Source organism: Silene latifolia, chromosome 2 (assembly GCF_048544455.1).
Source record: "Silene latifolia isolate original U9 population chromosome 2, ASM4854445v1, whole genome shotgun sequence".
NCBI classification, from domain to species: Eukaryota; Viridiplantae; Streptophyta; class Magnoliopsida; order Caryophyllales; family Caryophyllaceae; genus Silene; species Silene latifolia.
The window spans coordinates 126,520,001-126,592,089 of record NC_133527.1 but is presented as its reverse complement, the minus strand read 5'-3'; the positions used below and the strand labels follow the sequence as shown (position 1 = coordinate 126,592,089).

Here is a 72,089-nt window from a genome sequence, read left to right as displayed (position 1 = left end):
GAAGGTTGACTACCACTCTCGTTTTGACCTTGCCCGAAGATGGAGTTTATTTTGATGTGTTTTGTGATGATTCTAATTAGATGGGTTTTGGTTATGTACTCATGCAAAATAGGATAGTTGTTGCCTATGCTTCGCGACAATTGAGAGTTCATGAGGTGAAATATCCTACTCATGACCTTGAGTTAGCTGACGTTGTTCATGCCTTAAAGATGTGGAGACATTACCTCATTGGAGTTCATTGTCATATCTACACCGATCATATATAAGAGTTTAAGGTATATCTTCACCCAAAAAGAGTTGAATATGAGACAACGACGATGGTTGGAGTTGTTGAATGACTATGATGTGGAGGTTTTATATCATGAAGGAAAGGCAAATGTGGTTGTCGATGCCCTTAGTAGAAATTTGACTCATTTTTTTGAGTGTTATCTGAGTGCTCCCCGACGAACTTTGTGCCGAGATCCGTAAATTGAGCATCCGATTTGTGGAAAGAGGTTTTGATCATCTTGGTGCTATGGTTGCCGAGCCCGTTCTTCACCGTGAGATCCGTGATAACCTTGTGGATGATTCTAATTTTAAGGGGTTTCAAGTTAAGATTCTTGAAGGAAAAGCTAAGGATTGTGAGATTGATGCTTATTGATATATTCATTACCAAGGCCGCATGTACATTCCCGACGCCGTTGATTTGAGAAAGAGAGTACTTGATGAAGCTCATCTATCCCCCTATTCGATTCACCCGGAGGAGACAATATGTATAAGGATTTGAAACTTCAATTTTGGTGGCCTAACATGAAGAATGACATTGTGACATATGTTGGAAGGTATCTCACTTGTCAACAAGTGAAGATTGAGCATAAGAGACTCAGAGGTTTCCTACCGATATGTTTATATTTGTAACCTCGCAAGTATAATGAGTGATCGTTGTAGATGTGAGGGTCGAACCCAAGGGACGATAAGTTATGGTTCTATGACGGTTTAGTTAATCCTAGTTTATTTCTAGCCAAAAGCAACTTGGTTGGTAACTAAAGATGAATTACGACTAAGGCAAGGAAAACAAAAACAAGCAAGTAAAAGACAAGATTAAATTCAAAATATTATGAGACTAGCTAGGGTGTTTGGGTTCACTAGTTAAGGGTATGGTTGACTTATGGTTACAACTAGGGTAGTCTAAGAGCAAGGTCAAGAAAGATCTACACCCCTCGGTGTAAGACAGTCCACTAGGCTAGGTCCGGTTAAACTCTCGCTCTAACCCTCCATAAACATGCTATTGCCACACACAAACTAAACACAAGCCTAAGCTCTCGCCTAAACATGCAATAGAAGATGAAGGAACTTAAATTCTCATTCAAGCCTTCCAACAAACACTTGGTGTGCATAAAAACAAAGGGTTTACTCAAAGACTCCCCTTTTGTATCAAAACCAACAATCAAACCATAAAGAACCTACATAAGCTCCCCCTCTACCCTAGTATGGCACTACTCGCACATAATTGTAACAATAGATATAAAAGGTGAAGACTTTAGCATAAGACAAACAAAGAAAAACATGTTTAGCCAATAAGAAATTAAACAAACATAAACATGTAAACAGTTGAAAGGAAATGAAACAAAGATGAGAATTATACCAATACTAATTAAAGGAGGAAACTTGGATTGATATAAGGAAGATGAATCTCTTCAAGTTTTCAAATTACAATCCAATAACTAGATGTAAACTATTAGAAATAGTAGATCTAACATAAACTAAAGAGTAATTAGACTATAATTAAGGAAAGATTATTACTTTAATTAAGGAAAGATTGCATAAATTAGGAGTAAATTCAAATCTATGGTAATGCGTCAAATGAAATTAGGGAGGGGGTATTTATAGGTTTTACAAATTAGGTCAAAAATTACAAGGACTTCAAAATGCGGAGAAAGGGTCTCAACCAGTGGACCGGCCGTCGGTGGGCTGCCCGACTGGGAGTTCCCTGGAAGTTTTCTTCATATTTTGGAGATGTCGGGTACGCCTAGCCGAGATGTCGGCTGCCGGTGCCCATGCCGGCTGGGAATCTCTTGAGATTTCTTCCTTGGAAAATAAATTTCCAAGATCATCAGATATGCATAGCCGGTGGCCCACCCGGCTGGGAATCTCCTGGAAAATTTCTTCCTTTTCTTCGTCCTTGGCTCATTGGGTGGATGCCCAACCGTTGGACCGGCTACCGGCTGGGAGGCTCTTCTCCTCTTCTTTCCTATGCGATTTTCAAACTACCTAACTTGCTCCCATTTCTTCCATCCGTCTCAAATCCTACAACATGAGACACAAAATCATAGAATGAGAAATAGGGAGACAAAATGCAAGTAATAGGACTAAAAACCGTCTCAAAAATGAACAACATGCATAGAAAAGAAGGGAAAATTACGACCAAATAAATGCATATCAGCTACAACCTTTGGATGTCCCTTTGTGAAAGTGGGAATCCATCTCCATGGATTTTGTTATGACACTAGCTAAGACCATTGGTGGAAAAGATGTCGTTTGGGTAATTGTGGATAGATTGACAAAATGTGCTAGGTTCATTCCTATTAAAAAGACATGGAATTTGGATCGACTTGCTAGTACCTATGTTGAGGAAATTGTCCGTTACCATGGTGCTCCAAAAGAAATTGTTTCGGATCGTGACCCTAAGTTTTGCTCAAGATTTCAGAAAGCTTTACAAGATGCAATGGGTAGTAAGTTGTTGATGAGTACCACTTTTCATGTCGCTGCCGATGGACAAACCGAAAGAACTATTCAAACTCTTGAAATTTTGTTGCGTGCTTGTGTCCTTGACTTTCAAACTAGTTGGGAGAAGAGCTTACCTTTTGTGGAATTCTTTTATAACAATAGTCTATGGTTCTCGGACTCGGGTACGAAGTATGGATACGGGTATGAATCCTTGTGTCGGACACTTGAAGCCCTAAAACCAAGGATACGAGGATACGAATAAAAAGCGGATATGACTATTTTTGGACATGGTCAAAGTATCCAATATTCATAATTGGACACGGTCAACTTGTATCCAATATCACATTTGGACACGGTCAAGAACTGAAGTATCCAATTATCATATTAGACACGATCAACTTGTATCCAATTGGATACTTGAGTTCTTGACCGTGTCCGAATGCGAGATTGTAATATATATATATATATATATATATATATATATATATATATATATATATATATATATATATATATATATATATATATATATATATATAAGTGACTTGAGAAATCCGAACTTTATAAATAGATAATAAAACCATGAAATAAAGCCGGATGTTCATTGATACATTTTAACTTAAAAACACTAAAACACAATGTTAGAATCAATTTCATTCAGTTACACGAATCTAAGCATCATCATGTTCCAGATTTTCGCCAACAAAACTGCCTGGCCGCTTCATCATCGAAATAAACGTCCAAATCAACAAAATCATCAGCATTGACCTCACTCGAGCTTCATCTTCTTCTATATATGATAACATAAAAAATAATTAATTTAACATTAAGAAAAAACATTAGCTATCATGCAGTAAAGTAGTAAACAATAAACATGTTACATGTGTTGTTATTCGTCGTGCGAAGTTAAGGCACCTCCTCCCGCTTGCGCTCAAGAATACACAGATTACGATGGACAAACATTAAATCATACATCATTTGAGGGGATAACCTTGACCGTTTTATCCTTTGTACTAGAGAAAATATGCTCCAATTCCGTTCGCAACACGACGATGAAGCGGGCTGAGATAAGAGTTTAAATGCGAGAGACTGAAGCATAGGTGTCGATGCTCCATAATTTGCCCACCAACTCAAGGGCTCCTCAGTTGACCTCGCATCCAGTATGTAATTTTCACTGAAATTTTCCAATCCCATAGCAAAGTGACCATACTCGGTATAGACATTTTTCAAGTCATCCGGGTTTGGAAACAAACTCTTAAAACACAAGTTTCTATTCTGTGAAACCTCCTGGTCTTCGTTTGGGGCAACCCTCGGCGTTAAACTCCTTCCAGCCAATTTTGACAATAATATTTCGGAACCAATGAGTGAGCCAAACAGTGAATGGGTGTATTACTTTTGTTCCAACAGGTCTCGAACACAATTTGTATCACATCAAAAAAATGCAGACTTTCTACTTATCAAGTCTTTCTCCTCATGTTTGAGGATAATTGATCTGACATCCTCAATCATCGAGTCCCACATGTCATAAACCATATGTAAACACGGAGTATCGGTATCGGTAAACCTAAGGAATTCGTTCAGAGGGGCTGTAAATTTCAAAAAGTACTCTACTTTATCCCACCATGTATCAAATAATACAAATTCTTTCACAAAGTCCGCTTTCTTCTCATATGAAGTTTTCCTAAATGACTTCCATTCATCATCAAGTATCATTCTAACAAGTGCGTCTTTTACTTCCAACAAACGTTGGCACATTATGATATGTGAAGCAAATCTTGTTTCGGCTATGGTTAACAAAGTAAGCTTGGTATATTTATTAAAAGTAGTTAAAGTTTGTATGTTGCATAACAAACTGCCAGATACTTTGGCACGCTTCAAGCAAGGTCGGGATCCACTTACACTGATCATAATGACTGGAATTTTCAGTAGGATCACATATAGACCTAAGAGCTAAATTCTAAGAATGTATGATGCAAGGAGTCCAAAAAAATGTGAGGGTATTTAACCTCTATAAGAATTATAACAGCCTTGAAATTTGCAGCGTTATCAGTGATAATTTGAACAACATTGTTAGCTCCTACTTTCTCAATTGTTTCCAGGAAGAGACTAGCAACATACTCAGCATCCTTTGTTTTTCCCCTTGTATCATAGGCTTTCAAGAACATAACGCCTCCTCCAGAAGCAGCCATCATGTTAATCAAAGGGTGACGTTGCCTATCAGTCCAGCCATCTGAGCAAAGTGAGAGACCCTTCTTTTTCCCTGAGTCTCGAAAAGGCTGAAGTAGAACATTTATGTGTGTCTTTTCTTGTGCTAGTAGGATGGTTCTGAGCCTATTGTATGATGGCGGAACATAACTAGGTAACTTGTACCCTCCTAATTTGCCGACAAATCGCTTGAAATGAGGATTTAAAACTAGAGAAAACGACAACGAACAAGCGTAGATCACTCGAGCACACTCTTTGTCAGCATCATCTCTTACGGCCATATTGAAACATTCCATCAGTGTCCCCTTTATTTTATTTGGTTGAACTAGATCAGAACCAGAAGGCAGGGTGACATACGCTTGCCTTTTCTTTGCTTCTTCGTTCTCTCTGTTTCTCCTTGACTCGGTTAGGTTGTGCTTCTGGGGGAGTTCTGTTAATACTTCATTCGAAATAACTAAGCATTTTTCGACATTATGATTAGGTAACTTCATTAAATGGCTCTTAACCTTTGTGTATGATCCCGTGACAATTTTGTTGCAATAGTTGCAAGACCATTTCCTAATCCACCTTGTTTGGGTTTTACAAGTATTTTGACATGATTAAAGAAATGATAATAGAATGGTGTCAATTATCACAACAAGTATAAACATGATAATAGAATGAAGAAATGAACAATAAAGATTAAAGAGTAAAGGAATTATACCAAACTTGAGATGATCCAAATAATAAAGCAAAGAATAATAGAAGAAACTTGATGATTGATGGAAGGTTGTCAATCTCCCAATAATAACCCAATAATCTTCAATTAACCAATAATAAACTTGAATGATAAACTTGAACAATAATTAAAGAGAGATTAATGTGTAATTTGTGGAAAGATTAAAGAGCATTCTATGCTAATCTACTCCTAATCTAATCTAAGGAAGGATTTCTCTAGCTAAAAAGATGTGTCTTTTGATTATTACAAATGGGGTATTTATAGTGGAAATTAGGTGGATGCATTTAGGGTTAACTAAGGCTAATTTAGTAATTACACTTTTGAGTTTAGAGCAGGGAGGAGCCGGTATTTTTCGGAGGAAGGGCTTCTTTCTTTGTAGCTTGGAGAAGACGAAATTGTGCTGTGCAGGAATCCGTGCGTATTGGAGTCGGGACGGGCGGATTCTGAAGATGCAATCCGGGCGGATTTGGGAGAAGACGGGCGGATTCTAAAGATGCAATCCGGGCGGATTTGGGAGAAGACGGGCGGATTCTAAAGATGCAATCCGGGCGGATTTGGGAGAAGACGGGCGGATTCTCCTCCAGTGAATTTTCTTGTTTTTCCCAGCCAGAAGATGGGCGTCTTGTGGGGAAGACGGGCGTCTTCTTCTCGAGACGCGCGGATTCCCGAACAGCTTCTTTGTTTGACCTCGGATTGTAAAACGGACGTCATTTTCTCATCCGGACTCCTATTGGAGTGATTCAAAAGCCTAGATCACTTGTTTTTTCGACGCCGTTCCAACTAGCATACTTTCAGAGCCAAAGGAGCAGCCCTTGATTTGCGTTCCGAGCAATTTTCTTCATGAATGGCTTCCTTGCTTTTCCTCCTTGCTTTAAACCTTATGACCTTTCTATATACTCTTTATTCCTACATACTTGGCCATCATTCTTGCCTCCTCTTCATACTAGTCCATCTAATATCATCAATAAGCTTCCAAATATGCACGAAAGACGGGAATTTCCGCCTTATTCTCTCCTTTTCTACAAAACATATGAAATGCGATAGAAAAGCAAATAGGAAGGTTTTGACGGATAAAATGGCCATAAAATGTTATAATAGTATGCAAAATAGGCTCAATTAGGGGACTAAATGTGCGCAAATAATGTTCACATCACAAGTATTTTGACATGATTCCATAACGGTTTTGCATCAAATTGATCAGGTTGATTAACATTAGGCCGTTGATTTGTTGCTAAGGGTAGTTGAGAAGCCATTGTTGTAGAGTTTTGAATTTGATTGTATTTGATTGTAGTAATAAGAGTGAATAATGTCGATTAGGTGAGTCATTTCTGGGTTTTTATAGGGCAAAATTCAATTTGGGGAGATTAATTTTGGAAAGACGAAGAGTTTTGCCTTCTCGAGTTAGGTTTATGAATTAGTACAAATTAATTAATTTGGGGACAGGCTAAAGTAAAGATGAAGATTTCAGAGTCACCTAGGACTCTGTAAAAAAAATATAATACTCCTATTCTTCTGATGTACGTACACTAATGTTTTTTATTTGGTAATAATAATATAATATTATTAAAGTAATAATTTAGATACAATATATAATACGGAGTATAACGATAAAGAATTAAGAAATATATAAAAGACAAACAATAAGAAATTAAGAAATATATAAAAGACAAACGAAATATACGTTATCATATACATACCACTTACATAACTCGTAACGAGTAGTTACTATATGTGTATCATATATATGATTACTGGTTATCATATACATACCATTGATAGAGCTCGTAACAAGTAGTTAATATATGTGTATCATATATATGATTACTCGTTATCATATATATACCATTGGCAGAACTCGTAACGAGTAGTTACTATATGTGTATCATATATATGATTACTCGTTATCATATACATACCATTGGCATATCTCGTAACGAGTAGTTACTGTATATGTATCATATATATGATTACATATTATAATATACATACCACTGATCGACAGAACTCGTAACGAGTAGTTACTATATGTGTATCATATATATGATTACTCGTTATCATATACATACCATTGGCATATCTCGTAACGAGTAGTTACTATATATGTATCATATATATGATTACACATTATAATATACATACCACTGACAAAACTCATAACGAGTAGTTACTATATGTGTATCATATATATGATTACACGTTATAATATACATACCACTGACAGAACTCGTAACGAGTAGTTACTATATGTGTATCATATATATGATTACTCGTTATAATATACATACCATTGGCATATCTCATAACGAGCAGTTACTATATATGTATCATATATATATGATTACTCGTTATCATATACATACCATTAGTATATCTCGTAACGAGTAGTTACTTACCATTGGCATATCTCGTAACGAGTAGTTACTATATGTGTATCATATATATGATTACTCGTTATCATATACATACCACTGGCAGAACTCGTAACGAGTAGTTACTATATGTGTATAGTAGTAGTTACAATATGTGTGTATGATTACTCGTTATCATATACATACCAATGACGTAACTCGAAACGAGTCATTACTATATGTGTATCATATATATGAATTATGATTACTCGTTATCATATACATACCAATGACATAACTCGAAATGCGTAGTTATTATATATGTCGAGTCGGGGCATACGGGTCGAGTAGACCGTGTGTCGAGTCGGGTCATACGGTCGGGTCAGAATATGGTTTAGATCGAGTACGGATCTCGGGGTAAGTCATACGTGTTAACAAAAAGTTTATGCCATATTTTACCATTTTCAATTGAAAACCCCACTTTCTAAAATTAAACCATATCTAATAATAATAATAATAATAATAATAATAATAATAATAATAATAATAATAATAATAATAATAATAATAATAATAATAATAATAATAATAATAATAATAATAATAATAATAATAATAATATAACTATATTTATTACTTATCATACTTATATTAAGTGATTTATAAAAATTAAAAAATTATTTTATTATCAAATGATTTAAAATATATATATATAAGTAAAATTTTAATAATAGATTCTTGATTTATATTTGACCCATCGGGTCGAAAGGGTCGGGTCAGAATATGGTTTAGGTCGATTACGATCTAGGGGAAGGTCATATGCGTAAAAAAATGTTAACGACGTCTTTTATTTTATCATTTTCAACCGAAAAAATACTTTTTAGAATTAAACCATATCTAATATAACTATATTCATTACCTATCATACTTATATTATGAGATTTATAAAAAAATATTATCAAATAATTTAAAAGACATATAAAATTAATATTTTAATAATATTCTTATTTTATCTTTGACCCATCAGATCGAAAGAGTCGTGTCATAGTTTGATGCAAAAATAAGGGGTTATTTTGAGTTCGAGTCGGGTCGAGATTTTATCCTCCTCGTATGATGTTTTGGATCCTAATTTGTGTTCATACTATTCATAATTGATAACTCTAAACATTTTGACATGTAAGTAGCAGAAACAATCAATAATGATGTTACTTGTGGTAGTGAATGGGATTTTTCGTGTTCATTAACTAATTTATGCAACTTATAAAGTCATAATCGTACATTAACGAGAAAATAATAGAATTGTATGAACTTACTTATTTATCAAATTAAGATCACTATATTCTGAATTTCATTACCAACGTAATATTATTAGAGTACATTTCCATTTAGAAGTACATCGATCTTATTATTTTGATACATAACATATGAAATTTGTAAATAGAATACATGCTATTATCCCTCAAATTCTTCCGTTGACACAAACTCAGATTATTTGACGAAGAAGGATACCCATCCTTAGTTCCGTTATCGGCGTTCTGCTTGCTCAACAATTGCCCGCATCCTTTCATATCCTAGTTGATTATCTAGTGTATGCTTACAATATATAATGGTCTTTTTTTCCCTCTCGAAGGTCCGAGAAAATGTTGCTTGATTTTTGAGTACGAGCTAGTGAAATTACAATTGCAATGTTTGTTTGTCCAACGCTTCCCATCTCCTCTAATTACTCCGTTATAGAGTGGTTGTGTAGAAGCCATTTTTATATGAATAATAATTTTAATTTTTTTATAATATGATATATGAAGATTTTATAGTGCATTAGAATAAGGTACTATGGCAGGTGTAGTGAAATGAAAATATGTTAAATATATCTTGTGAATTTATAGGGTAAAAATCCATTTCTATTTCGAAACACGATAATTCTATACATAAATTTTCGTCATATCCATAAATTTTTGTTATAAAAACTCAAAAGTCAAATGTTTAACACCTCTCCAAAAAAAAAACAATAAAACTTGTCTTTCCATTACAAGACTTCTTTAACCCATCCTCTTCCCAATACAAGACTTAAAAACATAAAAAATAAAAATAAAAAAAATACTTCATCTTCTTCCGGTAAAACAAATTCCAAAACATTATCATTTTTTTTTTCTTCTATCCCTCCTTTCATGGATCTTCCCAATACAAGACTTAAAAACTTGAAAAAAAAAACTTCATCTTCATTCAGTCAGTAAAAGAAATACCATAACATTATCAATGTTTTTTTTTCTTCTATCAGCCTATCCCTTCTTCCATGGATAGAGCATAATCTTGCATGGTTCGCATCGAACTCCCCGATCCGCCTCATAATCTTCTCCGACGATCTGAACTGCAGCAGTGTCCGTTTTCCAAGCTGTCGGATCGGACGTGTACGAGTATGGGCAGTAAACAGGCGAGTCCGAGTATCATAGACAATAGTTATCATACTTCTATCAAGATGGCTCCCTATGAAGCTTTTTATGGAAGGAAGTGTCATAGCCTATTTTTTGGGATCAAGCAAGTGATATTCATGATCTAGGACCCGACAAGCTAGCCGATTTGACCAAGTAAAGCTCATTCGAGAGAGAATGAAAACCACTCAAGACCGGCAAGAGTCTTATGCTGATGTTCGCCGTTGACCCTTGGAATTTGAAGTTGGTGATAAGGTGTTCTTGAAAGTGTCCCCTATGAAAGGAGTGAAAATATTTGGAGTCAAAGGGAAATTGAGTCCAAAATACATTGGACCTTATGAAGTTATAAAGAGAATTGGTAACGTGGCTTACAAATTGGATTTGCTCCCGAGTTTGGGTAAACTTCATGAAGTTTTTCATTTATCTCAACTTAGGAAATACATTAGCAACCCTAGTCATGTGTTGCGAAATGAGATTCCCGAGCTTGAGCCTAGTCTATCTTTTGAGGAGAGACCAATTCACATCTTGGACAAGGAGGATAAGAAGTTGAGAAGTAAGGTTGTACCCTTAGTGAATGCTTTTTAGAAGTGTGGTAATGCGGAAGAAGAAACGTGGGAACCAGAAGCTTCGATACGTACCAAGCATCCGAGTTTATTTACTTGAGGTATCCTCCCCTGCTTTAAGTTTTTAGGATGAAAATTTTTAAAAGAAGGAATGATTGTAACACTCTGTGGACATGGGCCACCTATACGCCAAGCCAAACTGTGGACGTATAGCGGTCTTTTGAAAGCCACGCTCGGCAGCGTAAAAATGCTTTCGATCGGATCATTTTAGATCGGTCGGTTTCGTCTAAGGCAAGGTCTCGAAACGATGCAAAGATGTTCGGAGTCGCCACCAAGAAATTATGGGATGCCTGGAAACCGTTCGAATCCACTTTATACCTAAGTCAATCAAGGCAAAAATCGGTGCTTGCCATAGGTACTAAAGATAAGGACTCGTTCCCCTTTAGCATGATATCGCTAGAATGACTCTAGTACGCCCTGGATAAGGTCATCCACTATCCAAAGGTTCTGAGTAAGGGGTGAGGGTACGTATTGGGAAACTCTTTAATGGAACACCCAATCCCGCCCGCGTTAGCGTCCTCTAATGATCGATCGTGGTTGTTTAAGTGCAAAATTTGATAAAACGGTAAATGCATGAATGCGCATTCTTTAGTCTTAACCTAACATGTAAGAATTTGCTAAGTTGGTTTGTTTATCCATGTACCAAGTAATTGGTGTCAAAGTTGGATTTATATTGATTTGCATGTGAAAACGGAAATTAAACATCCATTTACCAAATTCAGATTATGATGCTTAACACGATCCATTTGATTGAAAAGGTGTGTTTAAAGGATAAAGTATAAAATGCAAACTCGTCAATCGGATCCGTCACGTATTCGTATTAATTAACCGTAATCGGGATCGTCCTAGACAAGTACCAAAATGAGACAGAATTGTGCCAGGCAGCCCCATTGGGGCGCGAGCCATAAGGCGAGGGAACAGAGCCTGTCCAGGTTTTTAATATGAAAACAGACGGCCTCTTGGGGCGCGAGTCAGACGACGACCCAAAGGGCGTCTCCTGGTTGTTAAAAAGGTTGTTTAAAACCGTATTTGTGATTAAATGATTTGCATGACTCAGAATAATTACTATTTTCTTAGTAATATTCTTTGTCGGATTTACAAGTTTGAAAAGCATAGTTTACAAATAAAAATGTAAAATGCGTGTGGTTAACCATTTTATCACCGTACTCGAATTAAATCGACATGGTATTTATTAAACCAAGGGTGACATATGATATGGTCAAGACAAAGATGAAAATAAAATGAAATAAAAGTGAAAGGAAAATGTTTGATTTGAACTAACTATGTTAAGTTCATTTATTTGTAATTAGTCAAGTTTCTCATCGCACTCGGATTAAACCGACATGGTATAAAGAACCAAGGATGATTATGAATATGACTAATATGTTTACAAATGTGAGGAAAATGGTAATAAAGGAAAAAGGTGTTAAAATACCCACTAAAATATAATTAACCAAATAATATCATCGAGTCACGGAATAAACCGTCATGGTATATGGAACCAAGGATGATTTCGGTAATGGTCAAAATATTTGTCATAAAAATGAAATAAATGGTAAAAACCGTAATAGAAAAGAAGTAAAAATAAAAGGAAGTGTTGAAGGAAGATGAACTCAAACACGTTTGAGTCTGACCCGAGAAGCCACAAGAGGCGCGAGCCTCTTTGCATAGCAAAGAGCTTCTGTCTCAGACCAAAACTCAGTTTTGGTTCATCTAACCTATATTTGAATCGTATTATGCATTATTCATGCTTATAAACTCATAAAAACAGTGAAGACATGAAATAAGTAAAATATTTACACCCTCAAACTTAAGTGTTTTGATATTTGCGAGGTAGACGACTTTAGAGACGGTTTTCTCGTATGCGACTACTCACGATCAAAGAAGTTTAAAAGAGTGCCTTAAAAAAAGATTTTGTTTTGAAAATATGTTGAAAATATGTTGTTGAAAAACATATTGATTAATGTTGAGTTGGTCGAATGGGTCGGTCGAATGCACGGCGACGGTACCAAACAAAATGTGTAAGGCTTGTGTTTTTTATCGGTAGGTCGAAAACACGTGTCGATTTTTTGATTTAAGAAGTCGAGTATAGACGTTTAGGGGAGATGTGAGGGGGTGGACACTCGCATGAATATTATGGTGTGTGAAGGTGGGTACTTATAGAGAATTATGGGGTGGTAAGTCGGTTGACTTTGCTTGGAAGCTAAGGAGGAGGCCTAAAGAGGCACGAGCCACCTAGTGATACAAAGGGGTGTATTGTCCCTTTCAATTTGGACGTGGCCTTTGCTCCATCCATTGTTTGGTTGGTTTGATTTGTAGTAAACAAATAAGATATCATGTAATAATATGGGAATCTAATAAGATGATTTTGGGTGTTACTTGGTGTAGGTATTTTGTGTGCTTGACTCGGGTTTGACCCGTGTTTAGTCGGGATTTGAATTTTGAGTCGGTTTTTGGCCCAGTGTCAGTTTTAGCTCTAATTAGTGTCATTTTAATGCAAATGGCATGATAAAGACATTCATGGCATTATTTTTTACATTCGAGACTCGGGTTGACTCAGATTGACTCGTGTTGCGGGTTTCTGAGTCGGTTTTGGGTCCAAAGACAGTTTTAACTCTAAATAGTGTTGTTTTAATGCAAATGAAGTTAGAAAACCATTTATGAAATCATTGTTCATATCCGAGTAATGCATTAAACCGTCTAATTTATAGCCAATCCACGCACGCATATCAAAAACACGTTGTAGTCTGATCATCATCGGGTGATTTTTGGAAGGTACAGATACTGGGTATCTACACACTCGCGCTTTTCTAGTTATGGTTTTAAAACGTTTTAATCTTTTTAATTAAGTTAATTATGTTTTAAAACTTATATTTATAAAATATAGCTTTAGATGTAGTATAGTAATAATACTGACCATCTTGGCCATTTAAAGTATGTAGTTAGTTTTGGGTCGTGTTTTTAGTGAAATCCGACTCAATTAGAGTTATTGTGCCTTGTATGACTTATGGGCCTTTTCTCCTACTCTTTTCTCTTCTTTACACCCACCAAAAACCCTCATAACTTCATCTTCTCCACTTAAAATTTTTGAAATTTACTGAAACAAAAAACACCATTGTTACACAATTCCCTTCTAAACCTATATTCACCATAACTTGCTCATTTATCCACCAATTCTAGTCATTTTTGCGCCAATCTCATCCTCATTTAGTTCTCAATCTTTCTTAGGGAAGGATTGGACAACCCGGAAGAAGATAGCTACATTGTGAACGGTTCTCTTGAGGATTGAAGTTGCAAAAGGTAACGGTGATAGGTTACTCGACTTTATATCAAATTTGTCTGCTTTAATTGTTAAAGTTTAGTCTTTTTATTCTTAAAGTTGGTATCTTTACATGTTTATACATATTTCTGACTTGGACAATTGTTGTGAGAACTTGTCTTAAACTTATATAAAATGTTTTAAGCATGTTGTTACATTTATTTCAATTGGGAAAAGTTGTGATATTTGGATGAGTTAATTATTTGATTTTGGATTAAATCTTGTGCTTGAATCCATCAAGATGTGTGATAATACATTTTTGTGGTTTATATTAGGTATCATTGTTGTTACATGTATATTTTGGAGGAATTTTGGATAACAAATTGGAAGAAATCGACTTTGGAAAAGTGCAGAAAATTGTCGTGCAAACAGTCTTGTACCATGAGAAAACTGCAGGCTGCGGTTTCAGCCAAACCAACTTTCGTAAAATGGTCATAACTTCTTCGTTTTATGTCTGTTTTGGGCTTATGACCTACCGTTAGAACCGTAAGAAGATAAGCTATCACTTCCAATTGATTTCACCTCATTTTCATGTCTAGAACTTGTTTTATGATCGTTTTAAGTCAACCCTTATTGTAGTCGAGTTTTAAACTTGTCGTTTGGGATTGGGGTTTAGGTTCCTTGTTGGTTATGCTTCATCACCTTGGTTCTAAAATGTATGTATGACTCGGGTTTTGGTCTATTTATGTTTTACTTCGTGTTTTATATAACGTAACTCATTTGTTATCATTTGTTTATACTTTATCCAAGAAACATGTAAATGTGAAATAAAATGTTTCTGCATGTTATTAAAGTATGAAATGTCGTAGTATATTTCTATTCGAGTTATAACTTGCTCATTTTCATTTATTTATCACATTCCAAGTATGAATTGTCTATCTTGAATAATTTCTTGTGTTGAGACGTATTCTCATGAAAATGCCACTACGTTATACCTTCTTACTTGACTAGTTTACGCCTCTCTCGTTGGCCGTTCTGCCGAGAGTTGGTCATCTTGCTCTTTTAAAGCCTCTCTCGTTGGTCGTTCTATCGAGATTTGGTTGTCCTATTCTATTTCCGCCGCTCTCGTTGGTCGTTCTGTCGAGAGTTAGGTACTCGACTTCCGTTCTGTTGATCGAGTCTTGGATGCGAAATGTTTATCGCATGTCGAATCGGGAAACGTTCATCCCGAGAGTTTGGCCAGGTTTAGACTAGGTTTGTATTATATTATCGTCGTCCTACCGGGACGAAATGATTCTAAGAGTAGTAAAGGTCTTGCATTATTTTGGATACTTGCATATGTCACGTTTCATTGGAATTCGTGCTCTATATGACTAGTCGTACTTATGTTCTTCTACTTTTGTCTCACATGTTTGAGTATGCTTAAGATATATTCACTTATCATTATACCATGTTTTCTCTCATTATGTTAACATGTATGATCCCATGTTTACACTATTCGAGTTAATTACATCTTGCTTTGATATTCCTTGTTTGATTACGTTCATTGTTATGCTCATTTTGATATAATTAATCTGGCTGGGAGAACCTTGAGTAACTCCCCACTGATTGTGGCATTCATGTTTCATGAATGACATGTATTAGTTGGTGCTTTGTGGGGTGAATACATATGTGAGCTAGCGAGTACTGTTGACCATTGGATTTTTGTCTATCGTTATGCTTAGACTCACTTTTCTAAACTTGTTATTTGTGAGATATATTCCCCCCCCCCATTTGCTAGACTTGGTCTGTAATAACCTGAGATTACTTTTCTTTATGCTTAGTGAACCTTCGTGTTTGAACTTTAAAAGTTTTCAAAAACCCGTGTTTTCCGCTACAATTTACTCGTTTATTGTTACGTATTATTGTGAGGGTTTGCAATCAATGATTTGAAATGGATGCAGTAGTAAAGGAAGGTGAGGAAAGAGTGAGATAATAATTAAAGCGTGCAAGTGAAGGGAGAAAAAAGCAAAGGAAGGAAGGAAGGGCTTTGAAATGAAAAGGTATCATCAAATATTATGTTTATTTGATAGAGATGTATAAGTGAATATTAGCACATTCAGCAAATGAAAACTCAACTTAGTTTTGCCACATCAACAATTAACGTCTAAATTTGACGAATTTAATATTAATGGTCACGCTTAGGGATAAGTAATAGAGTTTAAGGGTACAAGCGATAAATTGAAAAATGCGAGGATACAATTTAGAAAATTCAATAGTTCAGGGGTACCCAAAAGAAAACCACAAAAATAATATAGCCTACAATTTGAAGAACTTGGGGTGACAGTCAAATTGTATGATTTTCGTAAGGCCTTCAACAAAAATATGCCAAATTTTATAACTTTAACGAGTTTAAAATTGCAGTACTCAGCACTCTTGTGTCTGTTCTTAACTTCTTGGGCTATGAGTCGTGACTAGGTCCCTTCCCGACCCAAATTTCATGTTTTTTCTTTCTAAGAAACAGCACAACAACTCTTCACAAATAATTATAGCACCCCAGATTTCCGACAAGTGTTGTAACTATCTGTTTAGGAAAATAATATTGGAAACTTGGATATATTACATAATACGCTACAAGTAGATACCAATAATAGTAATATTTTTCAAAACAAAAGGGTAATAATAGCTATAATGAACTGTCATAATGTTTAAAATCCAAATTTTGTAAAACTAACTACCACTACGTGAAAAAAGGATTACAAAAACGGTTTACTAAATTCGTTGAAAAATAAAAACACTGAGTCGTTTTCTCCTTGGTCATTCTATTAGCTCTGCTAGTTTATTACAACGGTTACAATAAATATTTAGTGTATGCTATCTAGAGAGTATGAGATTAACTATTTTTTTTGTCACAAAGAGTAGATGAATACAACTATGCTAATAGGAATGACCTAATCACCTAACTACCAAAGGATTATATGATATAGACTCCGGTTCAATTTCATATGATGAAATATCTTTTATTAATGTATTAGAACTTTAGTTGTGTATGAGCAACGACTTGAATACCAAGGGGCTCATTCATATTTTAAAGTTTATTGTTATCATTTTGATAAAGTCCATATCATAATGATGTATGATTGTGTTCTTCTTTTCAAATTTCTCAAAAATTGAAACTATTTCACTGCAAAGCATTCTTGATGGTAATAAATTGTATGGTAACAATTTTGATGATTGATACCAGAACTTGTGAATTGTTCCCATTTATATCATAAAAGCTAATCAATGTGATCAATAAGTCCGCTAAGGTAGCACCTCTAGAGAGAGAAAGTAATGCAACTGCATTGGATGCATATGCAAACTACTCTGAAGAGTACCTATTGTACAGTGTATTATTTTGGCTTCTATGAGTCCAAAAATTCCGATGCAACATGAAAGTATGACTCCTCCATAGACCATAGGTCATTACACATCCTAATAAGATGTTTGAGTCTCAAAGTAGGTCTACTAGATATCAGATATCAAAGTCCTTATTTAAATCTGAATTGAAACCCAAGGAACCAGTGAGGCTCAATGTTCTAAAGATAATAGGTCTTATATAGCAGCTTCAGAAGTAAGGGTGTTTAATTAGTAAAGAGTCGTTGCAAGATTTGACCTTGAAGTCTCTTGATGGTACTTATAAGGCATTTATTGTTAATTATAACTTGAATAAGATGGAATGTGATCTTCATGAATTGATGAACATGTTAATCAATAATGAGGATAAAAATTACATCAAGAAAGTTGCAAGTATCTGGATTTGTGAATATGGTCATTAGCTCTTCTAAGAGCATGTGGAAAGGCAAGAATAAGTTCATTTTATTAGAATTAGAGAAGGAGGAAGTGATCTTTTAAAAATCATGCATTCTTAGGTATGTGGGCCCGTGAAAGTCCAAGATAAAGGTGGATATTCTTACTTTATTACCTTCATTAATGGTATATTGGATGTGTTTATCCAATGAGACACAAATCAGAATTCTTTAAAATGTTTAAAATATAGTGTAGTGAAGTTAAAAGGCAAATAGATAAGAATATAACAACACTAAGATCTGGTCGCGGAGGTGAGTACCTCAGTAATGAGTTCATTGATTATTTAAGACAAGATGTGTAACACCCCCGTATTCAGAGGAGCCTTAACTAGGCCTTCCTTAGCATATAAGGGCGTTACCATCTCGGTTGCCCGAGGAAAGTAATTATCAAACGTCAATAAAAGAACTATTAAGTTATATTACAAGCGGTTTAAACAACAAACGATGTAAAAGGTACAACTCAGAAGCTACTCGCTACTATAAACAAATCTCGTGAAGACTCATCCCCGCCCTAGGACTCCAGCCTATCCACAACATCAACACCTGCTAAGACCGACTGCTCACCATAAGGGATCACGGCAGACACATAACAAACAAACAACCACACAAGGTCAGTACTGAGACAAGATAAGACAATGGCAACTACAATCAATAATACAAACAATGATATCAGTTCCAACCGCAATCACAATAATCCAACCAAATCGTCACTGACTGTCCACTGGACCAGCCCTGCCAGTGGGGGACCGCAGCCGTACCCACCAAATCCCCGCTCATCATATCGAGCGATAACCCTGTCCATTAATGTGCACATCCCCTTCCGTGGCGGGTTCCACGAAGGGCGAAACTAGGGCGTGAAGCCACTCCCGCAAGTGACCCCACTCAGCCGAGAACGCATCTCGAGAATCATCAACAACAATCACAACCCCAAACACAGTACAATCATTATATCAAACAACCAAACACAACACAACCACAATATCCGACACACTAGACCATCTACAGAAACTGAGTAGGCGAACCTACCTTTAAGCAACCGCAACCAATCCATGCCGACAGATAACACATCCAGCGACCAAGCAAAGCATATAACCACCATACAAATATCTATTACTAACAAGCAAACCCTAACTAAAGAGACAAAGACATGGATGATGATTGTGACATACCTATTAGGGGGAAACTCAGCAAGAGATCGCTACCCGACACCAGTGACGCCCTCCCAAGGTTTAAAGATCTTCAAAAAGGCTTCCATGGAGGTTTTGAGGTGAAGGGAAGGGAAAGGGGCGACTGAAGGATAGGAGGAAAGTGGCGGAAGTGATTTGCGGATTTAACAAAACGCGATATAAAACCCTCGCTGAAAACCCGGTACTCGATCGAGTACCCAACATACTCGATCGAGTAGCCCCCTACTCGATCGAGTAACCTAGCTACTCGATCGAGTAGCCTCTACTCTATCGAGTACCACTCTTAATCCGCACCCCACGATGGTTTTGGCCTACTTTCCTAAGATTACTCCCGCTCCCAAGGACAGTCAATGATGGTCAAAGGGTCCCTAAAAGGGCGGGTATTACAGTCTTCCCCCCTTAAAAAGAACTTCGTCCCTGAAGTTCAACTCACCTCTCCCGCTCATGACTCGGAACCAACACAATCTCACCAGTCTTCTCGGTCAAACCATTACTCCTTGTAAACACCATCCCCCCCCCCCCCCCCATGTCATCATTATCACCGTCCGCATTTATACCTATCGATTCCTGCCACTATCATGCAAGCCTTATCACAGTCAACCGTTATTTTATATATATATATAAAGCATCCAACTCGCAATGCGAATCGTCACTCACGATCTCCCAACATACAATAATTACTATCCAACCATCAATCTAGAACATGTCTCATATCAACTTTCATGTGGTACAACTAATGCCACCATGTTACTTGGCAACGCGATTCAAATACGATCACACTCACTTTTTAAAGAACTAAAGAAAGTAAGTCGTTATACTTCAGAAATTTTTTAAAGCAACACATGAACACATGATACCAACAACATTATAACCAACTACCAACAACATTATAAACGAGCAAAACATTATTCAAAACAACCTTTTTATTTCGCGACATTACTCTTCCCCTCTAAAAAGGAACTTCGTCCCCGAAGTTCACCACCCAAATTTCAACGCATATTATTTATTATTTGCATCTTAATCATTAAAGAAAACCATATTATTTGTTGTGGACATTACTCGCTAATTATACACTCGTTAAGTTAGAAATCATACGCAAGTCACCGGAATAACTAGTTACCGTTGACAACACACGTTAAAATGGTATGCACAAACATAGGCGAAGTTACAACTCCGATAAATAGATCGTAAGGAGGCGTATGCAATATTAAAGTAACCCGAAATTATTACCGCTTCACTAATTGTGACAAATACGCTTATAACACTTCAATTATGACTTGTAACATATGAAATCAACGGTTCAAGGGTGTTACTACGCACTCACAACTACTTTAAACATTAAACTCGCAATTATAAAACAATTGAACATTTTTAATTTTCGAAAACCCCGTAATGTGTGCTACTCGATCGAGTATGTAGCGGTACTCGATCGAGTGCCATGCTACTCGATCGAGTGTCTTGGCTACTCGATCGAGTAGCCCGAGTTCAGAATGCTTTCTTTCTTCCTTTCCTGCAGCTACTCGATAGAGTGTGGGGTACTCTGTCGAGTACCTGCAGGCCAAGTACCTTACACAACCCGTTATAGACCAACACATATAAACATGACTGTCACATAATTTGAGTCGGGGTGACGCCCCGACTCTCAATCATCCTGCAAACGGTTAAAGTAGTTAATCCGGCCTTATGGCCTAACGATACAAGTTCATAAATAAAGTTTCAACTAAAACAACCGAAAATCTAACCACGCTACCAACAACAACTACTACTAACAATCACGAACGAAGGTAGAAACAAGGAGTATCACTCCTGCTGCTGCTGCTGCTGCTCAAACATCACCTCATCATCACCACCACCACCTCCAGCCATACCCACACCTGATGAACCCACTCCCGTATCACCTTCTGCTCCTGCTCCCGGGCCCACGTACCATGGAGTCAAGCCACCGTAAGGGAAGGACTGAGGTGCCCCCCACGTCGACTGATCCACCCCGTAGGAATGGAAAACCCCTGTGTAGTCCCCAACTCCGCTCCACCAAACTGGATGCGGTCCCTCGGTCCCTATCCCCTGAGCGTACGCCATCTCGTGCATGTTCCGGAGTGTCAAGGTAGATGACACTCTCTCCGCTGTAATCGGATCGCGTCTCCGGAGTGTCGAGGTAAGGGTAGCATGGAAAAGACTCGCCGTCGCTTTGTGGTGCTACCGGGCCGTGGCCTAGTCTCCGAGGCCCTCTCCCTCACTCGACGGGGTCCCCTCACCACTCTGGGTCTCTCTACCACCTGAACTCCCGCATTCTCGCCCTTCGTCGGCTCCGGCATCTCCTCAAGGATGGTGCCGTCGATGAGATAGGTTTGTAGCTGACGGGGTCGGTCATCATCCTCCTCCTCCTCGTCATCGGAGTCCACCGTCACTACTGTCGGCTCCAAGGGCTCCGTGGGTGGGAGGTGCTCAGGAGCTGGAATCTTCATCCAACTCATCTCATACACCCTCCATGCTAGGATACCGTCAGCCAAGGTCCTCAACCATTTCAGGTCGAGATAGTATTCACGATCCATGGTAGGCACTGGGGTAGCTAGAGGCACGTACGCCGAAGAAGCCTCAAAGGAGGTTAACTTTTCAGCTAACCGAGTGGCAATAGCACCACAACTCAGGTACCGGGAAGGGGAAGAAGCCATCAAGGCGAGGGCAGCACAAACTATAGAAGGAGCATTAAAGACCACTTTCCTGGCCCGCTCCGGGTTGAGGTACGACATCAAAAGTAAGACCTCATGATTATTCAATTTACTGATATCCTTTCGGTCATAGAGGAGGTTCGAGAGAGAACGGAGAAAGACCCTCAAGGTAATATGCTGAACATCATTAATCAGCATGTTGCTCGAGGTGGGAGCTTGCTTCCCAGTCAAGCAAGGCATTAGGCGGCAGACGCCGCACTCAGCTGGAATGTCGGTAATGGAGTCCTTGGGAGGCTTGGCCAACCCAAGGTGAGAGGAAAACAGGTCCATAGTCAACAGAAAACTGGTATTCATCAATCTAAACTCAACAGATCGACCCATACTGGATCATAGTTAAAAGAGCTCAGGAACTCCAAGGTAAGAAAAGGGTAAGTATGCTTCCTCAGCCTATACAAACCCGTAAAACCCAAGGTCTCGAATATGTGACGGACATCCGTCTCTAGCTCCAACTCCTCTAACACACTGGTGTCTATACACTTTGTAGGTCTCATTTTGCGTTTTTGTAAGGCTACAAAACGCTCCCTTTGCTTGAAGTCAACAAAAACAACTGTAGGGTATTCGAGGACTGCGGGTACTACAGGTCCACTCCCCTCTCCCGTCTCGGGTGGGTTACCCCTCCCCGCTTACTTTGGCGGAGTCCAAGGTTCGATCTCGGCATCTCGCTTAAGGCATATGTTCAAACAATTTGTATAAAACATGTAGGCATATACTTCATACAATTTGAGTTCTATATACTTAGCAAGTTCACTAACTCATCAACCAGTTCCATATTTGAAGCACATAAATCATGCTATTAAACTTAGATGCTCAGCTAGGTACACACATTTCATCAATAGTTTCCTCAATTTTAACATATAGTCTCAGTTTGTAGCCACTTATAAACCGCAATTATGAAAATTTGGCATGTGAACACATATACTCAAAGAATTCGAATATTCTAGCATGCTTCTAAAGGTCGTTCCATTTACATTGCTAATTACATGTTACTACTTCAAGAGAAAGAATAATTTATGGCATATCATCATCACTTTCATATTATGTTCAACAACTCAACTAAAATTTTCAGACGGTCTTTACAGCTGAGACAATTTTGGCATATTTTCATCAAGCATCGTTTCTATTACTATATTGAAGTTTAACTTATACTTATAATGTCATTCACAACATCAATTTTCCAACTATAAATCACGAATTTCCATTTGAGGCACTTTTAAGACGGAATTTTAAGGCAACTTTCTAAGGTAAAATCACCAAAATCTATCCTCCAACATGATATAAACAATACTTAAGGCTCAATTCTACCATCTAACCATTGTAAAACAACCAAAAATCGATTTCAATTTTGGAAACCCTAGAAATTTCGGGTTCATCTTTGCAATTTCTAATCTCATTTACAGCAATTAACCACCAACAAACATGGAAAGAAGGCATGTGAATCATGTTTCAACAATTAAAAGCACCAAATTGGTCATTATAATCGAAAATTTCAGATTGTTTTACTTTCCTAGCACATTCAAAGCAATAAACCATGTACATTAGGAAGAATAGCATACCTTGATTGATGAACAAAGTAGAGAAACGAAATTAAACTAAGAAATCAACCCCAAGAATCACTACTAACCCAAGAGTAAGAGAGGATTGGAGAGGAAATAAGGAATTGAAAGTGATTTAGGTGTAGGTGTGTCGAAATATAGAGGAATAAGAAGAAGAAATAGAAAGATTAGGGGTTTTAAGAAAACCCGTAGGATTTTGTCAGACAAGAACCTACTCGATCGAGTGCAGGGTACTCGATCGAGTACCACCCTACTCGATCGAGTAGGAGCTAAATCATCGAGTAACTGCAGGAATTTTCCCACATCCCGACATCATAGCTTCCTAATTAGATCGAGTGAGGTCTACTCGGTCAAGTAAGCACTCGCACTCGGTCAAGTATAGTTAAGTACTCGATCATAAGTACGAAGTAACTTGAAGATTCCTGCAAAAACAACACCGCGTGTCGATTCCAACTAAGTTCGGAATTCGGCACTCATTATCAAGTTCATTCACGCATTACTATTATTAACAAAGCCTACCATATTGTCAAACAAATGAAGTTTATTCCACTTACACTACACCCATTACCCTACTCGGTTTACCTGCTACCGAATCTTCCATAAACATAATCACGTCATCGTATTACATTTAAGCTTACTTTATATATTACTACTAAATTGAAACATTTAAATTAACATTAGTTCATTCTTTCATTTGACATGTAATTGCATAATTTTCATAATAAATTAATCTATCACTTCTCGCATAAATGCATACTTTTAAACAACTTATTCGATCATGTCTTACATTCTATCATAAGCAATTCACCTTGCACGAATCAAATATTACGCAGCGGAAAAATTTCGACCATCCTATAAGGCAATAACGCTTTACCATATGCTATGTCTCGAATTATAACTCACTATACTATAATTATCATCATAGCAATTACATAAACTTTCGTCACATATCTCATAACCATCATATAAGCTCACTAATCATCCAACGAGCTTCAATAATCTCATCAATAATTACCATACTCGGCCCAAACATTACTATCACACCTCTATTAATTCTAACAAAAACTTAACCGGAGGTAGCCCCGGTACACTTAACATACACATCACACATATACCCACGGACTCCACATTCCCATACCACGTGACTGGCTTAAGTATCATGGGGCCAAGATTTTGAAATGAGGGCGCCTACTCACCCATCAGCCGGGGCTCCCATTATACATACACCAGGTTCATTTTATTAGACTCGCTACGTTCATTAAATTCATTTGTTACAGGTTCCAAAATCGTCGCTCTGATACCACTTTGTAACACCCCCGTATTCAGAGGAGCCTTAACTAGGCCTTCCTTAGCATATAAGGGCGTTACCATCTCGGTTGCCCGAGGAAAGTAATTATCAAACGTCAATAAAAGAACTATTAAGTTATATTACAAGCGGTTTAAACAACAAACGATGTAAAAGGTACAACTCAGAAGCTACTCGCTACTATAAACAAATCTCGTGAAGACTCATCCCGCCGGACTCCAGCCTATCCACAACATCAACACTGCTAAGACCGATGCTCACCATAAGGGATCACGGCAGACACATAACAAACAAACAACCACACAAGGTCGATGATCGAGACAAGATAAGACAATGGCAACTACAATCAACAATACAAACAATGATATCAGTTCCAACCGCAATCACAATAATCCAACCAAATCGTCATCGATCGTTGGACCGGACCACCGCCAGTGGGGGACCGCAGCCGTACCCACCAAATCCCCGCTCATCATATCGCGCGATAACCCTGTCCATTAATGTGCACATCCCCTTCCGTGGCGGGTTCCACGAAGGGCGAAACTAGGGCGTGAAGCCACTCCCGCAAGTGACCCCACTCAGCCGAGAACGCATCTCGAGAATCATCAACAACAATCACAACCCCAAACACAGTACAATCATTATATCAAACAACCAAACACAACACAACCACAATATCCGACACACTAGACCATCTACAGAAACTGAGTAGGCGAACCTACCTTTAAGCAACCGCAACCAATCCATGCCGACAGATAACACATCCAGCGACCAAGCAAAGCCTATAACCACCATACAAATATCTATTACTAACAAGCAAACCCTAACTAAAGAGACAAAGACACGGATGATGATTGTGACATACCTATTAGGGGGAAACTCAGCAAGAGATCGCTACCCGACACCAGTGACGCCCTCCCAAGGTTTAAAGATCTTCAAAAAGGCTTCCATGGAGGTTTTGAGGTGAAGGGAAGGGGAAAGGGGCGACCTGAAGGATAGGAGGAAAGTGGCGGAAGTGATTTGCGGATTTAACAAAACGCGATATAAAACCCTCGCTGAAAACCCGGTACTCGATCGAGTACCCAACATATTCGATCGAGTAGCCCCCTACTCGATCGAGTAACCTAGCTACTCGATCGAGTAGCCTCTACTCTATCGAGTACCACTCTTAATCCGCACCCCACGATGGTTTTGGCCTACTTTCCTAAGATTACTCCCGCTCCCAAGGACAGTCAATGATGGTCAAAGGGTCCCTAAAAGGGCGGGTATTACAAGATGGATCTTGTCACAGTGGACTTCTTCCGAAACGCCACAACACAATGGTGCTCCAGAAAGGAGAAATCGAATCTTATTAGATATGGTGAAATCTATAATGAGGTTCACCGATTTTCCTATCTTCTCATGGGGATATGCTTTGGAATTTGTTCCCTATATATAAAATAAAGTTTCCACTAAGGCATATACTTCATATGAGATATTTAAAGGACCTAAGCCAAACCTCAAACAGTTGGGCATTTGGGCTTATCCGCCTTATGTATGTTAAGCGAATGCAGTCATATAGGCTTTGAAACTAAGTCTCACAAGTGTAGTTTTGTTGATTATCCTAAAAATACTATTGGATACTATTTTTATCACCCGTGTGAACGAACACAAAGTGATTGTGGCCAGAAATGCAACCTTTTTCAGAAAAGGAATTTCTTGAAGGAGGAAGTTATGGTGAAAAAATAGATCTTGATGAGATCAAAAATATCAGTGAAGCAACAATGCCTCAACATTAGATGCCAATTGATCAACCTTTATTTGATGTCTTAAAGTTGCCATTAAGGGTTCAAAACTCAAATGTTAAGGAAAGTCAGTTGATTAATGAATCAACGCATAAACCTAAGCAACTATAGAATCAAATAGTATAAGAGCATGTTAGAAGGTTAGTTAGGGATAAATTTGTTGGTGCACTATGCCGTAATTATGTTTATGATATTGCTCATATTATTGATGATCCTAAGTGCTTCAAATAGGCTATAGCAAGTCCCGACCATGAGAAATGGTTTAAGGCTACAGAATCTGAGATTGAATCCACAGTAATAAAAAAAATATATATATGGGCTTTGGTTTATAACTCCAACGACATAAAACTTATTTGATGCAATGGAGGTGTATGAAAAAGACTAAAGTACATTGTACGGTTGAGACTTATAAAGCATGTCTTGTTGCTAAAGGGTATAATCAAACGGAAGTATTGATTATAAAGAAATGTTATTATAACAACTTGACCTACCACCGTCGTAACACGAACCCAATAAGATGGGATGTGCACATTTGGACCATTATTTGTCATCACTTAATCCCAAAAGTACAAGGCCTTGTTACTAAGTGGTGGGTAGAATCTCTAATAAAGACATCACAAGGTCCTTATTTTTCCGATATGGGACAACTTTCCTCTCAATTAGGGTGTTACGGTTTTCTTCTGTGCAATGCTCAAATCTATTTGGATCCTGCTTTCTGTAACTGCATACTAGATTATAAGAAATGGCAAATGGATGTGAAACAATTTTCCATAATGGGGAATTAAGGAAGATGTCTATATAACTCAAACTGAAATTTTCACATTTCCATCTGCTACTGATAAAATATGTAAGTTTCAGCGATTCATTAACGAATAATGCAATCTTCTCGTAGCTAGAATATCCGTTTTCACACGATAATTAAAAAGTTCGATTTTGTTGTATTTTTAGGAGGAGTCATGTGTGTACAAGAAGGTTAGTGGGAGTTTTATCATTTTTTTGGTGTTATATGTCGATGACATTTTAATAATGCGAAATGATGTACTAATCATGCTAGAGACAAAGGCTTGGTTATCTAAAAAATTATCCCTGAAAGATTTGGGGGGAGAAGTTGCTTATAATCTTGGAATAAAGATCTATACAAATGGATCAAGGAAGTTGCTTGGGCATTCCTATTCTATGTAAATTGATATTATCTTAAAAAGATATCATATGAAAAATCCCAAAAGAGATATTTACTAATAAGGACGATAATTTCTTTATCTAGAAAGGATTGTCCTAAAACCCAAGAGAAAAGAGGGCTCATGAGTAAAGTCTTATATGCAAGCGCAGTGGCGCTCTCATAGATACCATGACATGTACAAGATCTTATGTTACTTACACGCTAAGAGTAGCAAGTAGGTACCAAGGCATTCCAAGCGAGAAAGATTTTTTTTTTTTGGTGAAAGAGAAGCGGGATTAACCCTTAACGGAAAAACAACGAACAGAAAACATGAAACTACAAAGAAAAAACAAACAACTACGCATTAAACAGGACTGAATGCGGCCACGCCACCTCTCTTGAATCTTGCTCCAGCAGACAGAATAGGCTGCCTGGAATATTACCATGCTCCGCAATCTGTAAATTTTGCTCTTTGTCAACTCTAAGATTGGCTAACCAGTCCGCACAAGCATTTGCCTCTCGATAAACATGCGTAATTTGCACTTGCCATTTTAAGTCTTGAATGAAGGATTCACAAATCCGTATCATGTGTGAATATGCTGTAGGGAGTAGCTCCTCAGGTTTCATAAACCCTTCCAAAACACGGGAGTCTGTCTGGATTATGAGCCTAGGAAACTTGCGCTCCATAGCTATCGTTAATCCACGCTTCAAAGCCATTAACTCAGCTCATGTAACTGTAGCAATACCCAACTTTTCCGCGAATGCTACTAGAAGCTGACCCGAGGAGTCTCGAAAAATGCTTCCTACACCTGATAATCCAGGATTACCTTTCGAGGCACCATCAATATTAAGAGTAACCCATTCAAATGGCGGAGCTAGCCAACGAACCAACACCTATTTCCTGCGATTCGTACTCCCAATGCTAATAAGATCCATCGAGTCCTTCACATTAAGCACCTCCCATACTCGTTGCATAAGAACAGTGAAAGTAGTGGAAAGTGGTGAAAACCATCCTTAAGTATTGAGAAGGACTAAGGACCAATTTCTCATTTATGGAGACAATGACCTACAGTGCTTGGGTTATACTTATGCTAGCTTTATATCAAGCAAGGATGATAACATGTCTAGCTTAGGTTATGTTTTCACCTTGGTTGGTGAAGTATTGAGTAGAGTTGTTCAACGGTATAGCACTAGACCAAACCGGTAAGGACCGGTGACCGGAACGCTACAAAACTGGAAACCGGAGACCGGATCGTCAAATTAAAGACCGTACTCGGACCGGATTAACGGTAAAAAAACCAAGATTGGACCGATAATCTATTCTTCCTCATTTTAAAATTAAAATTAAGAATAAAATGATTGAAGAATATATTCCAGTGTACATATATAAAAGACATATATTAAAATTTTGAAGATCTTACATCAGTAAAATTGAAAAATTTGCTCAAAATGTTACAGCGTATAAAAATCTCTTATGAGATTTAAATAAATTTTATATTTTGGAACAAAAATATCAAAAATTACATAGAAAAAATCGTGTTGTACATAAAAAGAAAAAAAATACAAATCAGAGCCATTGTTGTCTTGTTGGTACTCGATCTAACTGTACGCCTTATATTGAGCAAATGATGTTAAAGATTATAGGCAGACTCGTGGTATATTATGTGGGAGAGAGAGAGATAGAGAGAGAGAGAGAGAGAGAGAGAGAGAGAGAGAGAGAGAGAGAGAGAGAGAGAGAGAGAGAGTGTGTGTGTGTGTGAGAGTTAACTAAAGTCAAATTCATAGTGACCTAGGGTTTTACCCAACCGCCACGTGTCACAAATGTCCAAGTCCAACACAATGTGTATTTATATTTAAATATCAACGTAATATAATATCAGCGAACACTCGTATAATTGGTCTTTGGTCTATGTCCGGGTTATACCCGGTTTGGATCGGACCAGACCGAGACCCAAAAATTAGAAAACAATAGACCCGAAGATCGGACCGCATAAGAAGTGGTTTGGGTCGGTATGACCCCACCGGTCCGGTCCGCCAGTCTGGGCCTATGTTTGAACAACCCTAGTAATGAGTAGGAAGACGTCTAAACAAGACATCGTTGTAGATTCAGTAAGCAATGTAGAGTATGTAACACCCGGGGCCAAACCTAGAGTCGAGAGCGGTCACTCACGGTAGTTTGCCAGACTGTGTACATGGCCCACGAATCAACATGGGTCTTTTCCAGCACATTTTATTCTCACTCATGTGCATCTCGGGAACCTTCCCATGAGGTCACCCATCCTAAGACTACTCCCAGCCAAGCACGCTTAACTGTAGAGTTCTTTTGCATGGATAACCAGAAAAAAAAGTGCACATTATTGATATTAGTAGTACTTCTAATCCCTTTAAGCACTAGTCATTTAAGCCTATCACTTAACCTCTTCAATTAACTTGAGGTATTACAAGATTAGTTAGTAATTATGCGTATATATTATATTTATTTAGGTGACGATTTTTGTGAAAGAATATTATTAATTGGATTGCTTATAGAGTATGCTAAAAGGTAGGTTAATCCTACTCAGTTTCAATATGTTTGAATGGTCATGTGAGTCGTCATTGAGTGACCATTACATTATAATATGTTTGTCTTGAATATATAGAATTGATATTCATATCATATTTGGGAATGTGTATCATGATGAATCGGTAATTGGCATATTGTGTGGTATCTTGTATTTATTTTATTGTCTTGCATATTAGAGGACACGATGGCTTATGGTTGGTTACTTGTTGTTGAGGAGACGTGAGGCAGTTGGGAGACCGTTTCACGATCAGGTCGCCTCTTGGAGCTTCCCACTCCAAGAGGGATGTGCACATTAATGACTTGAGTTACGGAGGGACTCGTGTGGTTGAGGCATGCTAGGTGGCACGGACACTCCTCCTAATCGGCGTTCGACACTCGCCGGACACACGTCAAAACGTGTCGGACACTTGTAAAGCCGTGTCTAACTTTCATCTTTTATTTGGGCACGTGTCTGACACGTGTCCATGGTATTTTGAGCCATGTCCATGGTATTTGGACACACCTTCAAACAGAATCAAGTTGAATTTAAGATAAATGGCGTGAATTGTTATATGGTTGAATTTGGTGGGGAAATAAATTGAATTAGCGGTAGATGATGTTCTTTAGACTAGTAATGAGATGTCGAAATAGTTGATTATAAGTTAGTTTTTGGTTTTGGAAATGAGAATGAGTTATAATTAACGTCAAGTTTTACCTTCACTTATTTAAATTTAATATTCAAATACTTTTTCAAAAATAAAATCGCACATAAATAAATATAAAATATATATTTTATTAAATTTAAATGACGTGTCCCGTGTCCTAAATTTCATGAGATGCCGTATCGCGTGTCCGTGTCCGTGTCGTGTCAGTGTCCGTGCTACCTAGGAGGCATGCCGTCTGGCAGGGGATGCGAGTCACTCTCGGGCCCGATATCAAGGATGTGTTCCGAGTACCTATTTGTGAGGTGTGGTATCGTGGGCGTGTCCCTCGGTATCGGCGCGGTGATTGTATAATAGTGCCTTGTTCACATCATTGGCATGTTGCATATTTATATATACATTGTGTCGTGTCTTATGTTATTGAAACTGACAGGTTTGGGTTGTGTGTAAATTGTCACCTATTTCCAGGGTGGCCTGTGTCGATCTATATGATATTTCCGATCATATGGGGAGCATATTAAGTACATGTTGGTTTGATGTCATGCGGGAGATGGGATGAGCGCCTTAGACGTGAAGTCGAGTAGCATAGATAGATAACTTAGATGGTAGATAAGTTGTATAATGTCTAGCTCAGATTTATCATTCACTTATTTAATCACTTGTAATCACTAAACTTGTTATTTAATTAAGTTGTTACTTAATTGCAACTCCAATACACCGTTTCGGGAAACCGAGATGGTAACACCCTCCCATTATCTTGGCTAGGGAATGGGGTGTTAGAGAGCATTCCCGGGAGTGTTCACTAATCTTCATTCTAATTGATTCCATTCCAAGTTAACATATTCACGTGACTTGAGCCAATATTAAATCTTTCGACAAACATGGAAATGTCTCGACTTATCAATACTTCGTTGTCACTCATTGCTCCCGCATCACCTTTGCTTTTGCTTTGGCGTTACATCATTTGGTTTATAAGATCGGAGACTCTTTTGACTTGTGTTTGTAGGCGTGGTACTTGGATGATGTCACTATTTTTGGTGATACCCTAGTTGTGGGAAAAGTTCTAGAGTTGATTATGGAAGATGGTCCTCGCTCACGTCATCATCTTAATGTTGGTAAAACCGAGATGTTTTGGCCCAAGGAAGATTGCAGAAGTCCCCCCCCACACACACACACTATTGTTAGGCTATTGCGTGGTGTCGAAGTTATTAGTGGTCTTGTTAGTGTGTGTTCTGTTTTCATTAGTGAGCTTGTGTTTAATAAAGTGACCAGGACCATAGAGATTACGGATTCGGTTGCTAGGATTAATTTTCCACAGTGCGAGCTGTTGTTACTTTGTACATGTACTGGTATTTATAAGCTCTACTTTGCCTTAAGCACTTGTTCCCTCCATGTTTTTGAGTCGACCCAACTTTCTTTTGACCAGACGCTTCGTTCTAGCTTGGAACGCATTGTCACCGTGTCCGGGACTGATTTTGGAAACTGACAATGGCGGCTGATCACCATCCTTTTTAATTTTGTAGGGCTTGGTGTTTATGCTAGTTGCTGAAGATGTTTTGCATTATGCTCTTCCGTTCTTCTGGTATCATAGCCCCTGGACCTACTTTTGAAGGTGCCTTAAGTGTGTTTAATGAGATTATGAGTTTTGACCTGTTGTATAATCTTAGTGAGATCTCTGTCCTCAAACTTATGAAGATATTGGCAGATACTCCCTCCGTTCCGGTCAATTATTATCTATTTTCATTTTTGGGTGTATCACTCATTTGTTATCTATTCCACTTTTAGTAAGATTTACAAAAGTGGGCAAGTGGTTGTGTGATGTGGGCAAGTGGGTGTTTGCCGAAAAGAATAGATAACAAATGACCGAGACGAAGGGAGTATATATTTCACGGCGGTTGTTGTAACATCGGAATCCGGTTTCTCTTTGTCTCCTCGTTAGGTGGCGATGGCGTTGTGGAAGTCTCAGCAAGGGTGATCACACTTCTGATTGGCTGCGTGCATTTCTTATTCTCGGGTTGGGGCAAACTATAAGTAGTAGGACTTGTCATAGTGTGCTTAGCTATAGACTATGTATTCCCTTGTTTCTGGTGCCTAGACTGTGTTCTGCTTGTTCTCGGGTTTTTGATGGAGATATCTATGGTGGTCATGCCGTGTCGTGCGCTGGAGCTGTTGGTATTTAGCATTGACATAACCTTCTAATTGGTTTCTTACCTTTTTCATTCTCTTTGCTGAGGGAGTTGGAGATAGATGATTTTGCCTTGCTCAAACGGATTGAGAAATACTCTGTATCTCAGGAGGGGCACACACAACTGTTTATATCTTCACTAGAGTTGGCTTTACTATTAAAAAGAGTGAGAGCCCAAATGGTATCTCGGTTTCCCACTAATATCTTGTAATTTTTGTTTAGCTCAATAAAATTGCCTTTATGTAAAAGAAAAATATAAAAAATAAAGAAAGGTAATATTATTATTATTTGTATTTCTAACATGATAAGCCTTATCTAAATTCAAACCAATGCCCTTAATTAATTTATTTTCCTTAATAGAATATTTTCTCACCCAATTGTGAGAGGAGAAAAATAAGAAAAAAATGATTTTCATTTAGAAAATTTAGGAAATTTAAATAAATTAATGTTGGAATAAGGGTTAACCTATGCCTAAACAATTATTAACATATGCTTATTACATTTAAAAAAACGTATATGATGCCTTCCATTTCATTGGAATCCGTATCACGTATCTGTTTCCATTTTAAGTATCCCTGATTGAATTAGTGAATTCCCCCCTATAATCCTATTAACCTCGTAAATACTTCCAAGTAAGGCTGGGCACTGGTCTCAAACCGGATCGGACCGGAACCAGAATCGACGGACCGGGACCGGACCAGATTACAAAAATTCAGGTCCGGTACCGAACCTGAAAAATTCCGGTCGAAGACCGGATCAATTGGACCAGAATTTGTCATTACATACCCACTTTTTCCAATTCCAGTCCATTGGACCGGATTAAAAATACAAGTTTAAGGAAAAAAAATACAAATAACAATAATTTCAGGCATTCCAGTCCAAATCGAAAAATACCGATCCAGTACCGGACCGGACCAGAACCAAAATGTTAGAAAATGGTGAACCAAAAATCAGACCGAAATTTTTAATATAGATTCCGGTCCGAACTGGTCCATTTTTTTGATCCAGGCCGGATTATGCCCACCCCTGTTTCCAAGTTCCAACATAACATCTGTGCTGCTTAAACACCCGGCCATCTCTATTAACTGTGTCAATCTCTCTCATTCATTCATAAACTCCCTCTTCTTTTTCTGCATTTAAATTTCATACGGAGCATATAATTCCGTCTTTTCTCTCACCTCCTCCTCAACTATGTCCTCCGCTGCCGCTGCCACCGTCACGACCACGACCACGACCACGACCTCCGCGGAGTCCACAGACATTGAAAACCTCTACGGTTTCGGCGACCGCCTCAGCCAAGCAAAAGACAAGTCTCAGGTCCTCCTCCTTTTTCTATACTTTTACTCTTCTTAGGGTTTCACAGTTTCCGCTAACTCTCCTATCAGACCGTTTTATTCTACCAATTATTACTGCTTTCGGAGTTGGTGTGCTTTATTGTCAGAGGTTGTTATTGCTCAATTGTAAATGTACTTCTCCTAGGGTTTTCACAGTTTTGAGCAGCTCGACCGTTTTATACTCGAAATCTATAATTGAACTTGTCCTAGAGTTGTATAACTTACACTCTCATAGTAGCATTTTATCTCACTCAAACCCCGTGGGAGTTGTTAGATGCTGTTATTGCTCAATTATGAATCTACTTCTTCTAGGGTTTAATAGCTTTGAGCAGCTCTTGTTTCAGACCGTCTTATGATTGGAATTTATTATTATAATTGGACGTGTCCTAGTAGGGTTGTATAGTAGCAAGTTCTCTCACTCGAGTCTTTGCCGACTTAGTGTACTTCATTGTTACAGGTTCTTATTCCTCAAATATAATTGTATGTCTCCTAGGGTTTACAGTTTCAGTAGGTCTTGGTTCAGTCGGTCTTATAGCACAAATTTCTGTCACTCCTACCTTTGTTGACTTGGTGTAGTTTATAGTTAGCGGTTCTTATTATTCAAATATGGAGCATTGTTACTAGTAAATATTCAAATTGATGGAGTTATTGATTGGTGATGTGTAGAATGTGAAAGATTACGAGGGTATAATAATGGCGGCAAAAGGGGGTACTACTAAGGCTAAACAGCTGGCTGCTCAGCTTATTCCGAGATTCTTTCACTATTTCCCTCAACTTCATGATACTGCTGCTAATGCTCATTTCGATTTATGTGAAGAGGAAGACATTGGGGTTAGTGTTTCTCAAAGATTTAATTAATCATCATGGTTTTTCTATCTTTTTATTAATCTGATACTTTGCTTTATTTTGGGACTCTGTTGTTGTTGTTGTTGTTGTTGTTGTTGTTTGGTTCTTTGCTTTGTTATTGCGGGACTCTGTTCAGGCTCTCTGCTTGAGCTAGATCATAGGTCTTTAAATTAATAATTAAAGAGAATATAGAATATAGATAATACAGAAGGTTATCTGAATAATATATGTTGTATTTGACAAATTGTTGGAATGTGAAAAGGTTAGTTTTGGCATGAAATTGAAAGTTTGAGGTTTGGTTTTCCTCAAACTAAGTTTGGGTCACTATTCCATAAAGGAATGAAATGACATACTCCGTATCTCGTAATGTTAGAAATTTTATTACGACCATAACGTCTTTATCATTTTCCATAAAGGAACGAAATGAAAGTAGAAATTCATTGTAAAAGTTGCCAAAAAAATGAACCGTGCAAGTTTTTTGTGAGGGAGTATTGTTTGGTTCTTGTTGTAATGCTATGGAAACATTTATCTTATATTTTAGATGATTAAGACGGTTTCTTGTAAGTAGGTACTTTGGGCACTTTAGTTATTTATCTTAAAAGTCCTAACTTAAAATGTACCTTTAGTTTAAGCATTAATCAGACTCTGTATTTGTAGAGCTATATTGAAGCATAGAGCTGGTATTTAGGGCAATTTGTTCTTTATCTGATGCATATACGTGGTAATGTATTGGTAAAGGAGTGATTGTAACTGTTCAATCTTTTGAAGATTTGTGGCTAAATTGTTTGCATGTTTTTGGTGCTTTGTTTTCTTTTTTTGTTCATGAACAATTTTGTTTTGTTTTGCTAAAAGCCATCTTCTTGCTCTTCCTCATTAGCACCCATCTTCTTGCTCTTCCTCATTATCACTTACTATAAATATGAGAGTAAAAACGTTTTTTGTATTCACTTTTGATTTTACTTGTTTATCAATATTCCTCGCTGCTCGAAACAGTGTGTTCACTTTGTCATGATCTTATATAGCACTCTCGAGATTATGATATTAAGTCTTCCATATGAGAAGTTAACTGTGGTAGTGTTTGGATTACCAGGTTCGTGTGCAAGCTATTAGGGGTCTTCCTCTTTTCTGCAAAGATACACCAGAATTTGTATCCAGGATTGTTGACCTTCTTGCTCAATTACTCATGGCTGGTAAGTTAACGTGTGCTATGTGGTATTGGCAATAAAATATTCTGCTGAGCTCCTAATTTTAAAATAATTTTATCTTGTTTAGAGGAGAATGTGGAAAGGGATGCAGTTCAGAAAGCGTTGATGTCTCTGTTGAGGCAGGATGTGAAAGGTTTGTAGCATTTACAACATGTCTTAATGATTATTGATTAGTGCCAACTGGAAATGTTCTTTCTGAGGTCATTTATCTATTTCTCCTTATTATACTCCCTCCTTTCGTTGATACCTTCCACTTCCAAAATGGCACATTATTCAAGAACAACAATAAATAATTTAAGCGTGGAGAGGGGAAAGTAGGTGGGCTACTTGTATGTGGGATAAGTGAAAAACCAAAAAGAGAAAGTGGAAAATCAAAGAAATGGACCAAAAAGGAAAAGTCAACGTAATCAAAGAAATTGAGGGAGAATTGAATTTCAATGCCTGGCTATATACGTTGGTTCCCTAAATAAGTTTAGTTTGCATTATTCGATCCACCGATATCGAGAGATTTGAACGCCTTTTCCTACTTTCTTATATTTTTTTGCACTATCCGTGGCTAATTTCTCAATTCCCTTCTCTTTCATGTCTCTTTCCTTATAACACACTTTAAGTTATCCTTTTTCTTCCCCTCTTACGAGATAGAGGAGCGAAAAAGAAGGCTTGTGTCAAACATTTAGTTGCAAGCCTGTCGTCATAGATGATAATATACATCAACAAGAACAAATATCTGTAACCATAAAGAAGCTGTCATCTGTAGCTCATTGGCTTTTGACAGACACAAAGCCGCAAGCGAGGAATTGTAAGAAACGTGAATTCAGTAATTACCTATTTTGCTCAGACTGAGCTCACACTGGGATTTTGTGAATTTTTTTTATTCTATTGACCTAAAATAAATAGTGTTTCTGTCATATCGTCTCAGGCAAATGGTGTATTTGACAAACAACACACCATGTATTTGGCGTGTCGAAATAACATATCTATTTATTGGGTGTGTTATTTTAATGTGAACTTTAAACGAAACGTTCGTAATCTGAATAATCAGAGTGAGAGATTAAGGTCTGTGCTCGACTCTATAGTAATGGCATGTTTTATCTGCTTTGAATCTACTGAAATTTGAAAACTAGCATTGACTTTTCTTGAAAGAGGGGGAGAAGAAAAAGAGTAAGAACAAATGAAATAGGTTTCTTGTAAAACTACTTTACATGTAAAACCACCAGTATAAGAAATTAGTTAACTCCTAAATTTAAAAGTTAATATTAGTCTAAGGCGTTTAGAATAGCATTTGTGAAAAGAAATAAGTAAATGTTGTTGAACATACAAAATTACAAATGACAGGTTCTAGTAGTTTGCAGATGTGATGGATCTCGTTTGTTTGTATCTCCTAGACACTTCTATTTTTATTCTTCAATTACATCTTTTTATATATTTTGCAATGATGTCTTTGCAGCATCGGTGACTGCATTATTTAAACATGTTGAAAGTGTAGACGAGAGTACTGATGAAAATATCCGGGATAAGGTCTTGACCTTCATAAGAGACAAGGTATAGCTTCTCTCGATCTTTCACCTTTCCTTTTTTGGTAATTTTCTACCCTCTGAAGCTGTGGGAAATAGCTAATGTAAGCTTGAGCACTTAAAGAGTCTAGGCTCATTGCGTTGGTTGCAGGTCTTTTCTCTTAAAGCTGAACTTCTGAAGCCACGGGAGCAAATGGAAAGACACATAACTGATTTAATAAAAAAGGTGATTCTACATTTGAATTTCTTTACTAAAGTAAATCTTGCTTCTGTTACTACACCTTTATCACATTCCACTGGCTGTGAAAACATATATACAGCTGAGGTTGAGCAAAACCGTATATCAGATACAGTTGTAAAAACCTATTGGATATATGGTTTTGAAAGTCATAAATTTATGTATACTATCTCCGGTATGGTTTTAGCGGGTATATGGTTTTCGGATACCCAGAAAAACCAGATATCTTAGTCCTTAGTTTTCGAATCTATGATCAAGAATAGCAGACCCACGGTACCATTAACGCCATTAAGAACCAGCTAATCATCAGTGCTATCCTAACCCATACCATTGAGGCATTGACACCACTCACCAACAAGATCCTCTACCTACTACCATCTAATCACTACCTTAACTAATATCACCGCCACCAAACACTCGATCCAACCAACAACCCCCAAACCACCACCTAACCCATAACCGTCATCCTTAGCGCACTGTAAATCGCTCTAACAGTAGCCACCATCAAATCGACGGTCGGGCCATGACCTATCTCTCAGGCAATGTATTAATCAGTGTTTTTGGTTTAATTTCTTATACTCTTGTAGGTGGTTTTGGTGGTGGGTTGAGTATTGCGCTGGTGGTGTCTGATGTGGTGTGTCCAGGACTCAAGGGTGGGAGTGATTGAATCTTGCGCCGGTGTTAGTTATGGTGGATAGAGGTTATGGTGGGTTGTAGGTGTTGCGGGTGGTTCATTTGTGTTTGAGTCATCTACGGAGGGGTCAGTGGGCCGAGGTCGTTGGTGAGCGGCGGTTCTATCATTAGGTCGAGCGAGCAAGGGGTGTGCTTATTAGGGATGTGAGGTGGTGCTGACAGATTTGGAAGGTGTTGGTGAGGATGGATAAGGGTGAGGGTTGAGGGTCGGTGAGGCCACTGAGGAATTGATAAAGTTAGGTGTAAAAAGGGTTTCATTTTTGAGGTTGGCTGTGTAAGGGCAGAGGGGTCTATGATAGACCTTCTATCAAGTTATGCCTAAAAAGTTTGAAGCATTTGACAATTTTTTTAGTTAAAAATTGAAATCGGGTCAGCTAAATGTTTTCATTTTTGGCCGACCCAGATATGATTCGGTTTTTCTAAATCCTTGTAGTATATACGACAATCTGTACAATTTAAACCGTACACCGTATTGCATTCATATCGCAAAACCATATTGTATTTGTTTGCTCACCCCTAAATACATCATTTCTCAATTTATTAACTGTGTTGTATTTTTCTTCAACTTGTTGCAGAGTCTTCGAGATGTAACTGGTGGAGAATTCAAGATGTTCATAGACTTCTTAAAAACTCTAAGCATCTTTAGTGACAAAGCTCCTCGAGAGCGTGTTCAAGAGCTTATGGAAATCATAGAAAGCCAAGCTGATCTAGATTCACAGTTCAATGTAGCTTTTATTCCTTTCCCATTTACTCTTTTTTCTTCTTTTTTTTTTTTTTTTTTTTTTTTTTTTTTTTTCTCCTGTTTTTCTTTTGGGGGTTGTTAGTTGTTAATTTGTTATACTCCTATTGGTTGCATGTGAGAGAACCTGTAACGAATATGTTTATTGGTTGAGAGCAAAAAATTGGTTATCTTTATAGTGCTGAGCTTGATTAGTAAAGCTTTAATGCAAGGGTTTCTTTCATTGCAGGCCTCAGATGTTGACCATATTGATAGACTTATCTCGTGCCTATATATTGCCATTCCCTTTTTCATCGTAAGTATTGTCTTATCACTTTGGTTCACTTTATATCTCCTTCATATTCTTTCCTGCTCTTAATTATTTTCTTCTATTGCGCAGCGTGGTGCATCCAACAGCAAATTTCTCAATTATGTGAGTGAACATATTGTTCCTGTTCTGGATAAGGTAATTTTTTTGAGACATTTAATCATTCATATTTCTACAGTTCTCTCTCTTGAGCAATTTGTGGTCATGTGGCATTTCAGCGCTGTAATCCACTTTGTACTGGCAGTTGGAAACTTTGTCTGGAGATGAAGTCAAGTTGAGCCTAGCTGGCTCTGACATGCCCAAATTCAACTTTATCATTCCTGCTAGATTGTAATTCCATGCTATAACTCTTCAACTTCTAGTTTTAGCCCAAGGATTGGTTAGCCCTTAACTGGTACAAGCAGGGTTGAAAGCTTTCATGCTAAATATACCATTAAAGCTTAAGACACCTGATTAAACTGTCATGTAGCTTGTTCAGTTCTGATAATGTTGTTGAAGGGAAACAACTCTCTCGTTACTGGTAAATCCAAGATATCGTACTTATACCATCCTATTTTATTGGCTCTATTCAGTGTTGATGATCAAACAATGTCAACTTTGACCATTTTTTTTCCTCTCATAGTATGCACTGCATATAGTTTTTTAAATTGATGCTACTACGAAAATTGTTAACTTGATATGATCTAATATCTAATGTGACAAATTAGACATAATATTTCTACATATTTTTGGAGAAATTAATGGTCGGTCAAGTGATCCCAATTGACCAGCATAATCAATTAAATAGGGATAATAAAATTAGGATGGAGATAGTAGTGTTTATCAGACTAAAATATCTTCAAGCTAAGAATAATCATTAATCATAAACAGATACTAAATGAGCCTTTTAATTCCATGATTGTTACTACATGCACCATATGACACAGTCTCTTTTGACGCAAGCTGGTCAATGACTGGGAGCTGAGGACGTTACTCATTACTATAATGCATATCGATACAGAAACAAGTGGACGCTATAGTCGAGTTCTAGCTGCGTGTTGAATTTAGTTCGTTCAGACATTCACAATGTTATTAATTCTATGGTCCTGCACTCCTGCCATGATTAGCATCAAAACTCCATGAACATATTGAGCTTTTCTAAATCTTAGCTACAATGGTATCTATGATCTTTCTGTTGCTTATGATACTATGTTTTGCGTATTCACTTGTGCATATTGGAGGCTTTGTTCTTTTGCTTCATTCAGTGGTCTATTTAATTTTTTATTGTCTTATGGTAAAATCTTTTCTCGTGTACTTTCAATACTCAGCTTCCAGAGGAGCGTAAGCTAGATCTGCTCAAGAATCTCGCTGAAAGTTCCCCACATACTATACCTCAAGATGCACGTCGGATTCTTCCTTCAATTGTTCAGCTTTTAAAGGTATCCAGTGTGTTTTTTTGTTTTGTTTTGTTTTTGTTTTGTTCTGTTTTATAAAGGAGCACTATACTTGTTTAACTATCTTTTTGTAATTTAGAACTTCTTACAACTATCTTTTTCATCTATATTAAAATAGAGTTTCTCATTACATGAAACGGACGTGTCTTTTTGTCGTACAGAAGTATATGCCTCAAAAGAAGACTGGGGAAGAGATGAACTTTACTTATGTAGAATGCCTGTTGTACACGTTTCACCATTTAGCCTCAAAGGTTAGAAGTTTCTTCATTGCTGACAATGTCGTCGTCGGATCATGTGAGACTCGATGATCATTGATGCGTTTTTTACACTTTCACTTACTGGAGTTATCTTTGTCTTTGTTGCCTTTAGACTCCTAATGCTACCAACAGCCTTTGTGGGTACAAGATAGTTACTGGCCAGCCATCAGACAGAATAGGGGAGGATTTCTCTGAGCAGTTTAAGGACTTTACAGAGAGGTAATGAATTCTCTTGCAATCAACAATGTGTGTCTAGTTCATTATAGTCCTCATAGAGTGAGATTGAGTTTTTGTACCTCCATTATTAAATCCCCGTGCCTGTTAATGTCTGCATATGATACAACAACATCAGAGCCTTAATCCCAAAATGATTTGGGGTCGGCTGACATGAATCATCCTTTAGACCGTCCATGGGTGAATGCCTGCATATGATAATTATGGGGAAAACATGGTTGCTCAACTGCTAATAAAAGCTGGTAAAAGGCTAGGAGCCTCCTTACTTTGAAGGGGTAAAGTACCAAACATGCCTCCATCAACCTACGTTTGTCTGGATGACCCACGTCACAGAATATTATCTTTTTTATTAATTTTTTGTTAGTCATAGCTTGAGGAAATGATGTCTGGGGCTACTGTTGTTTGGTACAAAATGTTATCTTCAAAGAACATAATTTTATGCTCTTTTAGCATACATAATTTGTATTAAGAGGAGATAGATACTCAGAAACATGGTAGTAATATAACAATACTTACCTATGCTTAGTTATGTGATTCCTATTCTTCACTCTGAATCATAGATTTGAATAGGTATCTTGAATAACATAGCTTTGTGGTCAATACTTAATTTTTATTTTTTTTAAAAGGAGATGCTCAAACATGGGTAATAACGCTTCAACATAATTGTGGCCTTGTTGGTGGCTTATTCCATTCAGTATCTTCAAATAACATAATTGTGCCTTGTTGACGACCTGTTCGTTTGACGGCCTGTTCCATTTGACTTTTACGGTGTTTACGTCTCATAAAAGCTTTCCAATTGGTTTACCTACATAGCTGAATTTATTCGTTGATGGCATTATTAGTTCTTTATATGAGCTTTCCAATTGACGGCCTGTTGCATTTGACTCTCAATCATAGCCTAAGGAGAGCAGATATATGAGCTTTAGTTTGATTTGATGTTATTAGCTCTTTGTAGCTTGTAATTAGTTCCAAATCCATATTTTACTCTGCATAATTGATTTGCCAACATAATGTAGCCCTTCATCTTCTTTTACTGTTTTGTGGATACTCATGTTATTGTCTCGATTGTGACAGGTTGACTTGTGTTGAGGATCTCTCTAGGGCCACCGTGAAGAAGTTAACCCAAGGGATGAATGTGCAAAACAAGAGGATGGCAACCGCGTCAAATGAAGTAAAAGAAAAGATTGTAAGTAAAACCCCTTATCGGTCAAATATCCTGGACCAATAAACTTCAATGCTTTTCGATTTGGGAATATTCAAAGCATCAAAGTTTCTAGTGTTTTCAAGGAATTATGTCACTGAAAAGAAGAGTTAGGAATATGATCCGAAAATACCATGTTAAAGGTTATAGTGTTAGATGACTAGATTACTATGCATTAGGTGCCGGTATTCAAGTATCAAGTCGATATGAAAAATATTTAATCTAGATTATGTCTTTATCTGACTAAATTTTGTGGCTTTCTTGAAGAAAAATGAAAAACAGAATACTGCAGCAGGGCTCAAAACCTGCAATAACATACTGGCCATGACACAGGTATGATTAACCGGCTTTGGAACATGTACTTTTTTCTATCTTGTGTCCGGATTGATCAAAACTTAATTGGTCTTTGTTGATCAGCCATTGCACAAAAACTCACCATTATTCATCGGTGACAAGCGGATCATTCTATCATGGAAAGAAGATGCTAAATCTGCTGTTTCTCCAGTTACTGGTGGTTCTGGGTATGTGTTGTATTGGCCAACTTCTGGCACACATCTAAGACACTAGAGCCTTTAATTCTGTCTGATACTTGTAGAAGCTTTGGAGATCATGGCTAGTAGACTTGGAAAAATTAATGCAACAAGGAATTTATAGCCACTTGAAACAACTCAGAATCCAACTCCCACCGGAATCTATAGACTTGGACCGACCCAACCCTAACCCGAAAAAGAACAACTCACAGACTCAGACCAAACCACGATTAACTCAATTCGGAACTACTTGAAACAACTTGGCACAAAAATGACCCGATCTGTTATGAAGCGACCAGAAATGATGAATTTGGAAAATAAACAAAACCTTTATGGCCACGATCTGAATGATCTGATTTACCCAGCTAGTAAACCATTCACCTGAAAGTAACTGAACGCGAACCTAATGTTAACATCACACCCCAAATGACCCATCGTGGATCCTAATGATCTGTTTAACAGGTCTATCAGTTTATTCATTCGTATAAAATGGTAGTGTGTTATTTTCAAGGGGCTTCCTTTACATATGATTTCAATTGTTATTCTGCAAATTTTATTACGGTGGCATATGAACAGTTTTTTAGTTAATTTGATTTAATTGTATCATTGTAGGGGAAAGCGGCCTGCTAGTACTGCTATTAATGGTTCAAACAACAATGCCGCCAAAAAGGGGCGTGGAGCCGGAGGATCTCAGAATCAGCTTGTGAGCAGGGCCTTTGACAGCATTGGTTACAGAGGAAGAGGAGGTAGCCGAGGAGGAAGAGGAAGAGGATGGGGTGGACGTGGTAGAGGTAGAAGCTTTCGGCAATTCTGACCCTTAACTCGTGAAGGACAATAATAGTTGGGGATACACCCCAAGTTGCCCTTAGTTGCAAATAGCAAATCTGTGTTGAGATAGAGAACTGGAATAGCTGATACTTAGTTTTTAGGCTTGTTCAATTACACTCTTCCTGAGATATTTGATTATCAATATTTTTAGGGTTCTTTGTATTAAATTTGTTCATCATTGACGTTTATTTCTTGCATTTGCAAGTTTTCGTAGCTTGTTCAATCCCAGTTATGGGCGTATCTCCCTTCTACAATACAAAGGCGGCAGTCCCATTGCAAGAAAGCATCTGTCGGAGTATAAGATTTTCACTAGCTTGCCATTATATCAGCAGGGAATGTTGTGATTATGCTAAAATCTTTCTGGAGTTCAAAACCTTAGATGTGTGTTTTCAGCATCCAAAAGTCCCAAACACTCCCCCTATTCGTTGTCAATATTAAATCAATTAAAAGATTAAAACGATTGAAGATTATGGATTTAAGTTAATGAGTTAGATGATTTTGAGAATTTTACTAGATTGATTAAATCGTTCAATTTATGTTTCGTAGGCTACTTTAAGGCAACTTTGATAGAGATAAGTTCAACGTTATTGAATCTTCATAAATTTTGGACCATCCTCCATCGAGCCACATCTCAACAATATATGGTAGCAAATGAAATAAAATAACATAGATTTGATTAAGAACATTATTAGGGAATCTTATATCACTGAAGCCCCGTAGCTCAGTTGGTTAGAGCGTTGGTCTTATGAGCCGAAGGTCGCGGGTTCGAGCCCCGCCGGGACTATTTTTTGATAATTTTCTGCTATAAGGAAATGACCAAATTGCCCTTGTTCTATTCGTCTTTTACACAATCATGATTCTGTATCCCGTATATGTGCGTTTTTGCATATTGTTTTCATGTATTCGACTAAAGACTATATACTCAATTGACTAAAGACATTTGCCTCTGCTACCAATTGATCGTGTATTCGTGTTGCTTGGGAAATTGTCACTCAAAGTTTTATACCTAGCACAAAATTTCAGTTGGTTTGAGGAACAAAGGTAGCAACATGTTTTAGAATACATTAGGTTCATCACCAATGTAATGCTCCTCGCTAGAGGTGACAATCTGGTCGTCTGTGTCGGGTCCAGATTCGGGTCGCTTACGGGTTTGGTTAGTCGAGTCAATTATTAGTTCAAGTACGGGATTGGACGAATCATTTAGATAGAGTTGTCGAGCGGGGTCGGGTTTGAGTCGGATTTCGGTGGGGATTATCGAGTCAGGTCATTATTAGGTAGGGGCATTTCGATAATTTGTAGGATTAATCGGGCCGATCTTGCCTGATTTAGCTCATCAACTCATTATTGGGTTTATGTTCTTCAATTATTTTTTTAGAGAATATCACTTTTTAAGGTCTTTGATTGTACTTTGATGGTACAAAGGAGACTGTTTTGATTTTTTAGAGGATTTTAATATTTTTAACATTTTTTTCAGCTAGTCTTGTTATAGACGGATATATCCGTCTATACCTAAAGACGGGTCAAATAGCTTGAAAGTGGTGACATTTTTGGCCCCCACCACCCCACTTGTTGCTTGTCCTATTAGGAATGTGGTATTGTATTTGGCTCGTCTTTAGTTATAGACGGATATGTACCGTCTATAATGAGATTTTGTGCATTTTTTTTAGTTTTTTCAAGTCATCTCTTGAGTTTTATCTCCTTAACTTTTCATGTCAGCTTTCGGGTCACTTTTGGGTTATTGGGTTGGGCTAGCGGCTGTGTTGATCGGGTTAGGCTGGGTCGAAACATGTATCAAAACAACTCTCGAGCTACGGGTAGAGTCGGGTTCGGTTTCAGGTCTACCTCAATTGGATTTTGTTGTGTTACACGTCATTAATGAGTCGGGTTAAATCAGGTCGATTTCGATTTATAACATGTTCAGATTTTGTAAAATTGAGTTTGCTTAAGTTTAATACTTGTCACGCAGATCAGATCAGACTCGCCAACTTTACTCTCAATTACTCGGAGTATGTTGTTTCCATGAAAGTATAACAAAGAGCAAAATGAAATAAATAATTAAAATGTGGAAGGTCATCTAATATCTATCCGAAATGGTTCTGTCATTTGGTTGGTCTCTTGTCATTATAGCAGTATAGTGTTGGTGTTGGTCAATTACATTAAAGAAATTGTCACTTGCCAAACTAACCCCCCCTAGTTGTTGGGTCAGCGCTTTCATTGGACAGACATGATACGAAACTAAGGGCATTAATAATAGAGGTTCATCAAGAGATTTATAGGATGATATATCTATCATTTTAGAGGTTTGTCAACAAATTTTCTATTATTGGTGATGAGTGTTGAGGTTCATGGATGAGAGGGGTTACAAATTAGTAACCAAGTTTGTGGAGAGAGAATGTGAGAGAAGAAAAAGTATAGTGGATCATGATATGAACCTTGAAGAGATTTATTTGTTGTTGGTAGGAGTTTGTAGATAAATGAGTTTGTAAATTAACTTATATGGCATGAGAAAAACCTCTTTGGTTGGAGCTTTTGGAATGGATTGGAATGGATTCAATCCATTCTAGTGTTTGGTTGGAGGTTTTTGGAATGGAGTTAGATACCCAATGGATTCTAACTCCATTCCAACCCCTTGGAATCTCATACCCATGTTTCTACTCAAGTTTCTAACTCCATTCCATATTAATACTACCTCTATATCCATTCCAAGGTCGAACCAAACACTCATGAGCAAGTATGGGGTTCTAACTCCATACCACTATAGGTCTATAGTATTACAATCCATTCCATACCATTCCAATACTTTGAACCAAACGACCCCTTAGAGGTTCATCTATTACTAATGCCCTAATTGTGGTCCATATTACATGCAAAAATTGTCATCTAAGATGGACATTATTCATTTAAGTATATAAAAGGTTAAATAACTACTACTTTTATAGATATGATAAAAATAAAATACTTAAATATATCAAAAGACTTATCTTTATTTATGCAAATGATATAAATTTAACCAATTTTAAGTTTAAAATATATCCATTTTAAGAGAGAGTTATTGACATACACAAACTAGGGACTTTGCTTTAGCTGCTCACCAATTTTATGTCTTACTTGGATAATTATGTGATTTTGGTGTTGGTTTACTTTAATTTGAATAACTTTGTTGGTGGTTTATATATTTTATTTTATGTGATTTTGGTTTGGTTGCACCGTGCATTTTGATTTGAAGAATTATGTTTGTGGGCTATATATATTTATGCACATTGAATTATGAGTTGGTTGTGTACTTGTGTACATAGTTAATTAATTCATATAAGAGTAAATTAGATTTTACTATTTTTTGAAATTAACTTTTTTAAAATTACTCTTTTTTGATTTTTTTTTTTAAATAATTTCCTTGAGTTGTATTTTTTGCTAAAATTACTCCCCTAAGTTGCATTTTTTGCTAAAATTACTGCCCTAAGTTGCATTTTTTTTCCTAAAACTGCTTCAAAACTCACAATTTAAGTGGCTTATTTCCACTGTTTTTGAACTCCCCATACATTTGTCTACATAGTTATACCTTTCCAAGTATAGATTGGTTAAGTCACAAACGGAATAAGTTCAAAAACAGACGAAATAAGTCACTTAAATTGGTGTTTTGGAGCAATTTTAGCAACCAAAAAATGTAACGTAAAGGTGTAATTTTAGCAAAAAAAATTAAAAGGGAATAATTTTAAAAAAGTTGATTACAAAAGGGAGTAAAATCTAATTTACTCTTCATATAATGTGATACTCTCTTCTTTTATAGTATATTTTCTCCCATTTAAATATTTGAATGTCAATATTTTAAAAATAACGGTTATAATATCGTCTAGGAGACCGTGTATTAAGTACATGAAAGAAACATGACAAATGAGGGAGTATTATTCATTTCCCAATATGTCCAATAACTTAATCTATTTTTTTTTGGTGTAAATCGGGGGTGTCCACCGTCGATAACGGTGTATAATCCCTTCGCCGCGGGTGCTCTCACGAAGAGGTAAACGGCTGGCCAAAGAGTTTGCTCCATTCCCATGGACAGGAGATGGACAGGAGATCGAACCCCTGACCTCATGGTTAAGGGATGAAGTGAGCAACCACTACACCAAACCCATTTGATTTCCAATAACTTAATCTATGCATATAGGTAATAATCACTTGAGATTTCTTGTACATATTAATCGATAACAAGTGATTTTCCCATGGTAATCAATTAAATGAGATTTTTAATGACTGAAATAGAGGACATGCGTTAATAAAACTAGGTAGTATTCCGCGCTTCGCGCGGCCTGTTTTAAAATTTTATTATTATAATTAAAGAAAAATAATATAATTCGTATATAACCTTTAATATTTTTACCTATAAATAAAAATAAATTAATTTTTTTTCTCAAATTTTATTTTTTTAGGTTTAAGTTTAGTGTTTTAAAATAAAATACATATAATTTTAATTGAAACTAATACTAAGTTATAGTTAATTACGCATGATCAACGTTTTACAAAAAAAAATTGTGACTGATCAAATTATCACATTAATTAAAATAAAATTTATTCGAATAATGCAACAATCAACATTAAGGTATCAAATTATATCATTTCACGATACGTTATGTTCCAAATCAGTTAAAAAATTTATTCAAAATGATGTCAATATAATTTTATGCAATTTTTAATTTTGTATGTATAACGTTTGATATTTATGTATCAAACATATATGGCCCAAACTAAACTTATTCAAATGTTTTGGTTGTGTCTTACATGTGCTATGTGTCAAACATATCTATCAGAAATTTGCACCTTTTGTTTTTTTTAACAACTATATATAACGATATTTAAGAGTTTACCGTAAATAAAATAGGTTGAATTTTCTCAAATATCATTTTTATAAGATAACATATAAAATATTTAAATAAAAGTAATATCTAGTTAGTCATAAATAATGTTTTGTTCTTGACGTATACATATTTAACTAAAGATATTAAAGAAAAATCTAATGTGTATATTACTTTTTCATGTTATTTATATAATAGGGTTTTTCTACATGATACCCTTGTACTTATTCGAATTCTATGTGATACCCCTCGCTTTTCAAAAATACCCGTGGTACCCCTAAACATGATAAAAACATCTTAAAATACCCAAAATGCTCTAATCCGCCTCTTTAGAATATTTAATTTATACATTTTTTATTGATTTTTTTGGGAATAATTTGTCATGTCATTAACATAAACATCGTCTACTCAATTGTAAACATATTTTCTTTACAAAATATAACATATTTAAACGTGATTTTTAGTAGATTGGGTATTTTTAGAACATTTTACTACATTTAGGGATACCACTTATATTTTCAAAAATATAAGGGTATCACGTAGAATGCGAAGAAACACGGGGTGTCACGTAGGAAAACCCTAATAATATTATATTACTTAATAATCATTACTTTTCTTTTAATTATTCAAACTCATTCGTGATCACTGTGTACATACATACTCGTTATCACAGTATTTAAACCTCTCAAAATCTCATATGTATTCATTTTGTAGCAATATAATTTTTTCGTTCCCACACTATAAAAACTTATATCTTAGTAGTTTTTTTTTTAAGTTTTGTTTTTAATATATACAATGACTCTTTAAAATATATTTTTCTTAATAAAATTAATGGTCTAAGTTTTATAACTTTCTTAAAATGTTTTTTTACGTAAATGTGAAATATTGTAAGATGCTCACTTTAATCATCTCTACATATCAAATTATGTTAATAAATATAATGAAAAGTATACTCGATTGAAAGCATTTTTTGCAATGAACGTTTTTATTTATAATTTAGAATTTTTATCAAAATATTTTTTTTAATAAATTTAGAATCAAGTCAATGTAATTATTTAATATAATTTTATAATAAAATTTATTAAATTATAATTAATATTTACTAAGATTTATGCTGCATTTATTATGTTTATATTTAATGTTCAAATTTGTAATTAATACTCGTATTTAATCTTTGGGTTGACACGTGTCGCATCCACAACGTTTCAACCTGATTTTATATATATATATATATATATATATATATATATATATATATATATATATATATATATATATATATATATATATATATATATATATATATATAGAGAGAGAGAGAGAGAGAGAGAGAGAGAGAGAGGAGTTCAAATGAGTCCACCTAAAATGGTGAGTCCACTAAGTCCTAATCCTAGCCATTGATCAACTAAGATGGATGGTTGAGATTTTAAAATTTTAAGATGAAAACTTTAATGTTTTATAACTGAAACTTTAATTTATTAGTTTAACTTTAATTCTTTTCAATTATAAGTTTAACTTTTATGGATGAAATTTTAATGCTAAAAATTAAAACTTTAATTTTTTTTGCCAATTTCTAATATTAAAATTTGAATTTATTTAATTTTACAGATTTATAAATAAAACTTTAATGTTTTACGAATGAAACTTTAATGCTAAAAATTGAAACTTTAATTTTTTAGCTAATTTAAATATTAAACTTTGATTTTTTTTATTTTTACTGATTTTCAAATATAACTTTAATGTTTTACTAGTGAAACTTTAATGCTAAAAATTGAAACTTTAATTTTTTTAAACAATTTTTAATATAGAAATTTAAATTTATTTAATTTTACTAATTTTTAAATATAACTTTAATGTTTTACGAATAAAACTTCAATGCCAAAAATTAAAACTTTAATTTTTATTCGCCAATTTCTAATATAAAAATTTGAATTTATTAAATTTTACTAATTTATAAATTCTATGTAAATATTATAATTTGATGAATGTAACTTTAATGTTTTACGATTGTAACTTTAGTCGTAATTTTTGAAACTTTATTTTTTTTTATGTAATTTAGGTATTATAATTTGATGAATGTAACTTTAATGTTTTACGATTGTAACTTTAGTGGTAATTTTTGAAACTTCATTTTTTTTATGTAATTTAGGTCCATGGCAAGTATAATTAATCAGCGAAACTTCAGTCCATATAAACGTAACTTTAGTCCATATGCCTTGTAACTTTAATCCAAGCCCCTAAAACTTTATATTAAAAACCACCCACAACCACCGCTACTTTCACCAACCACCATGACGTAACCCTGCAACCACCTCCACCACGAGCCACCATACGCGGAAGAGGAAAAAAAAAAGATCTGAAACGAAAAGAAAAAAAACAAAGCCGGTAAATCTGAAAATGAAAAAAAAAAAAAAAAACACCAAAAACAACACCCAACATATATCTGAAAATGAAGAAAAAAAATAAAAATAACAGAACCGCGACAAACACCCCACACGACCCAACAAAATACCACGACAACCACCAATGAAAACTGAAAAAAAAAAAAGAGAGAAAGGGGGAGGGATAGAGGCGGCGGCAGTCATAACCACCCCCAACCACCCCAGATGCCGCACCACAACACCACCCCACAACCAACAATCAAAGCGAAAAAAAAAAAAAAAGAGAGAAAGGAAGGTGGCGGCGACGGGTGGTGCCGAGGGAGAGCGAGAAGAGAGAGAGAGGAGGAAGGCGGCACGGGTGGTGTGAGGCGTGGTGGCTGCGGCCGAGAGGAGAAGGAGGAATGGCGTGGTGGTTGAGGTTGGGGCGAGGGCGGCAGAAGGAGACGAGGAGCAGGGGGCGGCGGCGGCAGGAGGAGAAGAGGGCGGGGTTGGTTTGGGAGGCGGGACGGAGAGAAAGGAGGAGGAAGAGAGGAAAGGGAGGAAGAGAGAGAAGCAAAGAGGAAGGGAAATGAAGGGAATTAGGGTTTGGTTGTTTTATATAGGGCTTTTATTTTGATTCAATCTCGGCCCTTAATTTTGTTCTAATCTAATGGTTTAGATTGGGACTCATGGGACTCACCTATACTAAGGGACTCACTTGATCCCATTTCTATATATATATATATATATATATATATATATATATATATATATATATATATATATATAAAAGATAACAATAATTCAAGTTTGGTTCAACTCTTTTAGTTTAGTTTAGTAAATTTAACTAATTCAAATTTATGAATTTGTAATCCTATATATTAAACGAACAACCACAGAGCTGACGTGTCAGCCTGTGGTTGAAAGTTCAATTTTTTTTATTTTCTTTACCTAAGGCCCCACCACATTACCCACTTTTCCCACTTTCTATGAATTTTGTGCAATTTTATCTTATTGCTAACAAACTAATCTTATCTAAAGTCCAAAGTTTTTCTTACGTATAAAATTAACATTTTTTTCTTATAAATATTAAGTAGTGTTTAAGGGTTGGACTCTCTAGATGAAAAAAATGTTAAAACTTGAAAAAATAACACGAAAAATTAACATTATGTAACGTTACTTTTAAAGTTTGGGTTGATATTTAAGCTCCAAGGATGACTCATATTTATAATCATAGGATTACCCCACATTATGTTAATCTTTCGATGTTGGACAATTCTATTATTTATAATAATAAGATCTCACACCTTATGTTAATCTTTTGATGTGAGACAATTCTACTATTTATAATAGGATGACCTCATATTTTCTACTATTTATAAGTAGTATGTTTAACACATCTACATTATTTTTCAATGTAGTGTGACATATAACATACTAAGAAGCTAGGTAGCACCAAAACGGACACGGACACGGGACACGGACACGACACGGACACGTGACACGGCATCTCTTGAAATTTAGGACACGGGACACGTTATTTAAATTTAATAAAATATATATTTTATAATTATAAACATTCGATTTTATTTTTATAAAAGTATTTGATATTAAATTTAAATAAGTGAAGCTAAAACTTGCCCTTGATTATAACTCGTTTTCATTTACCATCCAAACGAATCTTTTAATCAATCTCTTTCGACGGCTCATTTCACGCTTAAAGAACATCATTCACCCCAAATGATGTCCAAATGTCATGGACACGCGTCGGACACGGCCGAAATACCATGGACACGCGTCGGACACGTGCCCGAATAAATGTAGAAAGTTAGACACGGCTTTGTAGGTGTCCGACACGTTTCGACGTGTGTCCGAGGAGTGTCGGTGTCCGACACGGTGTCGGACACGGGACGGCTGATTAGGAGAAGTGTCCGTGCTACCTAGCTAAGAAGTACATCATCTTTTTCGCACCTAGTTCGACATCCAACTCGATAATAATTAAAACATTTTTCACATTATTTTTTATATCAAATTGTGAAGGTAATGATACAAACTCTTAAGAGCTCTCTAAGACAATTATACTTGAGAGAGATTCAAAAGATTTTGGGTTGATAATTAAATTTCAAGGATGCCTTCTATTTATAATCATAGGATCACCCCACTTTATGCTAATCTTTCGATGTGGACAATTTTATTATTTATATATAATCAATGTGGAACATATAAAATACTAAGAAGTATATCATCTTTGATATGTGTAAATAATATGAAATCTATACTCTAATGATAACATTTTTTTACCACGAATCTAATTATACTATTTTCATAATTTTTTTAACGATACTTTTTTCTTCAAATGAAATGTAAAAACTTTTTATATACAAAATCAATTGAATATAATTTATAAAATATATATTATAATAATTAAAAGATTTTTTTACTTTATTTTATATAAAAAATATTATTTATGATACTTTCCTAAATTAGTTTTTGATGATGTGGACAACTTATAATCGCTCGAAAAAAGTCTCTTTTATAAATATCAATTAGCCTTGCTTATAACCGTTGTAAATTATAACGGAGGGTTGTATCACCCTATCACCCCGAAAAAAGGTGTTGGTTAGGTTGGATTTATACCTCCGTTGTAAATAATAATGGATGTAAACAAGAATTTGTGTATGAATATATACTAGATTTAATGCCCGTGCGATGCAAGGACCATCTTGTAAAGTCTATTGTAATTGTAATACTTTAATTCATTTTGACAATGCGATTGAATATTTCAACCTCAAGATCAAATTCTTATGCTTATCTAATAAAAATATAGATAATATATATACGTTCAAATTTTAAAGTCAATAAGGCAGAGACACACTTTCGGTCTGCTTTTTTTCTCTAATAAATCATTTTCTTTTGAAATTCGGAATTTAAATAAGAGTAATCTCTCACAATAATTCTCCTAAAAATCAGACTGCTCATATCACTTGAACTTTAAATGAAACCACTCGAAGATTAATATAAATTTGCAATTGTTGAATTATTTGTTATCGCTCGAATTAATTCTTCTTTTTATAAGTAGGCTGCGATGCTCGAACCTAATAGAATTATGTTTTCTCATTAATGTTTCCTTCAAGGACTTGCAATAAGATATACTCCCAAATGATCCCCTTCCTTCTCTTTGGTTTTTTATGTCAAAGATAAAGTTAAAAAAAATGACCGGAACGTAGGAAATATGTGATGCCATGGATTCTATTTAAATTCCTATTTCATTATACCCGGTAGGTAATTGTTATACAATACAAAATGTTTATCTATATTACATTGCTGATCAAACTATGTAATTTATATATTAGGTTGGTTTTTGAAATTACATATTAAAATCCTATATTTGACCAAATCCAAGTTATCTATATTGTGTTTCTTAAAACGATTGGTAGAAAAAAGATTGATAACATTTGAATTGAGCATTTTGCGTACTAACCTCCAATTCCCACTAATTATAGGTGCCGTTTGGCCTTGATTATGTAAAATAACTTTTTCGTTTTAAAATGAGTTTATTAACAAGTTACTTTTCGTAAAAAAATTGATTGTTTAGACAAACTTTTGTAAAAATATTTTTTTAATAAATATTAATGTTTGGCCTAACTAATTTTTTGGGTTTTTAGGCAATAGAGTGAAAAGTAGAAGTAGAAGTAACAATTTGTTATCAACTTTTGGCTTTGCATTGAACTTTCTCATAATTAATAATAACCAACCCTGATTATTAGACCTAAGACGTTCATCAGTTTGCAAGGCTACGTATTGTTCTCGGAGTATGTTCAATGCAAAGTAGAATTGTGAATAATGATTCCTTTATCAATTGTTCATATTCCCTGCAAATCAAAATCAAACGTATGCAATTAGCGAACAAAAAAGTAAGAATAGAAAAACAAACAAACATGCAGACTAATCATGGTTTTGATAAATCATGAGGCAATAAGGAGTTATATATACACATTTAGGTGATTATGTTTGAGTAGTATTGTTATTCTCATAAAATAGTAGTTTGTGAACAATTCAATTACATATTAATAATAATAATGAGTTTTATGTCATACGTAATACATGAGAGGATACCTTTTTGTTGTATACTTTAATTATAACTTTAATTAATTTTAGATAGAATTTGGTCATAGGTAATTCGCAAAAACTGGACTCTCTATAATCGCTCGAAAAAAGTTTCCTTTAATAATATAGATAGAAGATAGATATAGATATAGATTAATCATAATATATTGAATAAAAAAATCAACTGTTGGAAAAAAATTCAATCAATTGAGAATACTAATATGATAACAATAAATATCAATAGTAAAATTAAGGGAAAACAAAAAATCATTTTTTATATAAAGTTCAAAATAAGAAAATATGTTAATTTGAATGAAATGAAAAAAAAAAGATAAATTATAAAAAAGTGGAAAAAATATTAGACTTAATAAAAAGCAAAATAAACTAATTTCCTAGAAAAAAAAAAACCCCAAAAAATGAGGTAACAGAAAATATACATATACAAAAATATCAATTAGAAATGTAGGACTATCGTCTTTAATTGCCTGAAATCGTCTGCAATAAGATTCATAAATATTTTTCTTTGAAATCCTTATAATCTACCTTCATGCATGAAGATAAAATATTTTATACTCTATTCTGAGTGAATTGAAAAGAGCGGCTGAATGGCGTAATATGGAATTATGGGCCAATGTGAGAATTGAGATGAAACAAGGATTTTACTAGGACAAATTGGGTAGATCCGTAGATGTATTTATATGGCCTATGGAACAAGGCGTGATTTTTTTTATGGGCTAAATTGGTACATTAAAATGTATGGTATATTTTTACTTAATGTTTTTTTTTTTTTTTAGACGAGTATATTTGTTTAAGACGGTCAAAAAGTTATAATAAATAAAAGTAGAATTTATAGAAAAATTTATAAATTTGTCTTAAACGCACATGTGGGATGATATTTGACCCATTTTAATGTTAGAACCGGATATATCTGTCTTAAGGAGAATGTAAATTCTCATTTAAGACGGGTTATCTTTTAAATTTAAGGCGAGTCAAATATGTCTATAAGGGATGAAAGCATAATGCATATGGAAAAGTAAAATATTTGTCCAATATGCACATGTGGGGTTATATTTGACCTGTTTTAATATTCAGATGGATACTTCTGTCTTAAAGAAGACTAGCTGATTTTGCAAGAGTTTATACGTGGATCTTACACCATATGTGTCAATTATATGGCCTAACTCAAAAGTAATATGTAATAATTATTAACGGGTGACAACATATATCGGCCCATGTTCGGATTATCGTGTATAACTCACAACGTATATTTTCCACAAATAGGATTATACATCCAGTTGTACCATAAGCATTGTACATTTGTACAACCAAGGTATAAGAATCCGAGATTATATGTATTTTTTTCTGAGCTAATTCAAGTTCATGTTTTTAATGTGTAAATGGATGAGTTCAATACTTTCTAACAAAACTCATATAATTTAACATAAAGCTCGGATACTTTATCACAAAACTCAGATTCTATCCCGTACAACATATACAACTGGTTGTATAGTCCATGAATTGTATATTTTCACAAGCTCATAAATAGCATGGGTCAACAAAAATATACAATACAATTTTCTTATAAGTATATGAAATGGTATCCAACTTTAATTATATATGAGTTTTTGTACATTTGATATGAGTTTATAAAAAAAGCATATCAAACACGTATCAACAAAGAAATCATATCAAAATAATTTTTAATAATAGCGAACCCGTGCAATTTGCACGGGTTTAAAACTAGTGATAAAAATTATGTTAACACTCCTCATAAGTTTGAGCAGACTAACCTTTATTGGTTTTTCGAAATATGAGACTAGTAATAAGTTAACCGTAAAAGATTTTAATTCTTTGAAAATATTTAACATCCAAAAAATGGAATGAGAAATGTACCAATTGTGCAAAACTATATATTTGGAAAACTTTCTTTGCATCATAAAAAGAAAAATTCTAACTTGTTTTGCATTTATAGGTTATTTAATTTCCAACAATTTCTTTCAATTAAACAAAAATCATCCATTGTGTACTCATTTAAATTGCACTTTCCAATCTAAATTTATTCATTCATAGGATATTTGATTTCCAACAATTTCTTTCCATTAAACAAGATCATCCATTTATGTACTCATTTAAATTGTTTATTTGCTTTAAATTCGTCCGAAGTTTTAACACCAACAAATTCGATCTTTTGAAATTATATTCATAGATAAAAATGGTTCCACTCAAATAGGAAGAATATTGCTTTAAGATCAAATAATACACACAAGTACACAACCATTACACTATTTGATTAAAAACTTAAAAAGGTTTGATACATTGCTTTCATCTAAAAAAGAGTTGATTATGAGTATAAATAAAATGTTTGTTCAAACAAACACCTTTTGAAAAACAACAACTACATTCACTACAAAATCCTCACCCACTCTTGATTATCCAACTCAAATCAAATTAATTAATAAATGAGTCTAATAAATCATTGATTTTGGTTGTTATCATAACATTTTCATTATTAAATTAAACCAAAAAAAAAGCAACAACCCTTTTGTATTCTTAATTAATTGATCAGTGTGCATAATTAGCTTTGATTATGCATTTGCTTCAGCTTTACTTACTTCTCTAATTAAGCGGCTTTGGTGGGTCATTACTCTGAAGTCATCACCATTTTTATGCTTCATTCTTCACTTTGCAAATATCAGAATTCAACCAAACTTACCAAATTAAGGAAATAATCTCTTCCTTGTCACACTGGTATGTCATACTATAATCCATTTTTAGATCTTCCCATTCATTTGTTTACCTTTTATAGTTATTGTGACAGAGTATTTTAGTAAAAGGTAAACAAATAATTGAGACGGTATGTTTTTTTAGTTAGCAAGTCTTTGTTCATTTTCTTGTTTTTATGTCTTCAAACTTTCTATATAGTTGGCATTGCTCCAGAGGTTGAGCTAGAATTAAAATTTGCTCTTTTTGATTTATATTCATAGTAAGGTCTGGTGTTCAGGGACATTTGGGCAGCAATAATCGATAAACTTTAAACTAATTTTTGGGGTAGCGAGTGTCACCCCTTGCTACCGGCTACCTGCATTGCTCTGTCATGTGAGTGTGCCCAGTTTCTCCCTTCTGTAATATTATTATTTTGATGAATATATCATCTTTACAATTCAGTAGTCTCTTCTGATGCATCATTATATTAGCAGTTTGTGCTATCATTTGACCTGAGTTGATTCACTAAATTGCCTTTAAATTCACATGTGTTGACTACTACATACTTAAGTCAGCAATTACTTTATTTTGCTGCTTAGTTTTTTGTTTTGTTTGACCGGTTAGAGTAATTTGGGGTAGTTGTTTTTCTATTTGTGAGAGGGGACAATATTTAAATTTGATGGCCGGAGTAATTTAGGTGGATCGGCTGGTTGTTTTTGAGGTTAGCATTTCTCCATGTGTGTGAATATAGGGGGATGCAGTCCTCAAGACTGGTCGAATAGCTAGTAATACGTATACCTATTTATCATGATGCTTGTATGCTATCAGTTCCATCTAAATTTAAATTGAAAACTTGGGATGCAATCTCTATTAGAATACTACTTCATACTGGTGTGAAAACTTACTGCCACACACTAATATTTTGTCACCGGTATGCATTGCCTTCCATTTATGATGAGTATGCCTTCATGTTAAAATTACATTGCTCATATGTTGATGATAATACACTCTTTTACTCTTATTTTGATTTATTTTCATAATGTTTTCAGACATACTTCATAATTTGATAATGTTTTTCAGGCATAAGATTAAATAAAGAATAGAGTGCTCTGTTAATCTGTTCATACCTGAATATCCGAATATCAGAATGGGATCCGGAAATTGGTTCAAGAAAATTATTAGCAAGAAGAAAGTGAAGGTTGACAAATCAAGTCTAACAAAGGTTTGCAGCTTCATTTTTTATGATGTTTTGTGTAATGTTGAATTGTGCTTATTGGTAAAAACAAAAAATGTCAAATTTTGTTTTACAACAGTTTCCTTCTGTACTAATGCGAAATATGTTAATTTCGAGCTCTAAATCTTCTGGATACATAAACTCACTATGTAAGACTATAACATGATGTTGAAACTTGTTTTGATATTCAAAAATGTAGTGTATTTGAGCCTCAATGATTCACTTCATCTATCGCATACCTCTCATTTTCAGACTAACATAACATCTATAAGTATACCGCAAAAAGGGAAGGTATCTCTGGGTAGGATTCTTATTTTGCTCGTGTCTATCCAACTAATACATTATGAATCAAGGCACAAAGACAGCTACTTGCTTCATGTCCTTCAGATATTTGTTGATTAATGTTAATCACATAGTAATATCACATTGCATTGATTTACAGGGTTCTAACAAGACAAGTGGCTCGAAAAGTAAAGACCTTAATGTAGAGGACAATGGCAATGGCAAGGTCAGCTCTAAATCTAATGGTGCTCTTCCAAAGCTCAATGAAGATGTTGCAGCTACTAGGATACAGACTGCAATCAGGGCCTACATGGTACATTATGAACTTGGCTATTCTTCCATATGATTTCAGGACTTACAAATAATTCCGCTGACTTAGCTTTGAAAGGCGCAAGGCACTCCAATGGGATGAACAGTTCTGGAGGGACTTTCTGTCTCAAGGGGTTTTAAGACCCCGCACATGTTTTTTTAAGTACAAGTTGTTTGTACCAAACTAAGTTTACCTAATCCTAACATTTTATAGTTTACGACCTCATAATGAAAGGAATATGATGTCAATGGAACAAATATTGCAATCTAGAAGAAAATATTGTAGAAATTGCATAGTAGAACTTGTCTGTAAGGCACGCCTAAGACACTTTTTGCTGGTAATGTAAATAGTCACGGTGGTAGGGTGACAGTTTCTAATGTGTCATGAATTTTTTGTTTTGTCTGTAGGCAAGGAAAACTGTAAGGCGTATGAAAGGTACAATAAGATTCCAGAAACTTACAGAACTTAAGTCCGTGAAAAAACAATGTACGAGCACATTAGCTCATCTGCATTCATGGAGTAGGATACAATCTGAAATTAGAAACCGCCGTCTGAGTATGGTTATTGAAGGACGTCGCACCCAAAAGAAGCTAGATAGCCAACTGAAGCTTGAGGCAAAACTTCATGACTTGGAGGTATGTATGATACTCAAGATCAACTTATAATTAGACTGCCATTCTTCACTTGTTTCAAAGAGAAGAGTTTTTTGGTGGCAAATCATGGATTCACTGCATTCATATGATTATTATAGTGCATCTTTCCTTCTTTAGCAATTCCAAGGGATGCACTTAGATCTGAGGCTTCATGTCGTCACATAGCTTTTGATGCAGCCGACGATATCTTGGCCTCGTGATTAAGATGGAGGTACAATCAGGTTCAAAGAGACCAAAACTCCCTCCCTCGTTGCATTGGCATTATTGAAACGTGAAACCATTGTATCAGATAACGTCCCACTGCATCGCGACCAGCTACTGCATTCTGAGGCAGTATCTGCCACATATGTTATAGGAAGGCCGAGAGTAGGCTGCAGCAACTGATTCCAAATGTCTCAAACTGAGATTTAATACTATGTATATGCTCTTTTGACAGGTGGAGTGGAATAGTGGCGCTGATACAATGGAGGAGATACTAGCAAGAATACATCAAAAAGAAGAGGCAGCGGTGAAGAGGGAGCGAGCAATGGCTTACGCGTTCAACCATCAAGTATGTAGCTCAATTAATCATAATCATGTTTATATTTCGCTTAGTTTTTACTTGCTCCAACAATTTGTGTTGCCTCTTTTGACTTTGTTGGTAACCTTTAACCATAATTCGCCAAATATTTCTGAAGTTACAGGGTCTTAATGTCTCATCAAAACTAATTATTTTCATATTTTTAAAAATTATTTTTAAAAAAATAGCGGTCAAAGATGACTATCAAAATTAAAGGAGGCACTAAAAATAGAAGGAAGAAAGTATTTCCCTTGCTTTTTACTACTGTATTTGACTTTGTACGATACATGATTTCTAGTGGAGGGCAAATTGCAACCAAAATCAAGGCCCTTATGCTTCGGAGCTTGGGAAAGCTAATTGGGGATGGAGCTGGAAGGAACGATGGATAGCTGCTCGGCCATGGGAAAACCGATTGCCATCTCCATCTATCAGTCCGAAGAAGGTGCAAAATAAGCCGACAATCAAGGCTGGGAAGAACAGCTATCTTTTATCTACTCAGAAATCAGTTCCTTCCAAATCCGCCATGCTTAATTTAAAGGCAACTGAAAAGGGCAGAAGATTGTCATACCCAGGAGCCGAGAAACCAGTTCTGAAAAAATCAGATACTCCTACAAAACTACAAGAAGCAACTGTCGAGAAAACGAAGTTGGTGTCTTAGGAGAAAACATACAGATTCACGGATTCCGCTCTAAACTTCCAATTAATCATTTTCTTTAAAATGCTATTATTATTAATCTTATCACAAATTACTTAAATTATGTATACTTTGCTGGTGTGTGTATAGTTTGCTAATTGATACTGAATAAACATATAGGCACTCATCTGGCGTTGTCAATTCCGTTAATTTTTTTTTTCACTTTTTCCTTGCATTTTCATTTCTATCTGTAAATGTTGAAGAGAATGTACTATTTATGATGTATATAAAATGCAGTTTTGAAAGATAATCCATGGATGCTGCGACACTGCAAGACGGTCTTTTTTATTTAACATTCACTACAGACCCCTAACTTAATAGGGGATGCATACACTGAACTACCATAAAACTGACAAGGGCATTGCATTAAGAAAGAGGCAACTTATAATCTTGCATACAAGTTTCAAATATCAGCTATTGATTCAACATGATTGTTGGATGCTGGTATGGGAAATATTCCCTGATTAAACCCCTCAAACTCTTGCTGATATTGATGCCTTTGGGTTGAATTATACGACTTTGAAATCTCGTTAGAGAACGGAGTTCTGACAGATGGTTCACATGAAGATGAAGGAAAGCATGAATTTTCGGTCATGTGAAGGTGAGGAAGTACCGCAGAGTTTTCCATGTAACTGTTTCCTGATGAGTTGTTTACATAATCAGATAAGCTGGGGATGTTCTGAACATAGACAGCCGCCTCAAATTCTCCTTCATCAGACATTTTGAGGTCATTGGAGTGACCCGGGCGAACAAGGTAATCATAGTGTTGAGAAGATATGTAGAATAACTTATCAATGGAGTCTTTAGACTTGTCGATAAGCCAATCAATGGTGTCGCTGGCACTTTCATAGCCAAGTCGATCCTGGACATCGTAGAATTGAATAGCTGTGTCGGGTGACAAACGAACCCTCCGGTCTTTTGGACCTCGGGCAGTGTCGACTTTAGTAGGCCGATATTTTGGCTTTGATGGGCGTGTGGTAGGGCCGCCTAGAATGTCAACTGTCTTTCCTGATGCACCCATCTGATTCTGTAGCGTTCAGGTAGTTTCACAAATGTTACGAAAATGAATAATGAATGTAAATGATTTAGTTAGGGTTTGAAGTAGAGTAGTTATGCTCTATGTGTTGTTATATAAAGTGTTCCAATAATTGGCATGATTTTGGCTTCTCCTTGATCCACTGTATAACTTTTAGAAGTTGCATCAGAACAACAGACTCTTGCTTGATTCCCTGTAGAAATAGTTATTGTGTCAGGTTGATTCAAAAATCCTGGAAAAAACAAAACGACAGCTTATATCAGTTCATATGTTGGGCAGTTTAAAAGTCACAATATGTTTTGGACAAGGTAACATAGCTAGCTTAAATCGCGGAGTATCCATTAACACTCAAAAACTAAATAAGCGAAAATGCTTAACGATCATATCATCAGTCTTGAACAATCATTCAAATAAAACACGGCGCGATGTATGCATACAAATACAACAAACTCATCTAATGTTATCTATCTATATACCTCATTTTAGAAGCGAGTCAATGATTTGTTGTCCGCATACAACAGAGTCTTACTTTCTGTTCAATATTCTGTTTTTATATCAACTGTTACGGAGCCGTGTGGTTATATGACCAACAATTCTGTTTTTATATATTCATCGGAAAAGTAAATGCAATCAAGTTAATTGAACATAGACAAGACTGAAGAGGATGCAATCAAGTTGTCAAGTATCTGAATAACTGACTGAAACATAACTAAAACTTCTGTTTCTACCAAGTATATTTTTTTATTTTGTAATCAAGTAGTAATGTGTTCCTTTTGTGGGCCACCTTGATATGACAACTTTTTTCCCCTGCATTCTCTTACTTAACAGATCTTTACCTTTAAATGCTTCATTTTACTTATTCTATGAATTCACTCTCATATATTTGTTTTAAGATTAAAATCATCACATACCACCTGACTTGCATAGATGGGAGTCTGAGACAAAGTTTTTTGGCAGTCTCTAGACATTCTGTTTTTGCATCATCTAACTTATTTAACATGTTTTAAATTTAAGACGGATATGAAAAGTTAACCTTGTTTCATAGGAGCTAGGAGAATTAGTGAAGCATGATAGGAGGAGGGAAAAGAGAGGGGAAACATAGAACTACAAGTGACAGCATCTACGGATGTATATGAAAGTGACATTGCAACATGGTATGTGTCTTTTGTTGTTCCCTTTAAATAAAGTCATGTGTGCTCGTACACCACGCTTCTGTACTTATTACTGTGTCTATAGTGATCACTTCAATTCAAACTGATGTTAAATGGGTGGTTAGGACTTGTTTCATTGTAAGTAATGTGATTAATATTTTTTTTGTATTTTAGCGAGGTGGTACCCTGACACTGTACCACGTACTGTTAGGTTCCTATTTGCTGAAGTATGGGTGCGGGTTTGTGGCTTGTCATTTGAGTACCTCAATATGCATGTTGCTCAGGTTGCGGGTAAGCTCCTCAGTCATCAATTTCAGGTTGAATCCTTTCAATTCGTGCCTGAAATGACTACCTAAGAATTAGGGTTTGTATTAAGCTAAATGAACCCCTGATGCCGGGCTTTTTCTTGGCTATGGAAACGGGTCATTTGCTTTGGGTTCAATTCAGGTACGAGAATGTATTCAAATATTGTGTTAAGTGTGGGAAAATAGGACATAAAGGAGCTCAATGTAGGGAGAGTTTGGTGTCTATTGTGTCTGGGATTAAGAAAATGCTTGATAGGTCGGTGGAAAAGGGTTTTGAGGTTTTTCAGGCGCATAGTAATCATACCATGTTTAACATGGATCTCAGGGCTATGCCTTCTACGACCAAATTCTTATCACCAAGAGTTAGTGTGGGGAATAATAGGCGAATGAATGGGCAGGGAAGTAGGAGAGAATCACCAGAGAGATATGTTGACTATGACTTAGGGATCACTTCTGAAGAGAGGGTTACTCCTGGTATAAGGTTTGCAGTAACTGCACAATCTTTTGCTGGCCCTGTTGTTTTCCGGATTGGACGAGGAGTGTCTGGGAATGAAGAGGGGACAGGCCAGGAGGGGAGATAGAGGGACGATGGGTGAAGCTCAGGGGATGATGGAGGAGGTGACAAGAGCACCTAATACTGAAGCTGTCATAGCTCCTGCTGTGCCTATCCAGGATGTTGAGATGCACAATGTTGCAGACCAGAATGTAGGGGGTTTGATTCAGGGTGCTGGGGGGTGGATAAATGAGGAAGATGAACATCATGAGATGTATCATAGTGCTGAGGAAGACTTTGGCTCACATGGGAATGGTATTAATAGGCAGTCTGCTGAAGTTTTGGTACAATTACAGGAAAATGATCCATATGTTATTTATGCTGGTGAAGGTAACTTGAGTGGAGTGCTTGATAGGGATATGAGGATACAGAAAGCTATCAGTAACAGAGTTGAAGGGGATGAGCAGTGGGCACGTGATACGAATGCTGAAGCGAATAAAATAAAAAGACGATTTTTGTGCTAGGGATCGAACTCGTGACTCGTATAATCGAGGGACAAGTTGATTCCGTAGAGATATTTGACTAAAAGTCAGATTAGACTTCGAGTCAATGGGATATTTGCTCGAAATAGACCTATATCTCGAACAATGGGTGCTTAAGTTAAAGACCTATTTAACTTAAATCAAAGATTGTACTTTCTCAAATCTGAATTTTCTGATCAACCTTGATCGTTTTTCTGGAATTTTTATTAACTTTCAATCGATTTAGAATAACGTACAACTCTAGCTTAAATAGCCCTAATTTGCTAACAGTAAAAGACTCCTAAATGAAATAGAAAACAATAAATTAATCTGACAACTAAAAGATAATAATCTAACTAATGAAATCTAATCTTTTGATTAGTTTTATTCCGTCCTAACTACTCCTAATTGCATCAGCTACCACTAATTCAAACCCGTGTTCGATCCCTGGCACTGCACTAATTTAATTTAATTAATAGTGCCATCAGAATTGTATCAGCACGTTTTGATGATGAGCTCAGGGGTTACAACCAATTTTTTGACCCCCCGCTAGTGGAATGCCAATTAGGTATCACTATCCCGATGGGTCTGTCCACCAGGTGGTTGAAGGGACAAATTTGAATGGTTTCAATCATGCTGAAGGGGCAGAGCAAGGGGTTTTGGGCCAAAATGAGGTAATTATCATCAGTGATTCTGACTCATCCATGTCAGAGGCGCCTGGTAATGTATGGATTGAGGATCCTACTGCTGCATTAGAGTCTAATGAGGGCTTATTTGAGGAAAGGTTTAATGATGCTGTTATTTTGATATCATCTACTGAGGAGTCTGGGGCAGCAATGACTGCTAATCCTGTGACTATGGGGGGTGCAAGTGCGGTTGCTACTACTGAGCGAGAGAATGAAGCTTTTGATGAGAATTGATTTGATGGAAAGGCTCCTATTTCTTTGAAGTCTGTTGGTATTGAGAGGAAGGAAAGGGAACTGCAAGTTGGGTCTTCTACACTGCAGTCATTAAAGAAGGTTTTTTAGGAAGCTAGTAGCATGGATAGAACTCTTTTTGAAGTTGGTGAGGGAAGCAAGAAAGGCAAGAATAAGTTGTTTGATATCCCTGTTGTTGGCTCCATGTCAAAGCTGATTGCTGAGGTTTCGCCAGGAAATATTTCTGATGGTTTCATGGGTCTGGCTAATGCGTACCATGTCTCTGATCTACAATTGACTCATAGGGAGGAAATAAGGATGGCCAGGAAAAGAAAGTGCAGTACTAAGATCGTGGACTACATTGTGCCTGAGAAAGCAAAGGAATCCCTGGATAATGCTAAGGAGTATCTAAGGCAATTAGCTAAGAGGAGTTGTGAGGGAGATGGAATCTTGACTGGCAGAAATGAGGGGAAACGTTTTGGGTTTAGGGTGAGTGTTCAGGATGTCATTATGATTGATTCAAGTGAATCATCATCCTACTCTGTTAATGGAGTTGCTGCTGATGCTGGAGTTGGACTGCTTGATGGCTTTGCGGAGGTTGGGCCTTCACAACCTCCATTGTCACCATGATTGGACTAGTATGGAATTGTAGGGGTATTAATAACACGCTCGCCCCTACAATTCCGAAGATAAGAGCGTTACTAGATAGTAAGTATTATGACTTTCTTTTTCTAATGGAGACCAAATGTAATGCGAATAAAATATTCCCTATGTTTAGATCGTTAGGTTTTGTCTAATACCTAAGACAGACAACCCAGAGGGTGTCTCGGACTACAGGCCCATTAGCCTTTGTAATGTATTCATGCGTATTGTGTCTAAATGTATAACGAATAGAGTTGCAAAGGTTATGGGGTCTCTGGTGAGTGAAGCACAAAACGCCTTTGTACCTGGGCGATATATTAGTGATAACATATTACTTGCCCATGAAACTATCCATCGTATCCTGAACCATAAAAAGGGAAAGTATGGCCGGTGTGTCTTTAAGGCTGATATGAGTAAAGCATATGATAGAATAAAATGAGATTTTTTGGAAGCGGTTCTCCTTCGGTTTGGCTTTCCGATAAGATTGGTGCATCTCATTATGAACTGCGTCACCACGGTCTCCTATGAGGTCTTATTTAATGGATCTCCGTTACCTCGTTTTCAACCGCATTGTTATTTGCGGCAGGGCGATCCGTTATCCCCTTTCCTTTTTATACTCTGTATGGAAGTGCTAGGAGGTCAGATTGAGTATGCCAAGGAGGTAGGGCTTTTAAAAGGGATCACCTTGTGCCAACAGGAGGAACCCATCACACATTTATTATTTGCTGATGATTCCTTCTTTTTCTTCCAAGATAAAGGACAAGCGGCGGCTAACCTGAAAAGGATTATAGATGAATACTGCGAGGCCTCAGGACAAAATTAGACTTGGATAAATCAGGAATTCTCTTTAGTCCAAGTACGTGTTTAGCAAAGGCTCAAGAGACCATGAGAGTATTACGAGTAAGAACTAGCAACGGTATAGGGAAATATTTGGGGATACCCGCAGAATTTCAGGAGTCCAAAAAGGGGATCTTCAATTCTCTTCTTGATTATGTCACAAAACGCATTTCTTCTTGGAATGGAATTTTCTTATCGCTTGCAGGTAGGCTTACCCTTATTTCTTCAGTCCTATCAAATCTCTCTAATTACTTTCAATCGGTTTTCAAAATTCCGGTAAGTGTGGCAGCAAAGCTTAACTCTCTGTTGGCACAATTTTGGTGGGCTGGGTGTAATCTGGGGAAGAAACTACACTGGTGCAGTAAGAATTTTCTAAGTCTTCCAAAGAGCTAGAGAGGGTTGGGTATTCGAAATGTCGGGTGCCGTAATAAGGCTCTGGTTGCCAAACATGGATGGAGACTTGTCTCGGGGGATAACTCATACTTTAGCAGAATCTTCCGACGAAAGATCTTTGGGGATAACACTTTCGTCGAGGGGAAATGTCAAAAAAATGGTGTGGGTAGCTCATGGGGGGTTAAAAGTATTATGTATGGTCTGGAGCTGATTATGGATAAGATTGGATGGAAACCAGGATTGAAATCTTGCCTTAACGCGTGGAATGTAAAGTGGGTAAATGGGGAAAGGCCTGAACCAAAGGATCGTTTTCTTGACCCTACCTTCCTTTTTCTGGGAAACCTTCAGGTACGTGAGTTATGGAATAGTGATTTTACTTGGAATGTTCCCCTAGTGAACTCTCTTTTTAAAGATACGGATGCGGCTAGGATACTAGCAACAACATTATGTATGTCAAGGCAATATGATGAAGTTTTTTGGCCGCTCACCAATGATGGGGTTTATTCGGTGAAAAGTGGGTACGAAATCGCTTTCATGGATTATTTCGAGAAAAGAGGTACCATAAAAGATAAAACAAGGATTACGGTGAAAGGGAAGGATTTTTGTGAAACACGTCTATGGAGTTTACCTGGACCGAATATATAGAAGATTTTGGTTTGGAAAAATGTCACAAACACTCTTCCGGTAGGAAAAGAATTTGAAAAGCGGAAAATTGAAGTGAACCATACATGCCGGATGTGCTTAGGGGATCAACTTTACAGTGAGTCAATTGAGCATATCTTTAGGGACTGTGAACTATCAACTAGGGTTTGGGCAGGGTCGGAATTAGGAATCCGGGCTGAAGGATCTGAGATGATCCCGCTTGGAGATTGGATAATAAACTGGATCCGGTATTTGGAGACTCTAGATGAGGGTGAACGGAGGGTTCTTCTTTTCCTGGCTACGTTATGGGGCCTTTGGACGACACGTAACAATGCGGTTTTCAAAGGTGATCGGGTTGTGCCACAGTTACTACTTCAGTCGGTTGCTAACAATGTTGAGATCTTTGTACGGTTCATTCTAAAAGAGAAGGAGTACAAGGAAAAGGTAAACAGACAGGTAAGTAGACCAATAGGCTGTCATGACATAATGACTATTAAGGACGGGCATCCTGTCTACATTATTGGTATGAGGGGTCGGTGTAGGGGGGATCCGTGTAAAGGTCGATGCCAGTTGGCTAAAGAACCTTGACGCTGCAGTAGGTTGGGTGGCTTATGATAGAGATGGGGTTATGGTTGAGAGCGGAAGCAGAAAGGTAGGGGCGGAATCAGCTTTTCATGCAGAGGCGTGGGGTATCTCCGAGGTTCTTCGCTGGGCTATTGGTAAGGGCTTCCTCCATCTGGAGGTGGTGACGGATTGTTTACAATTAATATGCCAAATTGCAGGTTATGCGGAAGTGAATCATATCATCAAAGGAATGTTGCAGGATTTCAAGAGTCTTTATGCTTGTTTTCATTGCCTAAGTTTTTCTTACGTTCCGAGGAACCTTAATAATGTGGCACATGGCCTTGCTTCTCGGGCCATGATATTGTAAAAGCCTTCATTTACAGTTGCCAAAAAAACAAAAAAAATAGTTTAATTTGCATAAGAAAATTTAACATAAAATGGATACGAATTAGCTAAGAAACCTTTCCAATCAAGACAACACATGAATAAGGAGGAGAACAAAGGACTACTCAACCAAGATCGCATATGAACAAAGATGAAACAAGGGGATCAACTTCTCATGGAAGACAAGAATGCTCGCAAGAGTTCAAAGTTGAGAAAAGATCTCGATTACACTACAAGAAAAACTAAAACAGGCGACCGAAATTTGGCGACTGATAGCGGTAGTCGCCAAATTGGCGACTGATTTTCAGATTAGCGACTGAAATCAGTCGCTAATCTGGCGACTGACTTTTTTAAAAAGGGAATCAAAAGTGACGACTGATTTTTTACATTTGGCGACGGATTTAGTGGTAGTCGCCAATTTGGCGACTGAAATTCAGTCGCCAAAATTTTTAATAGAAACAGGCCCTCCTCTCTCCTACTTTACTCTTTACGAAAAAAAAAGGAAGAGCAACGACAGCAGCGACGACACAAGCAACGAACAACACCACACAACCACCCTTCCACCGCCACTTCCACCGCCATTTCCACTCTTTTAATTAGGTTAGTTTTTTTTGTTTAATTTCAGTTTAATTAGTTTAATTTGTTAGATTAATTTGTTGTTAGTTTGATTAATTTGTGGTTAGTTTGTTATATTTATTTGTGTAGTTAGTATATTAGATTAATTTGTAGTTAGATTTAGTTTAATTTGTGTTTGAATTAAAAGGGAATGATTAAAGGGGTTTGTATTTAGGTTTAGGGTTATGGGTGGGGGTTGGTCGACCTTGGGTGGCGGTTGTCGGCCGTGGTGGGCCGTGGGTGGGGTGGGTCGTGGGGTGGCCTTGGGTGGGTCGTGGGTGGTGTTTGGTGTTGGGTAGCTAAGTGAAACCGTCTCATTATCATTAGTATTAAGCTAAGTGAAACCGTCTTAATTAATATTAATATTATTATTATTACTAACACTACTACAAATACAGGCTATAACAACGGTCAAAAACCGTTGTTATATAAAAAAGCGGACGTTGTTAAAGCGTCCGTTGTAGAAGGTTTTAACAACGGTTGGTTTTCTTAAGGAAATCGTTGTTAAAACTATTAACAACGGTTTTATGTATAAAAACCCGTTGTGGAAAGTGTGACTCAATTTTGGGGGGAAAGTTATAATAACGGGTTTTAATATACAAAACCGTTGTTATAACTAAAGACAACGGGTTGCTTGTAAATAACCGTTGTTTGTTCTTAAAATATAAAAAAAAATTAAATTAAATATTACTAGATGCATGCATAATTACGGCCCGTTAGAATTCCGATGCATGCATTATTACTGACATCACTGTGCGTATGAACGGACAATATGGAATGAGAAGGGTTAGTAATAAGATTTGAAGCAACATTGAGAGATATGATGATTATGGCACAACTTACTAACATATATATTAATTAAAAAACAACTCAACCCACACATTGCTTAGTATAAATACATTGCATTATCTCAACTAACATTTCCATTATCTCAATATATACATCTCCAAACCCTAACTGCTAAAACAAACTCCAAATAAATAACTCTACTTAATCTTTCAAAACAAAATCCAAACTCCAACAAAATGAATGATTTCATCCTTAAGACTCTTACTATGATCGAGAACAACAACAGCTTCATCCGCCGGTTCCTCCATATTGAGGAAAGTTTCAGGAGCTACCTTGCGGATGCTCGATCCGCACTGAAGCACGCCAAAGAAGATGGCTTGACGGGGAGCGAGCAGCGATTGCGGCTATATGACGATATAGCAAGCTGGCCGAACGGAACCTCCAAATAGCCAAGGAGGAGAGGACGTATA

The 72,089-nt window shown here is 36.3% G+C and overlaps 3 protein-coding genes and 1 non-coding gene across 6 annotated transcripts; 3 read left to right on the top strand and 1 right to left on the bottom strand.

The window, feature by feature from the left end:
• Positions 1-3,612: 3,612 nt before the first annotated feature.
• LOC141641282 (uncharacterized) lies at positions 3,613-4,461 on the bottom strand. The gene is made up of 2 exons (XM_074449952.1): positions 4,154-4,461; positions 3,613-4,030 (listed from the first exon to the last, which is right to left on the bottom strand). The coding sequence occupies exons 1-2, from the start codon at positions 4,459-4,461 to the stop codon at positions 3,613-3,615; spliced, it is 726 nt and encodes a 241-aa protein (XP_074306053.1).
• Positions 4,462-34,225: 29,764 nt separating this feature from the next.
• Positions 34,226-44,787, top strand: LOC141642957 (apoptosis inhibitor 5-like protein API5). The gene is made up of 16 exons (XM_074451954.1): positions 34,226-34,536; positions 35,220-35,384; positions 36,490-36,589; positions 36,672-36,737; positions 38,052-38,146; positions 38,270-38,344; positions 39,625-39,774; positions 40,018-40,083; positions 40,168-40,233; positions 41,403-41,513; positions 41,690-41,779; positions 41,898-42,004; positions 43,094-43,205; positions 43,488-43,553; positions 43,638-43,741; positions 44,363-44,787. Exons 1-16 carry the CDS (start codon positions 34,411-34,413, stop codon positions 44,562-44,564), a joined length of 1,701 nt encoding a protein of 566 aa, XP_074308055.1. The 5' UTR covers positions 34,226-34,410; the 3' UTR covers positions 44,565-44,787.
• A 501-nt stretch (positions 44,788-45,288) lies between these two features.
• Positions 45,289-45,362, top strand: TRNAI-UAU (transfer RNA isoleucine (anticodon UAU)). Its single transcript has one exon. It is a non-coding gene; the product is annotated as a tRNA-Ile (tRNA).
• Positions 45,363-58,277: 12,915 nt separating this feature from the next.
• LOC141642956 (protein IQ-DOMAIN 9-like) lies at positions 58,278-62,580 on the top strand. Of its 3 annotated transcripts, none has more exons than XM_074451951.1 (7): positions 58,278-58,643; positions 58,897-58,991; positions 59,679-59,820; positions 60,275-60,427; positions 60,832-61,059; positions 61,514-61,627; positions 61,935-62,580. In XM_074451951.1, exons 3-7 carry the CDS (start codon positions 59,746-59,748, stop codon positions 62,292-62,294), a joined length of 930 nt encoding a protein of 309 aa, XP_074308052.1. In that variant the 5' UTR covers positions 58,278-58,643; positions 58,897-58,991; positions 59,679-59,745; the 3' UTR covers positions 62,295-62,580. The 3 variants fall into 3 exon arrangements, with proteins under 3 accessions (XP_074308052.1, XP_074308054.1, XP_074308053.1); XM_074451953.1 differs by having other exon boundaries at positions 58,880-58,991; XM_074451952.1 differs by lacking the exon at positions 58,897-58,991.
• Positions 62,581-72,089: the final 9,509 nt, after the last annotated feature.

Coding starts and splice junctions, on each gene's coding strand:
- LOC141641282 (XM_074449952.1), bottom strand. CDS start 4,461: ATGTGCCAACGTTTGTTGGAAGTAAAAGACGCACTTGTTAGAATGATA. Junction 4,031..4,153: donor AAAGACTTGATAAGTAGAAA/GTCTGCATTTTT, acceptor ATTGGCTGGAAG/GAGTTTAACGCCGAGGGTTG.
- LOC141642957 (XM_074451954.1), top strand. CDS start 34,411: ATGTCCTCCGCTGCCGCTGCCACCGTCACGACCACGACCACGACCACG. Junction 36,590..36,671: donor TGCTCAATTACTCATGGCTG/GTAAGTTAACGT, acceptor TATCTTGTTTAG/AGGAGAATGTGGAAAGGGAT. Junction 38,147..38,269: donor TGACCTTCATAAGAGACAAG/GTATAGCTTCTC, acceptor CGTTGGTTGCAG/GTCTTTTCTCTTAAAGCTGA.
- LOC141642956 (XM_074451952.1), top strand. CDS start 59,746: ATGGGATCCGGAAATTGGTTCAAGAAAATTATTAGCAAGAAGAAAGTG. Junction 59,821..60,274: donor ACAAATCAAGTCTAACAAAG/GTTTGCAGCTTC, acceptor ATTGATTTACAG/GGTTCTAACAAGACAAGTGG. Junction 61,060..61,513: donor CAAAACTTCATGACTTGGAG/GTATGTATGATA, acceptor CTCTTTTGACAG/GTGGAGTGGAATAGTGGCGC.